General features: G+C 43.9%; 1 protein-coding gene across 1 annotated transcript; it reads left to right on the top strand.

Moving 5' to 3' along the window:
- The first annotated feature begins 14,556 nt into the window (after positions 1 to 14,556).
- TPPP (tubulin polymerization promoting protein) lies at positions 14,557 to 47,940 on the top strand. Its single transcript, XM_086614788.1, has 3 exons — positions 14,557 to 14,867; positions 42,802 to 42,955; positions 47,746 to 47,940. Exons 1-3 carry the CDS (start codon positions 14,557 to 14,559, stop codon positions 47,938 to 47,940), a joined length of 660 nt encoding a protein of 219 aa, XP_086470914.1.
- Positions 47,941 to 71,654: the final 23,714 nt, after the last annotated feature.

Here is a 71,654-nt window from a genome sequence, read left to right as displayed (position 1 = left end):
GGAAGATGATGACGATCCGCAGGGAGATGATGACGATCCGCAAGGAGGTGATGACGATCCGCAGGGAGGTGCCTTTGCCGGGGATCCAGCAGCCACCCAGTCCCGCAGCCTGGCGATAAATGCAGGAATGAGCACGCGCGGCAGCCCGGTGGGTGCCTGCCGACTGGTACTCCAGCATTCCGGTGGGATTGCTCCGGACCGGGACGGCGGCTGCACCCCGGCCCGCCGCGGGGCGGGGGGGGGGGGGGGGGTGGGTGTTCTGCGGCAGCCCCTGCGCTGCGCACCCAGCCTATTGCGTCATTTGTGTTTACACTACGTCACCAGCCGCAGGCTCAGGCGCGGCCATCCGCACCCGCACCCGCACCTGCCGGGGCACGGCGGGCTGCGGCACCGCTCGGTCTTCCGCTTCTCCCGCGGGAACCGGGAATAAGATGCTGGAGACGGCGGGAGCGGACGGACCTGCGTTCGCCCCGGCGCGGGTGGGGGGCCGGGGGGTCACCGGCCCGCCCCGTGGCGCTCCCGGCGGGGCAGCCACCGGCTGCGGCCTCCCCCGCACCTGCCCCTGCCCACCTGCCGCCGCGCACCGAGCGGGGCGGAGCGGGCGGAGGCGCCGCCGGCCGCAACCGGCCATTTAAGGCAGCGAAGGCAGCGCAGCCCCGGCGCGGAGCCATTCCCTCAGGACGCGCGGGGCGGGCGCGGCCGCCGGACAGCCCGCCCGGCCAATGGGCGGGCGGAGCGGGCGGGCGGTGCCGGGCGCCGGCCAATGGGCGGGCAGCGGGGGCGGGGCTTGGCGGAGCCGCCGCGCCGGCTGGACAGCGGCTGCCGAGAGCGGCGGAGCGCGGGCGGCTGTCGGGACGGGACGGGACGGGCTGGCGGGACCTGCCGCCCCTGCGGAGCCGGCGGTGAGTGGGCGCCTCCGTTTGCTGCAGGGGGCAGGGGCGGGGGGGGGTTGCGGTTATCGCCCTCTCGCTCCTTCGCAGCGCGCCGGCGAGTCGGCTGCCGCCCGGTTAACGGAGGCGCGAGGGCAGCGCGGCCCCGGGGGCGACCGGCGGCGCGCGGCGCCCGCCCCGCCGTTACGCAACGCGCGCGGGGGTCTGCGGGCGGCGGCGGCTTTGCTCCGCAGGATTAACCCCTTGCTGTCCGCCCCCGTTCTTCGGCGGCCCTCCCGTTCTGCCGCGGGGAAGCGGAGGGAGCGGGGGGGGCGCGGGGCAGCGCCGCGCTCCTTCGCCTGCCCGCCGTCGGGGTGGGCTCCCTACCGGAGCCGGTATCTACCGCATCTTCCGCCGCTAACGGGGAGGGGACGCGCGGCCGCAGCGCGGCGGGGGTAGAGGTGGGGAAGGGCGGGGTAGGGGAGGGGGGGTGCCGTTCGGTCCCGGCGGCACCGCGGCGGCGGGTCGGTGGGTGGGCGATGCCGGCGGGCGGCTCCCGGGGGAGCGGAGGAGGAGGAGGATGGGGGGGAGATCCACCTTGCGCAGCACCGAATGGCTGTCAGCTGTTCCGCGGGGACGACAACAAAGCCTCAGCCGCCGCTTCGTGTTCCTGCGCAGAGCGAGCGGCCCCCTTTTATGGAAAGGCAATTTGTCTTTTTTCCTTTTTTTTTTTTTTTTTTTTTAACTGCCCAAGCGTTGGCGGAAGGGGCTTCGTTGCGGGGAACCGCTCCGATGTGATGTCCTCCATGAAAACCGGCACCAGGTGCCGGGGACTGTTCTGGGGCTGCGGTGTAACATCCGCGTGTGCAAAGCCAGTACGGCACTCGGGGGTGAAAAACAGGACGAGACAAAATCCTATGAATTCATCTGCGAGCACGGCTGGCTCGCTCGAAAACAAATACACCCCACCTCCCTCCCGAATCGGCAGCTTTTGCCAGTGTTTCTTCCATCCCGGTTGGATGCTCTTGCACCCAGGTGTAGTTCTCCCGCAGGGAAGGTGCGTGTGAACCCCAGGGTGCCTGTGAACCCCAAGCTGGGTGTGAATCCTGGAGAGCGTGTGACAAGGCTGCGGCTTTGCCAGCGACGGCTTCGGATCTTGCAGTAGGTGCTGCTGACCAGCCGTTTCCCAGTTCGGGTTTCGCAGGGTCTACGTGAGCAGGTTGGGGTTTGTTGGGTTTTTTTTGGAGGGGGAAAATTCTTTCAGATTTTACAGAGGATTGCATAACTGCTGGTGTTTGTTTAAAGAGAAAAGGAGGGGCAAAACCAACCCCCAGCCTGAAATGAAACACGTGATACGAGACTGTTTTGGCTTTTGCTGAGCCTTCCCACTGTCCTCTCGGCTAGTACCATTCAACAGCATGCTTGAGGAAGCTGGAAGTGTTAGCATGGGAATGAAACACTAAGGTTTGTTTTTTTTTTTTCCCTTTAGTGCTGTGAAAACTTGGGAGGGAAAAGGGAGAGGTACCTATACACTTCCATAGTCTTAGGCTTAAAAAAATAGCATGGCTGTTTACGAAATGTATGCGATTTATTTATTTTTGTAGGGTCAGTGACCATTCTTTTAATCCTTTAGTGATGAGCCACTTCTTTTTCAAATTATGTTCTTTCCAGGCCCTCCCCCAACTCCATCTCTCCCCTCCCCAAACCAAAATCAAATGCTGTTTCGAATGCTTTCGCAGCTCTCCGGGTCACAGTTCTATGCCTTTAAATAGTCCGTCATTTGTAGTGGCTGAAGTGTACATCCAGCATTAAATCATAGTACAGTGTGAGTAATGCTTAGACAGCGTGCCGTGCAGGGATCAAATCACAGATAAAGTCCCCCCAGGAATCTCCTGCAGTGCTTGCACTTGACCCTTGTAAATGCAGGAAAAGATCTTTACATCCAGCAAGTAGTCGTTTCTGTGCCCAGTTGAAAGTACAGTGAAAAATAATGTCTTTTTATTTAATTTTTGTAGTAGATATATTCATTCCAGTTGCTTTTGGTAGGCAGCTGCATGATAGAAGTAGTTTTTAATTCTTGTAAGTTAAGCTTAATTAAAAAAAAAAAAATAAAGCTTTTTACAGAGGGAGGCAGACAATTCTCTCAATTTATGTTAAGATCAGAGTATTCTGATTGTAGGTAGGGGCAATTAATTGTACTTATGTCTCAGAATGCTTTAGGGAATAAACCATACAATGCTTAAACTGGGTGACTTGCTCTCAGATGATAAGCTAAGATGCAGATTAAAATAACACCTGGTATTTTTCTTGCTTTGCCTACTTTGATTATGTAAGTCTTCAGTGTGAGAGTGTGACTGTGTTCACCAGCCTGTATCACTGGATGAAGAAAAACTTACAACGAGGACAGGCTTTCCTGTGATGTAATCACTCGATGATGTCACGTCCTTTCTGTTTGTACATGCATGCTGCTTGCATAAATGAAATGGGCTCTCCAAGCAGCAAACAGCTTTGGTTTTTGGTTTTCTCTCTCCGAAAACCCATTTTTATGCCCATGTAACTGAAATTAAATGCAGGTGTAGAATTTTCGCCCCCAGCATTTCTCTGCCATACTGGCATGACTGCTATGGGCCTAAACGTTTTTAGATGCCTCTACCAGTTAGCTGAAAATAAATATTTTACGTACTGTTTGTATTGCCATAGTATCTGGGAGCTGTGGTCAGGGACCTTAACTCATGTGTTAGGTGCAGCATGACAGTGGAACAAAAACTGGGGCCTGGCCCCCAAATTATGAAGATCCAACACACAGAACAAGATGCTGTAAGGGGTACAAAAAAGGGAATGCTGCTGTTGTGAAGAAGGATACGTTGGTAGGTGCGTGGGCATTGTCCAGCTGTGTACTTTCTCCTTCTTGTAACTCAGAGCAAAGGCAACTCAATGTAACACTCGTGCAGTTCTCTGAGGGAGGTTCTGGTATCAAAGGGCACTCTTGGGATGTTTGGGAGGAATTTTTAAATGTATTTAACTTGACTAAATGCTGAAAGTTGAAATAAAATTTAAAAAAAAATCTACATCGACTCAATATGAAACATTTTATCAGGCTACTCAATTTTTAATGTTCTTTAAATTTAAGGTAATTTTTAAAAATCTTGAAATGGAGTTTTCATGCAAAAATCAAAGAGTTATAATGTTTTCTATAAGCTGTTTTAGCTCTTTTTTCCTCTTATGTCTCTCATGTGTCCAAACCCACAAAAAAACCCTGTAGTAACAAATACACCTTCAGCAGAAAGAAACTTTCTTTTAATGGCCCGTACATAGCAGCGGTGCAAGAATTTCCCATTGCAATGTCTCCTGGTTTTTGGAATACTTTGCAATAGCAGGGAGAGCAACTGTGTGTTGAGGGGATGTTTTTGGTGGAACACCCCAGACATAAGTACCATCTTTCAGTACGCAGGGTAGTAGTTCCCTACGTGTGGTGGTAGGGGACGAGTACGCGTCCCCTGCTCAGGTTTCAGGACGCTTTTTCTAACTGGGGGTTTGTCTCGAGTGCTGACGGAGCAGAACAGACTGATTTTGTGCCGGTCGTTTTTCTTGGCTCACAGTCCATCAAAACGGATGGGAAGTTTTTCCCAGTTGTTAGGTGTACAGGGTGGGCAATTCGGTTTGCTCCTGCTAGGATGGAATCTTGACCACGTCAGGACTCTGAGGCAGATGGGGAGCAGCCTGAGTTCTTACTCTTACCCACTGTCTTAAGGTTCCCTCTTCCTCTTCTTTTCCTCCCCATCCTTCCCCTGCCTCAGAGCGTCCTGAGTGTGATATACGTATGAATTTACCTTGTTCTGGGTGGAAAACTGAGTGTACGGACCAAAGCTTCGATGCATTATGTGACGGATGAAAAGACAGAAATGAATCTGCAGTGCAACTGTCGTAGATACTTGTGGAGTTAATTCTTGCCCAGTTTGGCTCATCTCAAGACTATACTTGTGTGTCAGTGTTCAAATATTGGAGTATTTGGCAAAATGAGCAGAGAGAAACTTAAAAAAAACCCCAGCAAATCAAGGACATAACAGTTTTAGCTTGAATCTCGGAGGGATGCAGTCCTAGTTCACACAAGTTCTTAAATGCACGGCTGAGGAATGGTGTTCTGTTGGATCAGTGCTAAGGGTATTCTTGCAATGGAAATTCAAATGCCAAGAGGTCTTGCTCCCAGAAGCGTTCTTTCATTGTTGATGACTGCTTATTTTTAAATTACAAGCAAATCTGTGTCTGCCTGTCTCATCTGGTTTCACTATCAGAAGGACTCATACCCAAACAGTTCATCTTACAGGACCTTATAGATGTGAAAGATTTAGCAAGGGGAGCATTCCCCTCCTATTCTGTGCTGAGCTGTGCGTAGTTGAAAAAAAAATCTGTACTTAAAGGTTAGATTATTTTTTTGGGTTCGGACAAAACTGAAGCAGCAGACTTTAAGAACATAAGGGACCTTTAGATAATCTAATCTGACTCATGTACTGGTTCTGTTCAGTTAGTTATCTGGGACCAGCAATACACATTTGACTGAGTGTATCTTCTGTATTAAATGAAGTCTAATGCACAGATGTCAGGGTGTGAAGTATTTGCAGTTATTCTTGGAAGTTACCTTTAGTATTTCTAGTGGTTGATTATCTCGCTCCAAGGAAGTCTTATTTCTGATTTGCATTGACATAGCCTGAATTTTCAGCTGTGGATTTTTTTTTTTTTTTTTTGATATCTTTGACAGTAAAGAGCCACGTAGTATGTGATGCAGTTCCTCTGCAAAGGTATTTGGATACCTCACTCAAGTGACTTCAGTCACCCGCCAAATTACATTGGTGGAACTCTTCAAGTCTCTGGTGGTAAAACATCTTGTCTCAGATTTTGTAGCTCTTACACCATCTCCAGTTCTTTGATCAGAGGCAATACTTTGTGACTATCAAATCTTACAATGCTTTCAAGGCCTGTAAGTCTGTTAGCTCAGTTTTCCTTGGATCGAATTCTATCCCTGTCAATACCCTCAACTTGGTTCCCTTGAGATTTTTGCACCAAGCCCCCGTCTTACGGGTGCTCGAAGTGATCTACTTGCTGTGCGGTCCCTGATCTCCTTTCATGGAGTGGATCTTTATTACTCACGGCTTTTGCAGCAATATTTTGAAAAGGCTCTATAGAAGTTCAGTTGAGTAGTCTGCCGAGGACGGGGGTGACAGGAGGGGACAGTGTGTAGTCTATGAAGAAATGAGGCCAGGCAGACTCTACTCTTGTGCTGTTAGAAGTCGAGGAACCTGTACTCAACTGATCCTGAAGCGCTGATAGACCTAGCATGTTATTTGGAGCTGTAAATTAATTGTAGGACTGTCTGCTGCAGAGAGCAGCTGTTGTCCTGCAGTCTTTTTGGATCTGTGATTCCCAAGTCCATGGAAAAATACCTCATCAAAACAGTTGAAGCTCCTCTTTTATTGTGCTTTATTCAGTGTCCTACTCACTTTCTTCTGCGAAGGCAGTTCTGGAGACTGGTTTGTATCTTTGCCTGTGTGTGGAATTGCAGAATATTTGTGTCCAGGTTATTTCTTCATCCACGACCGATAGCAGCCCAGCAGAGCTCAGGATGAATACTTAGGAAGTCAAATCCTCAAATGGGATAGTCACATAATGGGGAAAAAATGCATGATAAGAGTTCACATGGTGGATGCCTGTATTTATGCTTTTGCCTTCGTAGCTGAAACTTCGTGTAAGTGACACGGTGGTATTACAGCATATCGTAAAGCTAGTTAAGAGTTATTTAGTTACATTTAGAGTTTTCGTGGAGTTTTAAGTGTTGTCAGGTGAACATGTGTCTTTTAAAAGAAAAAGGTTCTAATAAAACTATTGCTGATAAAGGTGTGTGTCTGTGTATAGGTGCTTCATTTATGCATATGTAAAGAGATAATTTATCAAGTGGTTCTTTGGAATGGAGGAATAGAATTTACGAAGAACTAAACTTGGGTTTGTGTGTAAGTGGCATCGTAGCAGTAACTGCGTAGGTGGATAGCAATACTTTTTGGAAATAGAACACTAACAGCCATTTGTCAGCAGTCCAAATAATCTCTGCTTGATAGCATGCTGTCTAAGGTTGTTTCTTTAATGGCAAATGTAACTTCATCACAGTCTGAAATACTGTTTTGCGAAGGAGAAACGTTGGCCAACTTGAGTAGCCACCTGTTTTGTGACTCTGTGCGTCCTGCTGAAAGCCTTAATGCAGCTGTCTGACCTAGAATCACAGAATAGAATAGAATAGAATCATAGAATAGAATCATCATCTGGTTGGAAGAGACCCTCAAGATCATCGAGTCCAACCATTCACCCAGCACTGTCAGGGTCCCTAAACCATGTGCCAGCGTTGCCCTTGTCCGCAGTGCTGGGTACAGAGACGGGTAAGAGACCGCGAGGTTTAGCCATGCCGTTCCTCATAAAGCCTGTTTCTTTAAAAAAAAATAATTTGATTTTCCCTTTAAATGTAGATGGAGTTGTGTTAACTTTGCTTGGCAGGCAGTGTTCCCTGCTCATTTTCCTTTGGTGTTATATAGTAGGGAGAATTCACTTGAGCATCACACGTGGAGAAACGTGCCCAGAGCAGAACTCCGAAGTGCCTTAACTCTGGTTCCTGCTGATAGCTGTGAAGGAAGCCTAAGGGAAGCTTTAAAAGCACTGTCTAAGGCATTGCATTTTATTAGGAGGATGTTGCATTTCCCCAGCTGTTTATCCCTTTCTTCAGCTTGAATGTTTATACGAAAATGTGGGAAAAAGATTCCATCTGCTGTACTTTGTCTCTGCTGTTTTTATTTGGCATAAATAGTTACAGATGGAAAATAAATGAGAATTCCCTTTAACTGCAATTCTGTAACATTTTTAAAACGTAGGGAAGATAGATCAAGCACTAAAATAAAACAGATGCAGTCGGACAAATTCAAGTGCCTCGCACAGTTTGATAACGTTGTGAATCCCATTCACTGATAAAACCAGCACCTCTTACGCTCATCGGAAAGTTGCGTTCCTTTTCGTTTGGATGGGCTGGAAGGTCTCAAATTTTGATTCACAACTGTTGGTGGTGGAGCGGAGAAGTTTTACCAACAGTGCAGAAACAAATTCTGATAAAAATTACACCTTAAGCACTTGCATGTGCAGGAAGGATTAGCAGGAGAATGCTAGGTAAAAAACAGATAACAATCAACATAAAAATACTAGGTCGTGTGCCTGGGGGCAGAGTTCTTTGTAGTACACCCATTTGCTAAAAGCCAATGACCTTCCAGGTTTAAGGCCACCTAAAAAGTGTCTTTAGGGAGGCTGGTGGTTTGGCTGGGCTGAGGAACTGAGAGTGGAGGTGTGGAGAGGCTGAGGCTGATGCATGCGTAAGAGAACGGTGCAGAAATAGGAAGCTGATTGTGAGGTTAAACCAGAAGTAAAATTGTTAATGTTGGCAACGTGATTCTTCAAATCTTTATGTAATGATAGATTTATCTCGACTCGCTGTCCGTGTTAACTGCATTGCAAGGGGTCCACCATCTCTCTTCTTTCCCCCTACTCTATTTCTAGTTGTCAATAAAATGAGCAGATTTCCTGGCTGCTGTTGGCTGGAGCGTTCACTCAAATGTCTGATGTGATTGCAGGCGTGAGAGATGCTGTCTGACTGCATGTGGAATCCCCTTTTTCTTGGCCAACTAAGCAGATGTATAGATGCTTTTGCAGATTAATCTGTTCTATTTCCCCCCTTTGGAAGATGAGGATGCAAGGAAGAATACCCGTGATACAGAGTGAGAGCACTGGAAAGCCTGCATACTCATACTCGGCTTAAGGTCTAGCAAAAATGAAACAGAGTGCTTGAAATATGTTATTTATGGTTTTTTAACCTGCTGGTGACATTTTGCAGATAGTAGAACAGTATCTTTGCTTGTAAGTCTAGGGTTTGTGCTGTGGATTATCTGCTTGCCCTCCTCACTTAACAGATCACGGAGGCAAAATGTACAGCAGAATTGCTGGGTGGCAGGGAGGCTGCAGAAAGAGTGTCTGGGGAATCTCACTTTTGGATTATATCTTGGTGGATGCTTAGGGTACAGTTAGGGTACCACCTCCACTCTACCTTGTGGCCAAAGCTCTCCTTTGTAAGCAAAGCAGAACCTCGGACTTTGGGTAACAACAGCAGCAAAAGGAATGGCAGATCAGAAGGAAATCAAGGACAGAATTTGTAGATTCTTGGTTGGTAAATATTCTAAAGAACAAATGATTTTAAAATAAACTGCCTTTTCTATTAACTGGGTTGTATCTTAGGCTGTAGTAAGTGTCTAGTGTAGAGCTTTAGTTTTTTGTGCTGTCTTAGACAAATACACTCTTACTTGTTTCTGTGGCAGTTTATGCTGCATGAAGACTTCCATTAAAAACTGGTTTTGTAATACTTGCTGCAAATGAAAGCGATTCGACTTCTATTGGGGCAGAATATTCCTAGCATGCTAGAGGCAAGCTAGACAAAGCAGATGAGAAAGTGCATGGTATAGCCCCAAAAGCTCGGCAGTCACACTTTCCATAGTTGCCTGCTTATTTTATTTATTTATTTATTTTTGGGAAAAGCATTTTTTTGGTGTGGAAATCGTAAACCGGGTTATTACGTTTGCAGGTAGTGAGACTATTATGTATGTTTCCTTGGCAGAGTCAGAGAACGTCGATTCTTCCAAGCACTCCATGCAGTCACGTACCTGCTTTACGTGGCTTAATCATCCAAGCGGTGCCGAGGACGGGCTCGGGATCTTCCTTGTGTTCTGAATTCCAGCAGCAGAACAGACGTGTTCCTTCATCCCTCTGTAACAAACGCTGAGCTGTCCGTGCTTTCCGAGCAGGTTAGCCGCCCGTTAGTTCCCAGGGGCAGGGCAGGGAAGGTGCCGCGGTGAATTCCCACCAGCTGGGATACATGCGTATTCCGTAGAGTTGGAAAAACTGCTGAAATTGTTGGCAAAAATACTCTGGGTTTTAGTAAATCTTCAGGTCTTCCTTGTTGATGCTGAGAGATGGATTACTTTTAAGTGCAATTCCCCCACATCTAAATCAAAGCCAGAATTCCTGCGATATGTTGACACCTGGAGAGGATGTGGATAGCGAAGGAATGTAAATTAATGTCAGTAGAGCTGACAGTTGGTCAGTATTGAGGCTTCGGGCTTCTTTGTAGGTACCTGGTATTTATGCAACTGCAGAGAATCGGCAGCTGGAATTCACAGAAACAGTAGCTGCTTTTGGGAGAATCCGGATTAATACGTGACTTTGGCCAGGGGAGTTCTCCCAGCTGTCTGTCCACAGGGGAGGGTGTGTTGTAATCCCAATTTCTGTGCCTAATCTCTGTCGGTATGGATATCTGTGTCTGTATGATGTGCTGTGTTATTTCCCTACTGCAGAGTGAGAGAAGGGACAAGAACTGTTGTTTCATGATCCTAAAGGAGTCTTACATGACACACAGACTATAGCAGTTCGTAACACAACACCGAGTTATCCAAATATTCTGCAGATTTCTGAAACTCCGGTTTTCTGGGGCAGTTGTTCTTTCACAAACTCTATTTTTTTCTCAAGAACTCTGGTTTTACGTGGGTGTTTTTGGTGATGTGGACCTGCCAGACTGGAGCCAGCAGTGTTTGGAGAGGATGGGATGGGTGGCTAATCCCTCCTTCCTTCCCTGTGCTGCCTCTGGAAATGCAGTGTTATCTAACTGTGTGCATGTTGGACTTTTTGGCTGGTGATGAAAGGCGTTTCTTTGGTTAGCTGTAATTGTTACAGTTGGCATCTACACAGCTCATGCTTTTGAACAGCGGCTTGATTTTGTGGTACTGAATTTTAGAATTGGTATTTTGGAGTAGTTGCTTTCTTCTGTCGCTTCCACCTATGCCCTGCTGTGGCCCCTCTCCAAATTCCTGCCAGGCTCTACTTCTAGCAGAAGCCAGCAAGCACCTTCTGATCCATTTGTCCTGGAGAAAAAGGGTAAGGAAGACTCAAAACTGCATTCGATCTTGAATTTTTGGCAAACAGGTTGTTTTGTCCTTCTCTTCGAAACATCATTTCTTCAACATGGCATGATCTCCTTCCTCGTCCGTAATCGCTAAAAAAAGTGAAAGGAGCTGACCCCATTAAAAATCTGATTTCATATCCTTATATTGTGCAATTCTTTACCTTCTAACATAGTCTATTAATGAATATATTTCTATATAGGTAGAGGTAGCTTCTCTTTAGTAAATCCTATGCTATTACGTGGGATTTTAACGAGTAAACTGTAATTATGGTTCGTCAAGAAAAGGAGTTTCTTTGGCACCCGTAGCAGAGCCTTAGTTTTAACCTATCGTTAATCTCTACTTTAGACTGTGAGGATTTCTTTGAGCCGAGTCTGCTTTGCATAGGAGATTTCACCATTCAAAACTGGAGCCTTTTCTGTAGAGTGTGTCCTGTTCCCCCTCAGCCCAGAGCAACTCAAAACACCCCAAGACAAAGTTAATTTATTGATGTTTGAGAGAATTGAGTCTAGAAGTGAACTATCTTTCCCAAGGCCAAATATGTTCCCTTAAGCGTTTTTCCTGTACCGAGTTTATAAACCTTTAATTTCTGAGCAACTGAAAGTAAGTAAAAAAGGTTTTCAATAGATATAGCTATTGTATTGAAGACAGTAGTACAGGCAAAAAATAATGTTGTATTTTAAAAGTCACACGATTCAGAAGATCAGAACCCTTTCAAGTGTGGATTTCAGCTAATGATTTGAAATCACTAGCTGCTTTTTAAAACCCATTTCTGCTGTGATGTGCAAGGTTGAGTTATGGTGATGGGTGACATAGGGTTAGGCCAAGCTGGCCAGCAAGGCACTGACACTGGCTAATGAAAGGTGTTTTTTTTCCAGGAGATACTCAAAAATATAGACATGTGGTTATTTTTTCTAATTTCAGATGAGACAGACGTTTTCTTGCTTATAGCTTGTAAACTGTGCAATTGTTGTATCTTTCAAGGATATTAACACTGAGTATAGCTTCTTGACAGAACTGCTAAGAGCACAGAATCATAGAATGATTTGGGTTGGAAGGGACCTCAAAGATCATCTAGTTCCACCCCCCTGCCATGGGCAGGGACACCCTCCACTACACCCAGTTGCCCAAAGCCTCATCCAACCTGGCCTTGAACACTGCCAGGGATGGGGCAGCCACAGCTTCTCTGGGCAACCTGTTCCAGTGCCTCACCACCCTCAGAGGGAAGAATTTCTTCCTTATATACAATCTAAATCTTCCCTCTTTCAGTTTAAATCCATTGCCCCTTGTCCTACCACTACACGTCCTTGTAAAAAGTCCCTCCCCAGCTTTCTTGCGCGCCTCCTTTAAGTACTGGAAAGCTGCAATAAGATCACCCCGGAGCCTTCTCCTCTCCAGGCTGAACAGCCCCAACTCTCTCAACCTGTCTCCATAAGCAAGAGGGGGCCATCCCTGAAAATCCCTTGGAAGGTTTCTTTGACACGAGTTAAAACTGAAAAATGATACGAGCTGCATATACCTTACTATAGCAGATCTCCACCTTCTTTTGTCCCATTGCTTGCTTATGGAGGTACCTTTTGGTTTTTCATGTCCTATACAGATGTTAAAATATTTTGCTGATGTGGACTCTTCCCTTCTTTCTTCCTGTAGCCAGTTAGTGTTAGCTTGGAAAATTTCAGGTTCTAATTTCTAGCTCCAGGGAAATGGAAGTGGTGCAAGCTTGGAAGAGACTTCTGCTTTTAGAGGTCAACCTTCCTTGAAGACAGATATATCGCAGATTCTCGTGATCTGATTTTTAATCTAATTCTCTTCTGCATAGGTTGTGTCAGCAGTGCTTTTGTTTCCTTATGTTCTCTCTGCACTGTGTTGGTGCCTGCTCTGCAAAGAACAGCAATTTTACCTCAATAAACTTTTCTGAAAGTCTCCCAACGCTGAAACTCCAAAGCAATAAGCACCCGCAGTAAATTGTAAGCTACTACAAGTTTTACAGATACATACATTTTTACTAAAATAATGTCTAGATCAGGCTCAACTGTCTGATTCATCAGGCTGCAAACATTGATAGGACAAGGGGCAATGGCTTTAAACTGAAAGAGGGGAGATTTAGATTGTATATAAGGAAGAAATTTTTCACTCAGAGGGTGGTGAGGCACTGGAACAGGTTGCCCAGAGAAGCTGTGGCTGCCCCATCCCTGGAAGTGTTCAAGGCCAGGTTGGATGAGGCTTTGGGCAACCTGGTGTAGTGGAGGGTGTCCCTGCCCATGGCAGGGGGGTTGGAACTGGATCATCTTTGAGTTCCCTTCCAACCCAAACCATCCTGTGATTCTATGTTTTCAAAAAGACAGTAGTGCTCTGGCCGTGCTGTGTTTGCTCAAGTTTAAAAGACGAAGGTCTTGTAGCCTAGTTTTTATTGAAAGGTCATTTCCAAACATGAAGTTTAACAGTAACTGCTGCATAGCAGGTAGTCACGGTTAGTTCTGTCGCAGCGTGCAAGGAAGGGTTGTTCCAGGGACAGGGGTTGAGCAAGGTCGGAAGAGGTAGAATTTTACAGTTGTTTGCGTTGTTGGCGAGGTTGAAGTACAGTGTCTGTGCCAAAAGAACTGTCGATCAGCTGCAGAAATGAAACCTTAACTAGAAATACATACCTGTTGGTCAAACACCACGCACAGCCGTTACTGTAGAAGAACGGATGAGGTAAGTACGGTGGGCTTTGCACCCTTGCCCAGTGTTTGCCCAACTTCTGATACCTGACTCGTGTCTTTATGGGTTAAAATTCGTAGTGGCACCACAGATGTGAGTGGAGGGCAAAGACTTCTCTGGCATGTTTCTGGCACCTTAGGGTTTTTGTCTTTATGGAGACACCTGGAAATAACTTTAGTGTTCTGTTGCCCAATTTCAGGTTTCCTTTAAAAGGCAAACCTATCCTGCCTGGACATAAAGTAGTCTGGAAGTTGTTCTCTGCGGTAATGACATCCCTTCTCAGTGCTTCTGCATCACGGGTGTGTTCATCCCAAATGAATTCCGCAGCTACAGTTCTTTGGGCATAAACTTGGGAAATGAATGGTTTTATTAATGAGAGAGACTTGTATAAGCATTTCTGAGGCTTCCTTACTTGTTAGCCCTTACATCGTGTAATATAGGGTTATAACATTAATGGTTTTTCTCTGCTTTCAAAATATTTTATTTCTTAATAAAAAATAATTTAAAAGCCACAGTCCAGAAAATAAAAGGCTGGCTGTTTTTCCTTCAGAAATAAAAGTAGGTCGTAATGCCTGCAATGTAAAGGGCATACTTCTGTTCAAATCAGTAGAATGACTGTGGTGATTGCCATTTAAAAAAAAAGGCACAAAACCCCCAACCATACCTTAAATGTTCTCTGATGTAATGACAGTGAAATTAGGTTTGTGCCCTATTTTGGAATCTTCTTTCTCTGCTTTTTTTTTTTTTAAGTATGCTAGAATTTTTTTCTAGACGGGCAGAGAGTTATATCGTTCTATGTATAGACCGTTGTTTGATGGGGGAGGGCACTGAGTTCTTGCTAACTTTGTAGACAACTTGTTCTTCATATGTCGTGACGTGGACTGTAGCCTGTAGCTTAACAGAAAGTAAACTAGTGCAAATTAATGTAATGACTTTACCCTCCTCTTCTTTGTAGCACAATGGCTGACAATAAAGTGAAGTCGACCAAACCTGTGAATAAGACTCCTCCAAAGTCTCCTTCAGATCCATCAAAGGACCGAGCAGCAAAACGATTGTCCTGTGATTCAAACAGCTCCCATGAGGGAGCTGTGGCAGGAGAAATAAGCGCTCTGGAAGAGGCCTTTAGAAAATTTGCCATCCATGGTGATACAAGAGCCACAGGAAAAGAAATGCATGGGAAGAACTGGTCAAAGCTATGTAAGGACTGTCATGTGATAGACGGGAAGAACGTGACAATCACAGATGTCGACATTGTCTTCAGTAAAATCAAGTAAGTTCCTTTCTGCTGTCATTTCCTGGTCTCCCCAACATATCCTGTAGAGATTATCTACATTTATCTTCTGTTGCTTACAGATGTTGTGAGGCACTGTATGTCTTTGTCGCAATCGATCTCCCTCTTGTTCCTTTATGAAGCCGCGTTGCTTTGTCAGAAGATCCAGCTTTCATCTCCTGTCCTGTTATCCTAAACCGACTTGGGTGTCACAGGTGGTGTGCTGTGCAGAGAGGTACCCTGTGGTCAGGACAAATGCAGCCTATTCCAAGGAACTTCTCTTTTTTTGACTGCAATAAACGGCGTGAACGTTTCCTGAAGGATAGCTGAATGAAGCCGGGTGTAGTTTGACATCTTTCCAAAACTCAGCGAGGTGGGATATGTACTAAAAACCATTATTCTGACAACAATCCTGATGTCCAGCACAACACCCACTCAAGTTTAAAGTGTAGGGCCATGCCAAACTGATGGTGAGTTTGTGATTAATTGGTTAGGATGACCTCAGGGCTCCTAGCTTATTCCCATGAGCAGGCTGGAGTTTTAGGGAAACTTTCTCCCCAGATTGAAAACCTAGGCAGGTTTGATCCAGAAGCTCATCAAATCAAAGAGAAGACACTCAGCTGTTGTGGCATATTCTGTCTACTTGTATTTTTTGGAAGTTGCATTGCCAGAGTTAGGGATGCTATCAGTAAAGCAGCTTATTTGAAATGCATGTTTAGGCTGCAGAGTTGATTTGTTTCTTTCTTGCTCTGTGATAGACAACGCTGGCGTTTATTTTCAAATTTTCTTTGGCTTTCATCGACTAAAAAATTTCTCTGGCAATAGTGAAACTTAGCACTACTTTCTCGTGTTGGTATGTGGGCAAGTTGGTGTTAGAACAACCCCGTGATGTGGCATAAACTATTGTGCAACAGCAGCAGATACAAAGAGGTATCAGTTTCGGTGCCTGCTGGGGTAGAAGGAATCCGATGCATTCTGCAGGAACGCGTTGGGAGGTGGGGGGTGCCCGAGGGGAACGTCCATGTGTGCCGTTGCGGTTGTTCTGCAACCTCAGCCTGGCTCAGGGATTCTCGTCTCTGCCTGGGTGGGGAGGTGCCTCTTCAGCAGTTCCTCAGACCTGTGACCGCTGGGTTGTCGTTTCTCTTGGAAGAAGCATCCCATAACTGCCTTCCAATACCTGAAGGGAACCTACAGGAAGGCTGGGGAGGGACTTTTTACAAGAGTGTCCACTGATAGGACAAGGGGAAATGGGTTTAAGTTGAAGGAGAACAGATTTAGATTAGATCTTAGGAAGAAATTCTTCAGTATGAGGGTGGTGAGACTTTGGAATAAATTGCCCAGAGAAGCTGTGGATGCCCCCTCCCTGGGGGTGTTCAAGGCCAGGTTGGACAGAGCCTTGAGTAGCCTGGTCTAGTTGACAGGCGTCCCTGCCCATGACAGGGAGGCTGAATTAGATGATCTCTGAGGTCCCTTCCAGCCTGTGCCATTCTGTGATTCTATGATCTTTTCCTCTCTCTGTCCAGCATTTAGTAGTTTAGAGGATAACTGCGTCAAATGCAAAAGCATTTTTATCTTCATTGTTAATTAATTACTTGCTCATTTCTCACCTGTACATGTTCACATAACATCTATTTTATATAGCCTTCTCTTTTAAAATGATATTATTTTAAAATCAGTATTGCTTAAATGGCAGATGGGGAAACTTAGAATAGCTGCGATTTGCCATCTTTCCTGGGAAGGTCTGTTTTTCCATGTGCATGCCTTTGGTAGGTATACTTCCACGATTTCTTAAGTGTTGGGGTTTTTTTAACATTTTTATTCTTGAGAGCATATGTCAGCAATTCTTTTTAGTCTAGATCACATTGATATCAGTCACATATAGTATTTTAAGTTTTAACGAGTGAAGATTTAATGGCTGTAGTTACTCGAGTGTTAGTAACGTGCTGTGACGTGGGAGGCTCATGCACGGGCTGAGCATGCAGGGTTTCTCCAGCGTGTTCAGACAACTGCTTTTCCTTGCTCTCTCTTTTTAACCCTAAGCTGAAGGATAAGGATAGATTTGGTGATGCATCAAAACAGGCACGCTCACGAAATAAACTCGTACTCATTTCCATTTTACAAGCAGCGTCTTCCCAGCAGAGCGCTGAGGTTTTGTGGCACCCCAAGCTTTTCCCATCTGCCTTGAATGAAAAAACATGAAACACCGTAAAAGAATCTCGAGCCCCGAAGAAAGTGCAGAGTTCTGCTTCCATGTCTCAATTAGGGTTGTGCTTATGGGTATCAGAAGGCTCTGCACTTTGCTGTTGGTTTTTGGTCCTTCAGCTGGACTGCATCTCACGGGGTGGACTTCAGCCACGGTGGTGCAGCGAGATGGGGCTGGTAGATCCTGGCAGTTGCAGTCTGACCAGGGAACACACCCAAAGATAAGAAAATATGTTAGTCATACCCAACTACAATTGCCTTCTAGGATGGTGGCAGAGCTTCCAAACAGATTTTCTGTTAGGTCTGTTATTGGGAAGCCACCGTGTTTAGCAGGGTTTGTTTTCCAGCCAGCTATAGGTAGAGTTTATGACAAGGGCACAGGTTGTTCAAACACTAGAAAATAATTAATCTAGTAGAATTGTTCTTTGGATTTATGAATTACTATGTCTGGGTATAAAGCCCATGTTTGTCATCTTGCTAACTTTCCCAGGCTTCATCTGTTGTTCTGCTACAGATACTGGCAAAATAGGTAGGAAGCATGCGTTGCTGTGAGGGTAAAGTAACAGGGAAATCAGTAACAGATATGTTTGCCTAAGAGCTTCTGAAAGATAGCGTTTTATTCACTGATTGGTAACTTTCTCTGCTGCAGGAGAGATTTTTATCAGTTCAATCCTGAGAAGTAATGAACGTTTTTGTAGACTCAACACTTCCCACCCCACCTCCGCCAAACCAGATGAGTAACTTCTCAAAGTTTTGAATAATCCGTGATACTTCTTCGTAGCTGGGACTATGTGTCTGTCTTTTGGAGATTAGTTCATTTAAGGTTAAGCTTGTGTTGTTACAAAGGTTGAGGAAATTCTGATGAACCTAAGAAACGCTAAGAAAACAAGCGTAAAATGCTGTTCTCCTTCTGCACAAGGATGTCAGGTCAGACTGGAGTGTATTTTGTCTATTTTTCTTGCACGAAAGGTCCGCTGAAGGCCTCCATGCAAGCACAACGTTTGTATGTACTTTAGGATAAGAAGAAGCAATGGTCTAATGCAAAGAATGCACAGTAGTAGACATGAGAGAAGAATTGCTAGAATTGCATGGTTTGGTAAGAAAAGATGTGAATTGGATGATCTGCTTCCCCCTCCTCAAGTATTTTTATTTAACGGCAATTTGTAGGTTCTTAAGGGTCTCACAAACCTTTCCAATTTGGTAGATTGTAATATAAGTTGTTGTGTGTTTAAAAATTGATTAATAGATGTCTATTTTTGCTGCTTTTTTTTTTCTTTTCTGTTTTAAAAACTTCCTATTGTCAGCTCAGAAAATACAAGAAATTAAGCAGCAATTAATTTTGCAATGGAATTACTTGGAATGAAAAGCCAAAGCCCACTTGTGAGAGAAGCCACGTTGTACCCCTAGAGATCAGAGGAAAACCACCTACGTTTATGCCAAATGTTTAGATTGCATTAAGACAGTTGGGATAGACTGCTAATTCTATAGGAAGTAGAAAAGTAAATATTTTTTTTTGCTACAAAAACATACAATAAAGACATCTCATATGATATCGTTATTTTTCTATGCACGTTGCACCTGGAAAAACAAAAGAAATTGTGAAGAGTGAATGACAAAGTTCTACGATATCTTATGGGATGAAATCTATTAAAAATGCAGCAAACCCAACAGAAGTGTACGTAACTCTAAGTACAATTAAGTAGTAAGCTTGCTGGATTTTATAGTTTCACAGTCAAAACTGAAGATGTTGAACTCTTTTTTTTCTTCATATGTTCATTGGGCTGCATACAACAGTGAGACTGTAGTTGCAGGGTAAATTTTAATTTCAAAACCAGCTCCTTGCTTAAAGTTAAGTAAAAATCTCTTTTTCTAGTTGGTGCATCATCTCAAATCTGCTCATATTATTGTTAAAAAAAAAAAAAAAAAGCCTGAAAATAGGATGTCATTTTTTTTAGTGGTCCCTAAATTCACTGCTGTACTTGAAGACAAGGGTAAGTCACAGTCATGTGCTATGAGAAGGGAAATATTCATAAATCACTGTATGTGAAACTTTCATGGCAGGACCAAAAATAGAGTTTCACTCTTTTTGTGATGATAACAACTTCCATTTCCCTGTAACTCAAGCTGCTGCTAAAATGTAGAGTTTTAGTGTACATTTCTTAGTAATATTAGCTCACTCCAAGCATTCATTTCTCACATGCTGTCTGAACCTTACATAGACATCTTTCGGTTGTATTTCGCAAATTAAGGGGGATAATGCACTCTGAGTCTGCTGAATTTAGAGACATCCAACTTGCAGACATGCAATGGCATTTGAAAATGGATGGCTTTCTTGAAAATGGGAATTCCATGGGTATCTTTTCAGTAGCTGGAACAATTGCCTGCCTTCCTGGAAATTTGCTTCATTAACTGTTTCATTTGTGTTACTCTTCCAGAGTTGCAAAAGTTTGTAGGCTGTGTGTCTTGTCTTGTACTTGCAGAGTGCAGTTATGGGTTTGGAGACTCTTGTTGCCTGGGTGAAATCAAGCTTGTTGGTGACACAGGAGAAGGGCACAGAAGTGTTCTGGGTTTGGAATGAGAAGCAACATGTGGCTGCATTCTTCTTAATCCAGCAAGTCAGTGAGACACAACAGTCTAAGAATTCCAGAGTTTTTGTATCAAGGAAAGCAGAATAACCAAGAAGAGTAGATGTTACTGATCTCTGACCAGCATTCTGGCACATTGCCTTAGGAACTTAAATTTCTTTATTTATTGGGGCCAACAACTGCTCTGGGAAATTGGATATGTTAGCTATGCCATGCACATACTCCACTTGTTGTATGTAGTTAACATGGTAATAGTAATAGCCCTGACAGAAATACCTCTGCTCTTATTTTAGACGTGTTACCACTCAGCACTGCAAGGACATGATTTAGGCGCTGCCATAGAACTGCTAATTCTATGACATTACTAGATAGAAAAATAAAAATATTTCTGTTTACACTGGCATGTTACTATGGTTGCAGGCAGGCCTGGGTGACGTCATGCCTTGGATCCATTGTGAGCATTTATTTAGGTAGTTGTCTCCATGGAAACATTTGTTTGTTTTGATGTTACCATGTGTTAAATTTTAAACAAATTTTTGTGGTTCTATACTGGATTGTTGTTGAGGACTAGTTAATCTACAGAAGCCTTGTAAATATACCTTGCTCCCCGCCCTCTAAAATATTTTCGGTAAAAGATCAAGTGAAAGCATAATCGGCCTCTCGAATTCCGTTAATAGTTTCTGATGTTGCTTTGACATGTTTTCTTGTTGCTGAGGAAGCCATGCGTTCTAAAGGCCAGAAAACTCTCCTCCATCTTTGTGAGAAAGGAAGGTTTTGTTCCCATGGAGAATCTTCACAACACACTTCACCGCGCCTTGACTTTTGAGCAGTCCCACCCGCGCTCCATCCGTCGCACATCTCGCAGTCGGCTGCTCCTCCTGGTTCCCACCATCGGAATCCGTCGGGTCTCTGCAGGAGCGCTTCCACCTGAGACCAGCCAAGTCTTCATCCAGCAGTAGTTCAGCGTTGGTGCAAGACTGTGGAAGAATTAAAATGGACAATGTTTGCTCTAAGCAGCCAGCAAAATAACTCTTGGCAAGAACGAGGATGTGCTTTTTCCCATTTGTCAACTGCATTTGTTGTCTCTTCTCCACATTGAACAATTCTGACACTTATTACTTTCTTAATATATTTGAAAGGAATAATACTTGGACACGTGCACTCATTCGAAACAAATATCTTTCCCTGAGGATTCTCTGAAGTAATTTGTATTCAACAGAGATTTTACTTAAATTTTTTAAATATGTAAATAGGTATGAGGTGGTCTTTGCAGATAAATGGAGCACATAGTAGTTGTAAGTTGTGTTTAACTTTCCTACTGGAGAGATTCTTTTAATAGTGACATAGAACTTCATTTGTGTAATCCTACTTTATGCATGAAGCAGGCATAACAGTGAACTTGTGTGCTTTAATGTGGCTGCATAGAATCATAGAATCACAGAATGGTTTGGCTTGGAAGGGACCTCAAAGACCGTGTAGTTCCAACCCCCCTGCCACGGGCAGGGACACCCTCCACTACACCAGGTTGCCCAAAGCCTCATCCAACCTGGCCTTGAACACTTCCAGGGATGGGGCAGCCACAGATTCTCTGGGCAACCTGTTCCAGTGCCTTACCACCCTCTGAGGGAAAAATTTCTTCCTTATATCCAATCTAAATCTCCCCTCTTTCAGTTTAAAGCCATTGCCTCTTGTCCTGTCACTACACACCCTTGTAAAAAGTCCCTCTCCAGCTTTCCTGAGGGCCTCCTTTAAGTACTGGAAGGCTGCATCTGGAAATCAGTTTTAATTGAATATTGAACGTTAGGCAGAGCGTAGTCTCTTGCTAATAAATCTCTCCCTTCCAGGCAAATTGCAAGGTAGTGCCTTTAGAAATGTAGGTAAGATACAATAGAAAGCGTTCCTTACCACATCATCTATACTCTATTTTAATTGAAATTAAGATCCAATTTCCTTTCTTGTCCAGGAAGCCAAATGGTTTGGTTGGATGAGACGTTGGGAAACCTGGTGTAGTGAAGGGTGTCCCTGTCCATGGCAGGGGGGTTGGAACGAGATGATCTTTGAGGTCCCTTCCAACCCAAACCCACGCTGCGTTTTGGACTTTATCCGTGAATATCTTGAACGCTTCTCCCACTTCTGCCAAGAGGCATAAATTCTAGAGGTAAACCAGTGACCACTTATAGAAGAAGGATGGAGGTAGATTCACTTGCTGTTTTGTGCGTGTAAAATGTGTGAGTTCTGGGCCCCTAATGGTGGGTGCTGATCATGGTTTTAAAACCACCTTTTGGTGTGAGTAGGCATCACGTGGAAGGCTACGGATGCAGTGGTGGGTGGTTCATTGCCAGCTGGCACGGAGCGCTGCGTGGTGCCATACACGGTACTGTACAGCAGCTCGCCCAGTATTTCTGACACGCTGTGCCATGAGCTGCATCTGGACTACAGGGACTTCGGCTGGTTTAGAGGAGAAGTTGGTCTCTGGTATGAGAGCTTGTCTGGTGGGTTTTTAGAGAGGTTTTTGCCTTTTTGTTTTTAATATCAGCCTAATTTCATCAGATCGCACCATCGTTTAAAGTTGCCTGTTTTTCATTTATAAAAACAGCTATGTGAAATCTGCCCTAGTTACAAAATTACCTCATTTTACTGATTAACGAGCATTTTCTAGACTGTTAAACATCAGTGTAGACTTTGTCTCTCCTTTTCCATGAATTGAAGTAGAAGATTATTAAGACGTAAAGGATGAGGCAGCCTTGGCTGCTGCAACCGACTGACTGTGAAGGTTAAGATGCGGAGAGGAGCGAGCACGATGAACAATGGGATCACAGGCCTGGACTTCGGAATGGCAGATCTTGGTCAGAAAACTGCCCTGGAGGGAGTCTGTGGGCATGAAGCAGTACCCGCAGGAAAGGAAGACAGAGTTAAGAATCCATGGGACCATGTAGGATGCATCCAAGGGTGCTGAAGGAGCTGGGCAAAGTCATTGCAAACTTTCTCCCTATCATCTTCAAAAGGCCATGGCAGATGGGGGAGGTTCCCAGGGACCGGAAACAGGCAAACATCACACACATCCTCATGAAGGGCGAGAAGGAGGATCCAGACAATGAGAGGCCATGACCTCAGTCTCTGTTGAGGTCGTGAGGCAGATGCTCTCAGAAGCCCTTTCTCAACGATAAAGGACAAGAAGGTGATTTGGAGCAGCCAGCGTGGATTTGCCAAGGGGAGGTGATGCCTGATTGACCTAATTGCTTTCTAGGATGAAATGACGGGCGCTGTGGGCAAAGGGGTATAGTATACCTCAGCTGTGGCAGGGCCTTGGCCCCAGTAACATCATGGCCGAATTGGTGAGGTGTGGGCTGGATAGTGGGCAGACACTGAGCAGCAGCTCTGGAGGTTGTGGTGGACAACCATTTGACAACCGTTTCCTTTTAAGAAACTTTTTTCCCATTTCATAGTGAGTTTTAGGTTCTCATTCTTTATGAAGGTTCTGGATGTTACCAGCAAATAAATAATTTCTAAAACCTTGCTAAGATTCCTAACATTGGTGCTGATTCCTAAGGCTCCCAGACCATTTTAATTACATAAGCACATCTCTATGGCAACCTTTTCTAGGAAGAAATGCTAGTAGATACTCAAGTTTTATGGTTGAGGGAGCAAATGCAGAAAACCCATTCAGTTTCAGTGAGGAGCTGAGGAAGGACGATTAAAGTGTGGTATTCCTGAAGCCCAGTGGCTTTTCTTGATGCGTTTGCTTCCCAGTAATTGGTTCTGGAGATCCCTTTTGGGAATGGTGCCCTGTTCTGTGCACAGGCACGTGGCACACAGCTAACGATAGCTCGCCCCGGGCTGTGCTGGCTGCAGGAGGGGCAGCAGTGCTGCTCTGTCTGTGTGGGGTGGCACTGCCCTGGTTGTCCAGCTGGGACCTTGTGCCAGGTGAGTGCTCTGCTTCCTTGGCATGAGTTTGGTGTGTTAAACTGTGTGCTCCGGAAAAAGGGTGGTAGTGAGTGCTGATGGAATATGAAGAACGTGACCTTAGCAGCATGGAATCGTCTTCCTTCTTCTTTGCCTCAACTTTGTTCTGGAAGGAAGAGCCCCTGAATATTCCTGTGGGGAATATTTTAGTCTTACCGGTACCCGGTTTTCATGATTGTGGCACAAGCTTCATAGGACACTTAGAAAAGCAGAAAGCTTTCTGGAATGCTTCTGCAGCAGACATGCAAGTACAAGGCTCCAACGATAAGGATAAGCCACCATCATCTGGTGAGAAGGAGTTATTGCTGTGGTCCTGTTCATCTCTCCGTCTCTGCTGATACAGCAGAGCTTTGTACCACTTAGTGCCATTGGTGATGGTGGGCACCAGCAGCTGCAGAACAGTGGTGATCTTTGGCACCAGGCTGTGACTCTCATGACACATGACAGCACTTGCTTCATTGCCCAGATGGCTTCGGTCTTTATTCTGTGCTCTTCAGTTGCAAATATTGTTTATATATAAAAAAAAAAAAAAAGTAAGCTAATGAGAGGAGCAGTTGTTGGGCTGTCAGTGGCTGTATTTTTTTGTGCTAAAAGATGCAACTGATAGCTTTTATATCATCATAAAAGTGTGTGCAAGGAGAAGTTGTTTTTCTTTCAGCTAACAACAGATAGCAGTGATGCTGTAACGTGATAGCAGTTCATTACACCACTACTGAAAAACCAGTATGAGAAAACAAGATAGGTCTGTGCTTATTGTTTGGGATCTAACTCAGTTATACAGTATCTCTAGACACAGTCGTTATAATTGCCAGTGCAGTACCGAGTAACTCTGGATTTATCTGCTCCTTGGTATTCGAGGTGTTTGTTACTGGGTGCGGGGTGGTGGTTGTTAAACTTCTGAATGGAGCGGGCAGCGCTGAGAACGGGCAGTGTGCCTGACCCAGAGCAGCGTGGGAGTAGGACAAGAGGCTACTGACCAGAGGATCGTAGAGGAGAGGGTGGGCAGCTCTTACTCACCACCACGTGCAGTCTGTATCTCCCCAAAAGGTGTTGTGTGTTGACTTCTGCAAGAAGGATGCTCTGGAATGGGACAGATGGAGAACGGTGACTGCACTGTTTGCCTTCTTGTCTCGTCGCTTCCCTGTATCTAGCAGCTACTACTGCTGCGTGCCAAGCTGCTTTTAGGGGGCCATAACAAACCCTGTTTTCATATTCCTTGTGCTCAGTCTTCCTCTGTCTCACTTTTTAACAGGTAGTAACCTTTCTTCCAAATTTAAGCTATTTACGTTTTCACGGATGCTGTATGGAAACAGATGCTTGGGGCACTTGTAATCCAAGCGGAGATCAGGGTGCTCGTGTGGGTAGAATCATGGAATGGTTAGGGTTGGAAGGGACCTCAAAGATCATCTAGTTCCAACCCCCCTGCCATGGGCAGGGACACCCTCCACTACACCAGGTTGCCCAAAGCCTCATCCAGCCTGGCCTTGAACACTTAGCACATGTCGTACTATTCTCATCTGGCATGGTGTCAATGGAAGGTTTTGCAGGTTGCCAAGTAGTATGCATTGATTAGTGTCTACAGCTCTACAAAAGGGTGTCTAGGGAGAAGATTTTAAGTGAAGTGTTTGTTGGTTTTTCTTTTTTGTTGTTGGTTTTGGTAACAAAAGAAACAAGCTGGTGAGTTGGTATTCTTAAAAGAGCCTATAGATAGACAAAGGAAGAAAAAGAGAGTAATTTGGCATTTATAGGGTCTTACTTTTTTATCTAAAGTGCATTGTAAGTTGAGAGATAGGTTTCAAATACAAGAAAACAGCAGGAGAAGGTGCTGAAAGGTAGCTATGATGAAGGAAAATATATACCCCATGTGGTATCCAATAGCCACTCTGTTAGGTGATATTCTTGTATATATCCAAAAATAAAGAGTTTTGATACTTTTCAAGCATCGTATTGGAAATAGATGTCAGGTGAAAATGGTGGTGAGCTGTTTGTGATTTGAGTTCAGGACATTTTTTTATGCTAATAATTAAAGGTAATGAGTGGTGTGAATGCAAATCACAGTAATAGTAATGACTATAGTAATGACTATAATCTGACTAAACGTGTTTTGCTGCCAGGAAGTCCTGGAAGAGTATTCTATTTAGTAATTCCTTGAGAGGACTGATACATCTCCTATGTGTTCCCGCAGCTCATCCTTTATTGAGAGAGCACAAATAGTATGATTGATTTTTCTAAGCTTTTATGGTAAAAATAAATGGAAATTATTTCCTTACTTTTACAGAAAATCGGGAACTGTGGTTTCCTCTTCCAGACAGGTTCCTTTTCTGGAAAGGCCTGTTGGGTCTGCTCTAGCCAGGCGAAGAGAGCTACAGAAAGGATACTGAGCAGTCTGTTAGAGAAGCTAATTGTTTTCCTCCTCCTCTACTGATAAGATGAACTCTGCTTCCCGATTTAACAGTCTGGGTCTGAGTGTGACCTGCACATCCAGCCGACCGCAACTTCAGTCAACGTTGGCCATTTGTAACAGTTCGTCTGATCTTAGTAATTCCTTTTTTGATTTAGTCCAGTGTTCTGTGACCAACAACACAGTGTATCATGCATGCTTGGGAGATTGTTCCTTTTATTCCCCTTTCAGGTGCTACACCGTGCCACCCAATCAGCTTCTGTAAGTTCTACTTCTGTGTCTTTAAGTACCAATCTGTGAAAGGCATCGCCCAGAAGGACAACGAAGTGGCAGTCACCAAGGGAAACAGTAAATGTTCAGAAGAGCTATCAGACTTCTGTGCTACCCATAGAGAACTGGATTTCTTTAATGTTAGGGACGCTGACTTGATGTTATCTGTCATGACATTTTCACTTCTTGGAAGTGTTTCAGCTCCATTTATCAAAGCCTTGAGATAAAGAAGATGACAAGGTGTACTTTTTGGAGACAGTTATCCGAATAACTTATGCCAAGTATTGATTAGATTCCTATATGTGCTTGCTGCAAGTGTGATCTCTTAAATCTTGGAAGAAGTCATAACAGCACAGCTTCTCCACTGTTGTCATATGCTCTTGCTTAAGAAAACGAAGCACATAAACTATGCCTGATTCGCACATACTCAGAAGAATTCCAGCCAACATTTCTGCTTGTTATCTTCATTGAGCTCCACTTGGAAATCTGTGAGGCTTTTTGGAGCCTTGAAGGGTGAGACAATTTGACTTCTGGTGCCTCTAAAAGGGTGGACACCCTACCTCTGCTGCAGGGTAGAAAGGCACAGAGACATCTTAGTTTTCATAGCCGCGGTCTCACGGGGCTTTGTTGAACTGTTTAGGTGTACGAGGAGTTGTTTAACCATGCATAAAGTTTGCCTGGGTTATATTCTACCCTATCAGACTTTGTTTAGTGTTTGAAGCAGAGCATTGGCCTGAACCAGTTGTTGTCGAGCTCCTCCTGGTTTTGCTATCCTTACTGTGAGAAATTAATTCAACTATAAATAGGTGCATCAAGTACTTCAGCTAGTTTTAAATTAACTACTTATATAAACATACATAATATAGAGGTTTAATGATAAAAATGACCAGCAGGTAACCCTGCAAAGATGTTTGTCCATTGCTTGTGGTGGAGGGTTTCTACAGTAGACCTGTGCAGGCTGGTGTACACTGTGCAGCACATAGAGCTTAACCGTGTGTGTGTACGTGACGTTGTCTTCATCTCTTGTCTTTTTGTCATACCGTTTTCATACAAGAGTCGGTTTGTAGTTTTGCTTTATAGGCTGTGAGGATATACATGACTCGCTTACGAAGAGCCATCTACCCTGCAGGCAGTGCTAGTGGAGTGTGAGAGACCAGATGTTGAATTAGGTCCCGTGGGAATGCATCAGCAATCCCCATTCAGAAGATTTTGTATCGCAAATAAATGCGTACATAAGAATCTGGTAGGTAAGACAGTCTTCTGGAGAGCTGTGACCTGACAGAGAATGAAAGATGCATCGAAAGGGAGTTTGTATTCCTCTTCAAGAAGGTTTCTGGTGTTTGGTATGGCTTTTATGTTGCGAGAGGTCTTTTTTTGGAAGGAAGAGCTTCTGAGATATTTTGAGCCTATTAAATGCTATTGACTATTCAGTCGTATCTGATCACAGCAACGTTGTTCAACTGGGCTCATCTAAGGACAGCTTCGATTTCATCCTGGCATGCAGCGGGGTCCTGTGCCCTGATAGATTTTTGTGGCAGATGTAAGAGGCAGGCTAAATTTGGCAGAAATTTCTTCTAATAGTTCAGAAGATCTTCAATCACTGAAGATACGTTAGACGTCTCCAAAATTGTCAGAATCTTCCCCGGTGCTGGCTCAATACCTTCCGTCAGTAGCTGTTGATCTAAGTAAGTCACAGATTTCCAAAATAGTGTACACTTGTTCTTTCGTAGTCTCCTCTCTGCTTTCATGATTCATTCCAACATCTTGGAGGCTTCCCAGTTATTCCTTGTCATTTTGGTTCACCACGATGATGTCTGCAAGATAGAAAACTGTGTGGGTAAACCTCTATTTTTTATAAACCTTTGGATCTTTTAAATACAGCTCATGCTTTGAGTTGAGAGGATTGAGATGTAAATGAGAGAACATCTGTATTAGCGTCAACTGTCATCGTTTTCTGCATTTCTTTTGGATTGGTTTCAGATGCACATGAGTCAGCACTGTACAGACTGATAAACAAACCTTTAATCCAGGGGAGGAGATAGATTCCCACAGGGACTTTGCTCACTCTCTGTTTATAGCTTTCACAAAGTGCCAAGCTGTCGGTGGCATGGACCCTTCTGCGGATTCTGTGGTACAACGGAGACTTTCTTTAGTAAAATATGTTTCCCTCTTTGGACGCCGAGAGGGGATCAGTCTCTCACACCCCGAGGAGGACTGTCTTTGAATCCAAAAGGCTTATTTCTGAAGCTCAACATAGCTTTGTTGTTAACTACTGGTTTGGCAGACTTCCTCTGGTAGAGTTATCTTGAAATTTTTAACTTTAGCTTAGGTTTTCTCCCAGGAGATGAGTAGAACTCTGTGGTTTCCAAACCACCTCTTTTTTTTCTCTCCACTCTCTGCTTTGCCCACATTGAACTGTGTAGATCTCAAAGCTCCAGGGGCTGCACTTACCACCTGGGAGGAACTTCTGCAGACATTCCCCGGTAGCATTAGTGGGGGATCTTCATTCAGCTTTGTGCCGGGGTGGGAAACGCGTTGAGATGGCTCTTGAGGTGTACAAAAGAAGCAGGCAGGCAGAGGCATTTGCTGTTTGTAACCTCAGCTGTGCAAAGATACGTATCTCTGCAAAATGGAGATATTGGTTGTGGAGTCTCCTTCTCTGGAGATGTTCCAAATGCGCCTGGACGTGTCAAAATTTACGTATATCCCTATGGCACACATGAGCAATAATGTTCTGCGACCCGCTAACAAGTCTCAGCAGGACGTCAGCCTTTTGCAGCTTCTGTGCGAAAAGTCTGGCGTTTCCCAGTAGTTAGAAACTGCTCCTCACTTGGTACGTCCTCCTGGAGGGTATTTCAGCACCTGTTCTGTGAAAGAACAGTCAGATTTCTCTGGAAGTGACAGTGATGCTTGAGTGAGCGGAGAGAAGTAATTTCTGCGGTAGGTATGTACAGCATCGCTGTATGGAAACGTCGCAAGAGAGCTTTTTCACAGAAGGTGCCACTGAAAGCCAAATTAGCTTCTTTGGATCCATACAAAAAGTTCTAGCACTGTGCTTAACTAAGGATCCCGTTGGCATGGCAATTGTCTTACATTTATTCTGTGGTCTGGATGGAAGCAGCCTTGGGTCTTGACTATTTTGGGGTTTGGTTTGCTGGGCTTTTTTGGTTTCTTGTCACCATCTTGTTGAAAACTGTTCTTGTTTCTTGCAGCATCAGCTCTCTGAGAAGTGTTGGCCTGTTTGTTTTTGTTGAGCTGTACGAAAGCGTTTTATTATGTTCCATGAGAAGAATTCCATGTGTTTGGTGTTCCCCTATTCATTCGCAGTGGTAAGGACAAATCAAAGCTGCTGTGAAAGGTGAGCTGAGCAAAACTGTGCTCTTGACATAGAATTTGTCTTCTGACGTTCTCTCGAGCACCCCACCTGAGTGAATTAGTGTTCAGCAGGATTTCTGAGTGGGTCACAGTTTCGTGGACGTGGTTTTCGGAAATACCATGTTCACCAATTGAGACTCTTTGTTGCTTAAAAACCTTCATTTAGGTGCCCAGTGTTCTGGATGACTTGGGTGTGATCTGAACTAGAAAGCACGGTGTCTGCCAAATAAGGGCAAGAGCAAATTTAGAGATATTTCTAAAAATTTGGATTTGGTATCTTGAGCACCTTTGGCTTTTTCAGTTTGTTTTGTCATGTGAAGAGGATTTTAAAAATGCAAGACCAGACATTTTAAAAACAATTCTTACAATACTTGTTTAAGTTCAGCTTAATTCCTAATTTTTCATATCAGTAAGAACTAGCTTGGACTCATAGATTGTGCTGGGTTTTTTCCCATCTCCTGTTTTTATTTTCTCCCCCTTGTTTTTTTCAGATGATAGGAAAATGCTTTTGCCACAAATTTTTGTGTGCATTCAGTTTTTGAGTGAACTAATAGCTTTGCTCCTGGTTGAAGTAACTTGGTGTTTCTGCAAGTTTGTAGCTGATTGAACAATGCTGTACCCAAAGCAAGAACATGATTTAAAGTATTGAAATGTTGAAATGTAGACTGTACACATCTCAAATACGTGCCTTTTTTTTTTTTTTTCTGTGTATGCTTTATTTACTCGTGGGTAAAGCTTAGGAGGAATATTTTGCACATCAAACAACTATAGGTTTCCTGTTTTCATTTTTTTAAATAGTACAGTTCTCTCCAGGTGGATATCTCTTAAAATATTCTCCTACTCTCATTGTAAACTGTTTGAGAGACTGTTTTGGCCACAGTCTGCTTGTTTTTCTGTCTTGCTTTCTGTTTTGTAAAGTGGGAATGACTGCTGGCAACGCAGACAATTGCATCAGTAATTTTAAGTCTCTAACTGCTGTTTCAGAAGACTTGAAGAGAAGAGGGATGTGGGGAGCTGGACATTGTTGTGAATGTTGGGTTTTTAACACAGATTTAAACCTCCCATACAAGGAACACACAGAATGGGAAGGTCGGAGACCGTCTGCATATTTAGAGCTTTCCTGTGACCACCCAGTTTTCCCTTTCGTGTGGGAAGGCATCTTCGGAAGGGGAGACGTGTGCGTTTTCTTGGTTATTTGAGTTATATGTCTTGTGTTGCCTGAAAGTATGATATTTCTGCTGTGTGTGTGTCTGCGGTCTGGAGTCTCCTTTCTCGAAGGAGGTTTGGTCCCTGGCCGTTGGTTGTGACAAACAGATGTCCTGTGGGTGTCTCTGCATGCGACCCCTGGCTATGGGCTGCCATCATCATTAGTTTGTTCTTCTTTCACTTGGCGTGTCGTTCTTGATTTCACACCTTTCTATCTCCATCCATGGTCAATGATTCCCATAAACTGGGCTTGTGCTCTCAGTTAACGCCAGCTGTCTGTTTTTCGTGCTGCCACCTTCTAGTATTGCCAGCAGAAGACTTAGCAGATATACTTATGTCCCTGTTTTCTCCCTGTCTTCACTAAACCAACATGCACACACTTTTTTACTTACCTGAATATATCTGACTTCTCAGGAGAGTTTGCCATTGTTGAGCTGTCATTGATTTCAGAAAGTGCTTTCATGCTTATATGTGATTTGACATGGAAAGAATTCCAAACCTGTGAAATCCTTTGAAAAAACTGGAATGTTGCTATTGTAAACCCATCTTTTCTTACTGGGACAGTCTGATAAAAATCTGTTGTTTTTCAATGCTGTGTTGTTAAACTCTAAAGGAAAGTCCTGCTTTGGATTAGATGGGACTGCTCTGGCTTCCATAGTAGCATTTTTGGAAGCGATGAGCTGCTCTTGCAGTCTCCAAATACATCGAGCCGTGTCACTTCGTGTTCAAATTATGTTTCAGGAATAGCTATACGAAGACGCTTCTTATGCATAATATTAAATGGTATTATGCTTTTCTCTCAAAAAAACCCCCCAAACCAGTCTGTAACTGGAAGTATTTACTTGGAGAGTAGGGGGGGATATCCTGGAGCTGGAGAGGAGCTATCAGCTACCGCTTTCTAAATTTCTTGGCTACGAAATATGAGTAAACTTGCTGTGTCTTGGCACCATGGTAATTAACAGACAGCTGCAGTGCCTGAGTAATAGAGTGAATATGCTCTATGTGAATTCAAAGTTGCTTTTCCCATCTCTTCCTTCATTTTCTTTGTCTTCGGTCAGTGATTTTTTTTTCTTTATACTGTAACTTCTGAATTAAGGCGGGAGTTTTGTCAGAGGCCTCACTGGAACAGTGTTGCAGACATCTTTCCCTATAGGAACAAGCAATAAAATGTTCAAATTGCACTTTCACTTGAGCTTCGTGGTGATTTGAAAACACGTCCCCACAATATACACCCTTTGCCTTGCCACCATCTCATGTTGTTCTTTTCATGCCACTTGGATGTGGGCTGATACAAAGATCCTGCCTGGGAATTAAACCCTTGTAGAAGTAGAGATTGTAAAGATATGGAGCTAGGCTTTTTGCTGAAACACCACAAAATCCCAGGAGGAAAACAAGAAAGAAATTCTAGGAAAGTTAGCAGCACATAAAAGATTAATTTTTAAATGTAATTTTAAGGAAAAACTGAGAGGAGAAAAGCTTTTGGATGATATGTTGCTAGAAAGAAGCTTGGATCCTCACTGTTGTTGCATAATAATGAGCTGGATTCAGTTGTTACTCTGTTCCCTGGGCAATGGTTTACTTTCAAGGTCCAGTTCAGTTCTTAATGGAAGTGGAATTTAAGCCCTAATAGCTTGAGACTTAACGAGTTGAGATCTTACTGTGTCAAGTCCTATTTAATTATGCCGTTTTTCTTTGACCTCTCGTAGTTGTGTTTGAATTTTGTCTGAATTGAGTAAGATGTATCATATCATCGTACGATGTCTAGTCCTTAGGGAGATCCTGAGCTTTTCTGTTCTGAGTCTCACTAATCAAAATAGTGCTGTCTTATGTAACTGTTTGATTTCTCCTGTGGACATTTCATTTTTCTTACCTCTACCAAATGCCACATCCTCTTCTTGGGTAACTGGTCTCATCAAAAGACGTAACTTTTCTTCCTTGAATGTCGACATTGTTGAACATAGTGCAGGTGGAGAGACAGCAGTAAGGAGGGTCACTGGCTGTCGAGAGCGCTCACACGAACGTTTGTTGGGTTGCATCTCTTTTCCTGTCTCCGTCGTGTATCTATACAAAGTCAGGTTAATAATATAACAGAAGTCCTGAAAAATAGCTAATAATGTGAAAGCTGTCCTTGAGAATCTTTTTCTTTTCATACTTACAAACAATTTTGTGTAGTTTCTATGGATTAACTGCTCGGGATTGAATAAATTCACTTTTGCTTCGCGGGTATTTGGTCGTGCAGCGTTGGCCTTGCCCATGGTCACAGCTTGTGACGGTATTTTAGCTTCCTTTCAACGTAGAATCATAGAATGGTTTGGGTCGGAAGGGACCTCAAAGATCATCCAGTTCCAACCCCTCTGCCATGGGCAGGGACACCCTCCACTACACCAGGTTGCCCAAAGCCTCATCCAACCTGGCCTTGAACATTTCCAGGGATGGGGCAGCCACAGCTTCTCTGGGCAACCTGTTCCAGTGCCTCACCACCCTCAGAGTGAAAAATTTCTTCCTTATATCCAATCTAAATCTCCCCTCTTTCAGTTTAAATCCATTGCCCCTCGTCCTATCACTACACACCCTTGTAAAAAGTCCCTCTCCAGCTTTCCTGTAGGCCCCTTTTCTGTTGGACATGGTCTCCTTTTTAACCAAATATCACACTACTGGGGAGGGTGAATCAAAACAAACCTAGATGCTGGTTTTGGGTTTTGTTTCGGTTTTGTTTGGGGTTTTTTTGTTTTTGTTTTGGTTTTGGTGGGTTTTTTTTCTTCTGGGACATGAGTGAGATGTATCAGCTCGTGGGGGATTGCTGATGAGCCCTAGAAGGATGCCTTATCTGCGTTTCCTACTTTTCTTTCCCTAATTTATCAAATGGCGAGTTCAAACACTGCTTTAACTGGCAAAGTACAGGTGATGCTGGTTCTTTGCCCCGTCCTCTCGGCTGTAATGCCTTCACCATAAGCCTCTGCACATCAAGAGCGGAAAGAGCTTTTGAAACCGCGGCGGCTGTATCAGCTTCTTCAGCCTTCCGAAAGACGGGATGCTATGGAGTATTGTAAGAAAAGAGCTTCTTACCACTAGCTCATGTAGTAAGCTCATCACAGCCGGGAAGACTGGCAGATGGGATGATTAGCTATTGAGAACTGTTAGTAAATCTTCAGCTGTCCTTAACTGCTTTCATTTGTTGGTATGAGCCTGACTTAATGAGTGCTACAGCATCGTCCTCTTGGGTTTTCATGTTTTGGGTGTGCTCAGCAGAGTCCCTGGCAGCTCTGAACTGTGTGAGGTTGTTGCCCTGTGGTTCACAGTGTTCCCATCCCCTCTGATCCGGGTGGTGCCCAGCCTAGTGCACATCCTTCCGATGACAAGAACCAAAGAGAACGGCAAAGACATTGAGCCCTTAGAGAAAAAAGCAGCGTGTTTGAAGAAGGCTGATTCTGAGACACTGTCTCCCTGCTTCAGCACTAGTTTGTCCCCTGCTATTTGAGTCTAAGACCTGTCTGCAGCCTCTTTTTTTGCTGTCTGTTTTTTACATCTTCCTGTACTTTGGCTAACTTCCCTGCTGCTCTCGCTCACCCCTGCCGTGTCCTGTAGTGTCCAACTTCCACCTCGGCTGAGCCGACCAACAGTGCCAGTCCCTCATGCACCCGAAAGGCAGATTTCTCTGTTCCTGACCAACATGTCCCATTAAGTCGGGGCATCCAAATTTGTTGGATTCTTCTTCAGAAGTAGGAGGATACACACCATATGCTTGTGATAAAAGGTAGTAATTGTATCCGTTGGGTGTGTACTCGTTGAGTAGAGCCCAGGGGATTGACAGCCAGAACATCTCTCCTCTTTGTTAACGGGCATCATGCAAAGAAAAGACCACTCGGTAGCGCGTATTTCCATCTCTTTTCAAACTCAAGTACATGTTGGTCATGAGAAATGCATTTGCAAACTCCTTTGACCTAAGCTGGGGCATGTGCTTTCTTCAGGCTTCACACAGTTTTCCAAATACTTCCTTTGCAGCTTTTTACTGCTGGCTAACCATTACTGGGTCTTTATTCTTAAATATCCAGATATAACATTATTTTTGTTCTCTTAAAATGAAAAAAAGCCCCAAATAAACCCCAAACAAGTGGATTCTGCTACTCTTTTAAGCGAATTTCATCTCTTCCTCTAAGCCCCATATAACCTTCAGAGCTTCTTTCTGCTTGGACTTTTTCTTTTCCTCATCCCTCTTAAGTCACATTAATCTCCTTAACCCCCTTAAGTCATTCTAGGGTTTCCATTCCTTTGGAAGCTTTTACCTACTACATGGTTTTGCCAAGTCATTTTCTTTCTCCAGTCCTCCTCTTCATTCCCTTCCCAATACTGTTTTATCTGATAGGCTCATAGCTTTTGGGTTTGCCCCTTTTTTCCTTTTTTTTTTTTTAAAAAAAAACTCCAGATTTTTATTTTAACGCAAATGAATTTTCCCTGTGAGTGAAGCACATAGGAAGAAAATGCTACAAAACAAAGCCAAGAGGAGAAGATGATTAACTTCAAATATAGGAGAAGAGAGTTTTCATGAGAGAAGCCTGAAATATTTAGAATAAAATAAAGCCTGATAAAGATATTGACTGCTGGTGTAGTGAGCTGCTGAAGTCCTCTTGCTTCAGAGTTTCAAAGCGTGGCAGCTCACAAGCTGGCACAGTCTCAGATACTGCGCATGACCCAGGAGCACTCTGCTCAGTAATGGGACAAAAAGCACCTGGAAGAAAACTGGCTCTTCCAAGTTCAGTTCTGGAGCGAATGATGGGTGTTCTTCTGCCCATTGCTGCCCATTCCCTGATGCCAGAGCAGTTTCTGCAAGTCACAACTCTTGCCGCGATACGGAGAGATGGGTTTGCACTGTGTTTTGCGTTGTGCCTTTCTTGTCGCTTTGCTCTCCTGGAATGATGGGGAAACTGATGATGACGTTGGCTTATGATGGTGGGGTATATGAAGCCATTCAGTCCGACTTGGCCAAGACGCTAGAAGTCGTGACAGAGTAATTGTGAAGGTCATCTGGATGTTGTCTTTGTCAGTCCTAGTCTTTCCCTCAAGGGAATCCATGTTCTGGTAAGTAGCCATGCCCTCAAAGATGCCTGCCTTCCAGAAGGGACTGCTACCCTAGCTGGAGATCTCTGCTGTATCTTGTTCCTAGGATCATTTTTCTAAGGATATCTTCTTTCCTAACAATTGGCCCATTTACTCCTGCTTGCATCAACATCCAGATGCCTAATTTCAGTATCTCAATTCTACTCATTAATTGAGTGGAAGTCTCTGATGCAAGGTGATACCTCGAGTTTGGGTTTGTTAATTGGTTCTTTTACAACCACCTTTCTTTAGAGCTATGAGTGCTGCCCAAAGAACCTGATGGAATTTTATTACAGTATCTTTCCTTCCCCACCCCCCCCCGCCCTTCTGCCTTCAGCTGCATTTGTCAAATTTGTACACAAGTCTGCTTGGGCTTAGTACAAACCTTTTTTGCTGCAAAGAATTTATCTGTGGGATCTTTTACTGTCAACAGGTACAGTACAAATACCACTAACCGTTGCTATTAATGTACATTATGTTTGTAGACTACAACAAGAAGTCGTCATGTGTTACCATGAGTAGCAAGAAAAGAATAGATGTCAGTTCTACTAAGTGAACAGGAATGAATGGTTTGGGAAATACCACAGTAATAATTGTGACATTGCTGCTGTAAAGTGGTAAATCAGAAAAATCTATTTGTAGGAAAGTCAAGGAGTTTCAGCTGTAGTGAGTTTTTAGTATTGCAGATTGCTTTTGGGGAAAAAAAGTTAAAAATTCTGGACAAATTGAGCAAGATCCATCTATGATTTCTCTTAATTTAAAAAAAAAAAAAGAAAAAGAAAAAATGAAACATGTTTTAGAAGAAACACTTTGCACTTTCCTTTGTTTATTTGTTTATTAAGATAAAGTAGAAACAGCTAAAGTTCAAAGTCTGGTCTGAGCGTCATTAGGAAATATTTTATTAGGGTTTGGGGTAAAAAGTCTGACTTGTGGTCTATTCTCAATGTTATCGTGACACCTTTGTGTGATGAATTTGGCTAATTTAAATTATTAATTCTGGTAATTCAGAAGTGTTTCTTATTATTTGGTCAGCAGTTACCTACATGGATGTGGGAGCAGTAGTTACAAATCAGAAGCTGCCTGATTAAACTTATTGTGCCAGGAAGGCAGAAACTGTGACCAATAAGCACTCAGGCATTCTGTTGCCAGTGCCATCCTTCAGCCTGTCTTCCGAATGAATGAGACTGCCTTGAGAAGGGAATAAATATAGGGAGTACCCAAAATCCTGTGTGTGCTGATTCACAAGATACAACGCCGTTGAGTTTTACTTGACTGAGACACCCAAGTCCGTTGTGACTCAATAAACCCTGCACACAAAACTCCTTGGACAAGAGTTTATGCAACAACATTTGTTGGGCTCCCATCTCTACTTACGGTGTCTTCAGACCCTTCTTAGACCTTCTGTACTCCTTAGATCTTTGTGGGGAGAGGACAACTTCCACAGCAGACCAGTCCTGGTTATTGGATCCTGCTGTAATCCTCTCTGGCATGCTTGCAAGAAGAGAAGCTTCTCTGAGTGTTTTTACGTCTTCTTTCCCCTCTTCAATCTAAGCAAATTGAAAGGAAAAGTGACCTTTTGGGATGGGAGTATGGGATGACCTTTGGTAGCTCAGAAATTAAGACAGGAAACTGTTAAACTGGAGACTTTGCTCTAGTGACACTGAACTGTACTGGTGCTATGGAGATTAAAGATTTCTAATGTTCGTCAAGGATTTTGGATATTGGCTATGTGGAGTGTATTTGTTTAGCTTTGCTCTTCTTTTCAGCTAAAATCGTAGACAACTGTTAATCCAAGTAGCCTTCAAGTCCAAAAAACAGAAATAGTAATTTGCTGCGGTACGTTTTCACGCTGCGTTGTTCTAATCTTGTGAACACAGGACACTGTCGGTAGTAATGTTTGCAAAGGAAGACTCCACCACTTGCTCTTTGATGTTTGATCTTTCACACTTTACGTTTGCTGTGCCGACATCCGGGCTCGGAACCGGTGCTTTTACATCCGTGAGTGTGGGCTCCCAAGAGCAAACCAAGGAATTCAAGCTTTAGTTCAGAATCTCCCCGTTTTGAGTGGTTTCAGAATCTCCCTGTTTGTAATGGTTACATGTGGAGAGACCCATCAAGGAAGGGGAAGTGATGGGAAGCTTCCTAAAATTCTTCTGTGTTCAGTCTGTTCCCAAAGGCAGATGTAGACACAAGCAACTTTCATGAGCGTACCGTGAATACGCTGTTTCCTCCACCAAAGAATGATGCCTCAGAGTAATTCTGTTGTAAGAATCGGAGCTTAAAATAGAATGGCATGTAAGGATGTGTCCTTCCTAAACATAAAGGTTTCTTAGTGTCAGAATGAAGTACAAAGCTCTAAAAATGTATATTATTCATGTCCCTCTTGTACGTGTTTTGTTCTTCTCAGTGAGGTGGCCAACCTTATGACATCTCTTTCTGTAAAAGAGACATCTTTTTCTTTCCCACCTTCTTCCTATTGTTACTGTTTAACATTTTGTCTCATTTTCTGGTCAGATAGTTTTAATTTGCATTTCCAGTGTCTGATCGTGTTGTGTTTCTGTAGCTGTTCACGCATTCTTCCTATTCCATTCGTCTTCTTTTTTTTTCCTTTTGTTTTTTAATAAGAAAGTATTTTCTCTTCTTTCGAGGTCTTTATTAACTCTCTGGAGCTCCAAACCTGAGTGGAGAGTGTTAATAGCTGGGAGATCGCCCTTGGCATACTTAATCGTAGACAAGTTGTTTGAACTTGTTACACTTGGAAAATGAAAGTTAATGTATTTGTTTTGTTATTCCTATGGAAACGAGATATTTATAATGAGCTTCTAAAAACAAGTTACAAATATACACAAAGAAGCTGATTCTTTGTAGCAATTGCTTAACAGAAAGAGACTGGTTTGTTTGGGGATTTTTAGGGGTTTTTTTAGTTTCACTTCATGACCTCTGAAAAGCTGCTGTCAGGAAGGGTCTTCCTACATGTGAACAGGGCGTTAAAAATGGTGGAAATAAACTGAGGGTACGACTGCCTCGTGTGTCATGCAGTGTTCTTAGTATTATCATTTTTCATAGAATCATAGAACGGTTTGGGTTGGAAGGGACCTTTAAAGGCCATCTAGTCCAACCCCCCTGCAATGACCAGGGACACCTTCCCCCAGATCAGGTTGCTCAGGGTCCCGTTCAACCTGACCTTGAACGTTTCCTGGGATGGGCATCTACCACCTCTCTGGGCAACCAGTTTCCAGTGTTTCGCCACCCTCATTGTAAAAAATTTCTTCCTTGTATCTAGTCTAAATCTCCCGTCTTTTACTTTAAAACCATTACCTCTTGTCCTGTTGCAACAACCCTACTAAAAATCTTGTCCTCATCTTTCTTATAAGGCCTCTTGAGGTACTGGAAGGCTGCTGGAAGATCACCCCAGAGCCTTCTCTTCTCCAGGCTGAGCAACCCCATCTATGTGTTATTAAAAATAAAAGGAGCCAACATGAACTTGGACCAGTTTTTGCTGAAAGCGGTCGTTCCCTTTCCCATTGTGCTGATCCTGACTGCTGATCCAAGTTAAACTGTAGCAATCCCGATCAGAGCCTTCCGGGTAACCTGTGTGCTACAGCAAATTGCACGTGGAAGGTCCATGTGTTGGACGGGGCCATGAGCCCATCGGCACCGAGGGCCGTTCTCAGTCTGGTGTTGTGCAGAAGCTTTGCAGGGATCACCAGTGCCGTCTTTTTCTACAGGAGAGACAAACCAAGGTAAAGTCCTGACCTCTTGAGTTAGTTAGAAGTGCTTGGACATGTTTCATCAGAAGAAGGATGTTAAACTTATTAATGAGAATCCTGGACAAATTCCAAGTAGTTAATTGCAGTTCGTTCCGTGTGTCTTCCTGATTAATGAAATACTGGCTCATATTCTTCATTCCCACTGTCATGGTGTTCTTTTACTGGCTGATTCCATGAGATACTCCAGCATGTGCTTCACCTGAAGTGGACAAGTAGTTGCAAACAGCAAAATTTGCTCAAAAAAAAACAGATAAAGTTTATTTCTGGCTAAAATAGGAAGTGTGTGGGATGTAGGGATTTGATACATGTTGGGCTGTGCTCGAAATGGTGCTGGTCATGACTGGTACGTAAAGGGTTGCATTAGTGTGGAATTTTGTTGTGAATAACCAATTTCTCCTTGTTTTAAAAGCCTGGGATACAGTTTCATTTCATTTCGTGTTTAATTAACTGGGGTAGGAGTCACTTCCAAACTGCTGGTGTCCAAAACTGGGAACTCTCCTTTCCGCTTTCAGGAGTGGAGACCCCCCTCCAGCTGTGAGGGGCATTTAACCGCTGGAGGTGGCTGAGAGGAGATCGAAGATAAACTGGTGACAGATGGATTTGCTCTTCCCAGTGGCTATTAGTGATGCTGGAATTAAAATTACATTTCTCTGTGTAGTTTTTCTGGCCTGAGGTTGCTGCTGCCAGTGCACACTTTCTCCGTCCTGCATCTGGCCTTTACCCCCGTGTAAACAGCTGTCGCTGTTGAAGGGACTGCTCCGGCTTGGGTGGGTTTTGCTGCTTTTTTTTTCCTCCCCCCTGATTTCCTTGAAATGCTCTCTAAATTAGCGAAAAACAAGTGCTTGAGTAGCAAACAAAACTCACTTAGTAGCATGTTTCCCAGCAACATGGACTCTCAACTCTTTCTTCGAGGGTTTCATAATGTGGTAGGCAGTTGAAGACATCTGCTGTTAAAGGTGGTGCTGTTTAAGGTTACATCAGCATAAGGATCATAAAAATTTTTGAAAATTTTTTACTTTAATCTGTTAAATTTTGGCTTAAAACGCTGTGTGGTGCCGTCGACACGCTGGAAGGGAGGGATGCCATCCAGAGGGACCTCGACAGGCTGGAGAGGTGGGCCCGTACCAACCTCATGAAGTTTAACCAGGCCAAGTGCAAGGTCCTACATCTGGGTCGTGGCAATCCCAGGCACAAATACAGACTGGGTGGAGAATGGATCGAGAGCAGCCCTGAGGAGAAGGACTTGGGAGTACTGGTGGACAAGAAGCTCAATATGAGCCGGCAATGTGCTCTTGCGGCCCAGAAGGCCAACCGCGTCCTGGGCTGCATCAAGAGGAGCATGGCCAGCAGGTCGAGGGAGGTGATTCTCCCCCTCTGCTCTGCCCTTGTGAGACCTCACTTGGAGTACTGCGTCCAGTTCTGGAGTCCCCAACATAAGAAGGACATGGACCAGTTGGAGAGGGTCCAGAGGAGGGCCACGAAGATGATAAGAGGGCTGGAGCACCTTTCCTATGAGGACAGGCTGAAAGAGTTGGGGCTGTTCAGCCTGGAGAAGAGGAGGCTCCGGGGTGACCTTATAGCGGTCTTCCAGTACCTCAAGGGGGCCTACAAGAAAGATGGGGAGAGGCTGTTCAGGAGGGCCAGTTGTGATAGGACAAGGGGTAATGGTTTTAAAATAGAGGGAGGTAGATTCAGGTTGGATATTAGGAAAAAATTTTTTACCATGAGAGTTGTAGAACACTGGAACAGGTTGCCCAGAGAGGTGGTGGATGCTCCATCCCTGGAGACGTTCAAGGCCCGGTTGGATGAGACCCTGAGCAACCTGATCTAGTTGGAGATATCCCTGTTCCTTGCAGGGGGGTTGGACTAGATGACCTTTGAAGGTCCCTTCCAGCCCTAACGATTCTATGATTCTATGCTTCTATGATTCTTCTGAAAAGCAGGGAAGCTGTAATTGAATAGTACAGGAAAAGGTGTGCTTCACGTGGGATATAATTAATATAAAAGAAAACATTTATTATTTTTTAACGGTGAGTCATCTCACTAATGCTTTGGCGTCATACCTGAATTTTAAAGTGAGGAACACTAAAAATAGTTTCATATTAGGGAAAAGAAAGGAACAGCATGTGCTCCACTACGTTGTCTCCTGCCTAAATGGAATATTTTAAAACACCAGAAAACAGCCTTGCTTGAATCCCCTGTTGGTTACGCACCTCTCTGTAGTGAATGCTGATTTTCTTTGGAAGAGTTTTACCCATTGGACCCTTTGGCCTGATGGGTGTAAGAGATCTGCAGGAGTGACTGTATCAATAGATGTCTGTGAAGTTTGAATTTCCCACCTGAGCAAGTAATATACTTGTGTAGGAATATGGGCTTCCCGTTAGGGAAAACAGCAGCAAGTCTTCAGCTCTGAATTTCCGGGGGGTTTGTGACTTTATTGGATTGCTATATTGTGTTTTCCGTGAACCTGCGAATGTTTTATGAAGGCAATGGTCTAAGAAAAAAAAAAAAAACAGGTATGAAATTTAAATAAAATTCGTCGGTCTTTAATAGAGGAGGAGTTTCAAGTTTTTAAATGCCTTTCAATAGTTTGCTTTACACAACAGCACTGTTCTTAATTGTGAAAACACGAATAGTGCCCTATGAATAATGTTATAACCAGTTGTTCAAAGAGGAATAAAAAATATTAAATAACAAAACTCACCTGAGATGCTTCGGCTTCTGTCTTTTATGCATTCAGGCTTTACAAGTGACCAGCCACATGAGACTGTGTTTGATTTAAGGAGCTGCAGGCGTTCCGACAGCGGGCCGATTCCCTTGATTTCCTCTTTATTTGCCAACGTTCTTCAAGGGAAGTTCCTAAAGCACTATCCTACTGGTGCACGTAAAAAAAAAAAGCCATGTTCCTGGAATATGTTTTATTTGACACCATAAATGGGCTGCGTGGATCTTCCTGTCCTGTTGCAGTTTTCAGTTATTCACTGTGGTAAACTGAAAGTGTTCTGCTATTCTGGGAACGCGTGTTGTGCTCGCTGGTAACATCTTCCCGTTTCTTTGTGTTTCAACAGGGGAAAGTCTTCCAGAACTATCACTTTCGAGCAGTTTAAGGAAGCTCTGCAAGAACTCTCCAAGAAGCGGTTTAAAGATAAGAGCGATGAGGAAGCAGTTCAAGAAATATATAAACTAATTGAAGGAAAAGCCCCAATTATATCTGGAGTAACGGTATGTTACCGACGGAATGGATGGGTTGTTCTAGCTGTCCTTTGCTCTGCTGCAGTGAACATAGAAATCAGAGAATCACAGAATGGTTTGGGTTGGAAGGGACCTCAAAGACCATCTCGTTCCAGCCCCCCTGCCATGGGCAGGGACACCCTCCACTACACCAGGTTGCCCAAAGCCTCATCCAACCTGGCCTTGAACACTTCCAGGGATGGGGCAGCCACAGCTTCTCTGGGCAACCTGTTCAGTGTTTCACTGGAACATGAGATTTTGGGTTTTTTGTTTTGGTTTGGTTTTTACCTTGATGTGGTCAACCACTGGAACAAGTCGCCCAGAGAAGCTGTGGAACCTCCATCTTTGGAGATGTTCAAGACTTGACTGGAGAAGTTTCTGTGCAAGTTCATTTGAGCCTTGGTGTGAGCAGGGGTTTATGCTGGATAAGGAGTTGTGTGCAAAGGTTCCTTCCAACAAAAATTGTTCTGTGAGTTTATGATTTTAACTTTGGATAATCTCCAAGGATAGAGAGTCCCCAGTCTCTCTAGGTAAGCCGTTTCTGTGCTTGACCGGCCACAGTGGTGAAGAATATTTTCTCATGTATCTAGTTGGAATTTCCTGTCTTCCAAATAATGTCAATTTTTTTTTGGAGGGAGCACTATGTACTTCTGAACTGGCTCTATTTCTAATATAACCTCTCTTTTGAAGACTGGAATAAGATTTGCCTCCCCTCTTCTGTCATCTTCTTGTATGCCACACGCTCCAAGCTCCTCGCTGCCTTAGCAGCACTTCTCTGTAAACATTGACATGAGGTGAGAAAAATACTGAATTGCTAACAAAAAAACACATGATGACTTCAAATTAGAGACCGTGGCCTGTTCTGATTTTCTCAGTGAGGTTTTGATGCAAGAGGAGTTTCAGTTGAAAAGCTGGAGGCATATATACCTTTCTTGACTCATCTGAGGTGTTTCCATGAAGTTGGAGGTCTTGTGACCTCATTTCTGGTTGGAAACTGACAGTGAAGGAGCAACAGCCATTTAAAAAATACTATCATATTTAAAAATTTTATAATATTTATTTTATTTATAATATTTAAAAATATTATAATATTTTAAAATATTATATGGGAGTTGGAACTAGATGATCTTTAAGGTCCCTTCCAACCCTAACCATTCTATGATTCTATGATTTTTTTTAAGATTAAAGGGAGCACAACGGTCCAGCAAAATATCAGCAAAAATACAAGCTTGGAGAATGAACATGTCTTTTGTCAGTGATTACTTCTCTTTGATAGAGGCAAAGACACTGAAATTGTAGCTGCTGGCTTGTGTTGATGGAAATAACTGAGTGAAGGGAAAAACGGTCAGTCTTGGAGAACAGAACTCTTGATGTTTTTGGAAAGTACCTTTGGTTGATTCATTTGGTATTCCAAAATGAGTTTATACAGTGATTAGATTTAATTCTGTTGTGCTAAGTAAAATTTTTCTCTTAAAGAGAAAGGTTTTTTTTAAAAAATAAAAATAAAAATTTGAAGTTCATGTGCATCTTCTGTGATATGCAAACTTTCTGGTTAACTGTACGTGCAAATAAGAGAAGGAAAATGGATGCTCCTGTGGGCTCACAGAAAGGGAAGGAGCTTGGCTCCAAGTAATTTCTTGCCTTTAGAAAAATGTAACTAGAGAGATTATATAACTTACTCCAGATAGTAAACAGTTCAAGCAGAATTGCTATATGACAAGACAGAATCATTTGTCCCTGATTCCTGGGGAAAAAGAAGGAAGAGTGTTGACTTGCTAAGGTGGAACTTGTCCTCATCCAGCCTCTTGTGCTATTCACTATCGCACTTTTATATTCACTATTCACATTTCCTCCTACATTTTTCCTCACTGATGAGGGATTTGCTAACGGAAAAGACAGTCAAGGAGAGTGTCTGAGACACCTCCCTGCATGTGAGAGTGCGGCGTGTATGCACGCTGAGACAACTGATTTTCCATAAACAGTGGTGATGAAATACAAGGGAAGTAAATATGTGTTAAGTTTAATTAACTTTATACTGAATATTGCCCCTGTCTCTTGCATTTGGAATATTTCCATCTTTACAGCACAAATAGCTTTTGTCACTGGGAGCATCCTATGGCTTTTAGCAATAGTGCTGTATAAGTGAACACGGAGTAAATTTAGTCCTTTGATTATATTGATAAGCTTTCTTGCATCTTCTATGGCAGCTTCTGCTGGTGTTAGGGACAATGACAGATCCTTTGGCAAGTGTCGTGCCCCAGCTTTTTCCTTGCTGGCTTCCATGGGGAGAGTCACAGGTGGCATCTTCCTTTTCTGAGTAAGTTTGTTAAGAACACACAAGAAGTGTGCCCGTAGTTAAGAAAGTGCCTTTAGTAAGAAGCATCTTATGTTCTTTTGGAGGGAGAATGGTCTAGTAATGACTTTAAAAAGTAACTTTAAAAAGTGAAGGAAACTTCCTCACGTGTATTCCGTCCTGCAGTCGGCCTTTAGTAGTGTGTTCCTGCCGCCGTTACGGCCCGCAGGGCTTTTCAAGTGAGAATGAAGTGGGGAGCCCATGTGTTGCCACAAGTTAGGTGGGGGGCACATACTGCCCACTACTTTGGGTGCTTCATGGTTCGGAATGGTGGTTGGTGGGTGGAAGACTTTGTGCAGTCGAGCGGTCTGACGGTTCGTCCTCAGGTAGGGACTGGGTTCTTACTCATGACCACTGCATAACAGGAAACATTATACTTACAGAAAAGCTTATTCCTGCTTGTTTGTGCCAGGATTTGTGTTCAAGGTACAAGCCCTTTCCAAAGAAAACAGCAATTCACAAGTAGGACTTACAATGGCACAGCATTCCTGGTGCCTGTGCCCAGGGTGAAGCTCACAGGTTATGTGCTCTTGCAGAAGCGTGTGGCTTTGTTTTCCCAGAGTTTTCAGGGGAATTTCCAGTGACCAGACAATCCTTTGGTTCTGTGGCGTGACTGTGTGTACAACCTGTTTGATTTACTAATACCCTGAGGAACAGAAAGAATAAATTCTCAGCTGAGCACCAGACTGGGCGTTTTTACTTTCGATGTCTCAGCTGATACGTTTTTCTTGCATTTTCATTTTATCTAGCTGGGCTGCTAACACAATTACTGATCACAGGGGGTGGGTTTTTTTCAAAAAAAGCTGTGAACGCAGGTTTCCTGGTTATAAGGTGCTAGGAGGCCAATACGGACAAGAAAACTGTATGTGTTAAGAAGCACTACTTTTTCCTAAGCATCGTCTTCATTGCTGGTTTTCAATCTAGAAGAATAACCACTTCTGCAAAAGGTACTCTGAGACTGCAAAGTCGAAGTCCCTAAAGGTCATTCAGCAATGCTGTTTTTAGAAACAGATGTTCCAGTGGTCATTGTCTTTCAGAGAGTGCCAGAACTCACACCTCCACACCACCTTTCAGGGCCTCATGTGAAGGTAAAGCTGCGGGGCAGTATTGTGTGTGTCACGTGGTGGGCACATTTGGAGGGAGAAAAGCAGAAGTTTGCAACATGAGATTCTCATTAAGTAGTTATGTATGTGGACAAATTCTCTCAACGCAGCTTTTATTGAACCGGCGTGGAGGACGCGTGGTTTCCATGGCGTACGAGTTACAGCACTCATTTCCAGTCTCACTGAATCCAAGGATCCTCTTCCTCTTGGTACAGGTTCAAGCATCTTTCCCAAGCCTCTCATCTTTTACTGTTTAGCATTAAAAGATATTCAGCATGTGTCGTCCCACAGAAGAGCTGTGTGTGACTTCGAAAGCCTGTTCGTTAGGTCTCGTTAATGAGCATTTATTTAGGCTGAGGACGGGGAGAGAGGGAATGAGGTTTTTGGTGAAAGAGAAGTTTCCAGAGTATTTACTTCACTGCAGTGAAGCCTCTGTCGCTTCTGTCTCTAAAATGCACCCTAACAGGGTGGCCTACATAAAAAGGACACCTGGATTTTTTCAGTCTTTGTTCGTCTTAGCTCCGTTTCCACTCCTACACAAAGATCGTCCGTGCTTTCCCTTCTCCTTTAGTGCCCCTTCTCTCCTGATTTTAAAATGTAAACTTAAGGATCAAAGAGTCTGCTCCCAGTCCAAGCACACAGGTTAGCATGCTCCTACATCGTTCTGTGAAATACCGTCTTTCTTGTTGTGTAGTCAAATTTTCTTTGTCTAAATGACAGCAAAACTTTGTTTATGGTTTTTTTTTTAACTAGCCTGATGTGACTCAGTGGAAGCAATGCAGAGGAAAGTTTGCTCACCGCCAGTTCATAGACTGCTAATTTGCTAACATGGAAAATAACTTCCAGTCCTTCTAGTTCGTTACTTTTCTTATGAATCGTAGAGTTTAGAATGAATTTGTCTCTTGAAGCGATGAAGTCTAGCTGTGTTGGTTTGCTTTTTCTGTATTGGTGGTGCCAGGCTTTTATGCTTGGTTGTTGGCAGAATGGGTTTTGAACATGACTGTTGCCTATGACAGTGGGAGACACTGTTCTTTGGTGCTTAGAACTTGACTATTAATCAGAAGTATCTCATATTGAAAGGCTCTTCCAGGAATTTTTGGCATAACTTGCACTGTTTTGTTCTGGGCTGTATGATTGTTGTCATTGTATGTGATGGTAGGAAACGAGCATTTTTTTGGTACCCTTTTGCTGGAAGTGAGTAGATATTTACGTGGTCTCCATCATTAGCAAAGATTTCAACGTCGGTAGCGTGTACAAGTATCTGCATTAAGAATAATTGATTTCTGATGTGGTTCTTTTCTTGTTTCTTTTCTCTCTTCCAATAGAAAGCCATTTCATCTCCAACCGTATCACGCCTTACGGATACATCAAAATTCACGGGTTCTCACAAGGAGAGATTTGACCCCAGTGGGAAAGGAAAAGGCAAGGCTGGCCGAGAAGATCTGGTGGATGCTTCAGGATACGTATCTGGCTATAAGCACGCGGGCACATATGATCATAAAGTGCAAGGAAGCAAGTAAGGCTGAGGGTTTACAACACAGAGGGAGAAAGAGAGGGGGGAAAAGAGAATATATTTGTAAGAATGATGTAGATGAATCCCACATGTTTTGGTTATTGTGAATGCTAAGACTATGTTGTCAAGAAGTTGTTTTCAGGAACTGGAACTGATTTCAACATCTGCTTGAGCTACTTGCAGCACAACGCCACTTCATTACATTCCTCATGCGTATATTGGCAAAAATAAATGTATCGGTACAAAAAAATTCATTATTTTGTTGAGCTTTAGACAAAAAAAAAAAAGACAAAAAACCCCACAAAGTCAAGAGCAGTTATACCACACTTTGTCAATTCAAGTAAAAGATCTCAAACATTCCTAATGTCCAGTTGTCCTGAGGATGTCGAAGAGAACCTCTTGAACCTCTTGAAAAGATATTTCTGAAGAATATCCCATTATTTATGCGGTTTCATTTGACTACTGTTTGGGGGCATTTTTTAGAACGTCTTATACGGGATTGGCACTTTCCTTTAAACATTCAACAATATACTATTGGGGAGTAAGTGGTTGTAATACACAAGGTGCTAGCCTGTAAATGTCGTACACCACTTGTAGAAAAACTGAAAAAAAAAAAGCGCTATTTCTAGGACAGTATAGGTTCTAAAGTATTTTACGTCAACAGAAAGAGGTGGAAAATACCAGCCCTTACTTTCCTCCTGTCTGTGCTTTGTGCTTGTGGCTGTGTGTGCTCTGGCTGGGTTTGGCTGGGGCTGTTGTACTAACCTGAGAGTGAGGAACCAGGCATTACTGAGAAAGTCTGTTAAAGGTTTTTGCAGTCTGTTTTCGAGTTTGCACTGCCTCATGTTGGAAATGAAGGGGGCATTAAGCTAATAATGCTTTAAAATGTTGATTAAGACTAAACACTGCCGATCAGATTGCTATTAAGTGAATATTATTATGCATATACATTGGCACATATGCCCTTTAAGCTCTAACATACATAAAGAAAGTTTACAGCCCCTTGGAACAAAGACATTTACAATTAATAGCCATGTAATTAGGTGCAATGTGCCCACAAAAACACACTATTATGACTGGGTTACATTTTATGTTAGATTTGTTTGAAGCCAAGGGACTCGATTCTGTTCGTTTTTGCTGCCTAACTTGGGAGTAATAGTATTGATGGGAATGTTTTTCCGCTGCTAGAGCAGGAGGATCAACTCCACAGGCTTAAGGTACAGGCAGCTGAGCGTGACCTGCCTGGGGCCCAGAATGCCAAAACAGCTCCCTCGGAATAAAAATAAATCATTGGTTAAAAAGGAAAGAAAAGGCTGGTCCAATTTTCCGCAAGAGCTAAGCAAGTACCCTGATGTATTACTCTGCTTCTCTAAAATTATGGAAGATAAGATTTTCAGTATTCAAAACCAGCTGCTAGCAGTTCTGCTTTGCTTTCTTTCAAAAAGAGCTCGTGCACTGATTTTCACGTTCAACTCTTAACTAAGGGTTAATAAATTGATTGCTCTTCCCCCACCCGCATCAGCATCCCACTCAGAGTACCAACAGTCTGTATTTGGCCAACATCTGGAAACAGCACTCTGGTTTTCAGCCCTTCGGCTGTCGTGATTTGTTTTTCTGACGTCGCGTGGTGGCCCTTCTTGTGACTTTGCCTCTAGTGACCCTTCGAGCCTATACATCAGCCTGAAACCAAAATGACAAGAGCAAACAGAGGCAAGGGCTTCCTTGGTGGGCTTGGAGGTTTTGGTGGTTTGCTTGTAATTTATTTGGGGTTTTGTTTCGAAGAGGGAGGGACATTTGCCAAAAGTCAGCACGTGTTCTTGTAAAGGTTTAAATGGCTTTTCCCATGGTTGGCACTGGTTACCTGGGAAGATTTTTGATGTATATCAGGATGCTCAGGATGAGAAGCACCCAGCTTTATGAAGCCTTTCCAAGAGTTACTTGTTGTTGCTGAAGAAAAATTTCCATGGGATGGATGAAGGATTATCCACTCCTGTGTTTCACTGGTGACCTGACACACTCTGAGGCAGAAAACAGCAGACTGTGGTACCAACAACGGCTAAAAGATTCCAGCACAGTAGTGAACTGCCTAAATGTAGAGAACCTTCCTCTACATCACTCGTGCGCCTGAAGAAGGCTCCAGGATAGTCCTGTCTTTCGTGAACAGGTCTCTAACCCTTGATAAATCCTTCAGCTTAGTTCCAGGCAAAACCACTGTCCCTGTTCTTACCATTGGCTTGCAGACTTGACTCATGACTCACTGGTAACTGAAAAGATCTGGACACAGCCCGAACTAAAAGGTGAAGTCCGGTCTGCTGCAGAGCCTTTCAGCACACCGTTGGCTTTGCCGTGCGTTGGTACCCACCTGCCGTGTCTGGCACATCGCCGTGCCTGGCACATCATGTCACTGTGTCTGGCACATCACATCACCGTGCCTGGCACATCAGTGATATGCCACTGGAGGTGCATGAGTGAGGGGCTCTCTCAGGTGCCCAAGTGCTGAGTGTCGGTAACGCTGGGGTGGTGCCACACAGGAGGAGTGGTGGGTTGGGAATGTTTTAAGGTAGAATTAGGTTTTTGAGTTGCTAGTTCACAGTCTGAGAGAGACCAGTGCACTGGTAAGACAGAAGGCACACAAAGGGATTGGGAATGCGGACAGTCCGAGCTGATGCCGACAAGAAGTCGAGCTGCTCTGTTTGATGAGGAGGGACCGAGGAAGGCAGCTGGGGTTCTGCCAGAGCTCGCTTTGCGTTGCCCGTACACTGTACAGTCCCTGCCCTGAACCAAAGCACTGCCCGTAGACCTGATAGGAGGTTCTTTGAAAGCCTTCTGATGGCACAGTAAGCTTTGGACCAGGATTTGAGGAGATGCTTCAGATAGCAGCGTTTTATTTTGACGAACACAGTTCCTGGTTTCTTCTTCGTTTCTACGGTCGGATAGTTTTAAAAATCAATGAAACAGATGCATGAAATGAAGTCATTCTGATATGATAGTGACAAAGGGAAGTTGTGGCTGGAAAGATAGTACTTTGGAAAGATTTTTCCCTTTTGCTACACTTGGTGTGGAAGATAAAAGCTGTGAATGAAAGCACCTGTGTACGCAGCTGTGTATTAGGGCTTCAGCCACCTACTTAAGCTCTTACTTTTCCACTAATACCTGTAGGAAATGAAAAGCCTAAATACCAGCTTGACTGTTAGCCGTAAGTTCCAGGCCTGCTTGGGAATGAGGCAAAGTACATTTTCTTGTTCATTTGCCATTCCCTCCACTCTCAGGATGGCAAGTGCAGCTGGTACGTCGGAGATGAGGGGAAGGGATAGCTCAGGAGGTGCAGGAGGTGACCCATTTTCAACCCCTGAAGTGTTGCAGAGCATATGCTCTTCCTGTGCACCATACCTCGGACTGTAACGGAATGTCATGTCTGAAGTAAGGACACGGGTACCTAATCAGGTTTACACTCATCTCCTTTTTTTCGGGGGGGCATCTCAACTCATTCCATCTGACTTTCCAGTCTGATTTTCAGCATCTTATACTATGCAGCGTTCTTCTAGGCGCCATCTTCTACAAAACCTTCTTGTTGCTGAGTATCTTTGGTTTCATTACAGCCAAACGTGCTGCCAAAAGAAATGTGATCGGAAAGTTCAGGTAGCTTCTAGCAATAACCACCTTAAAGAACAAACTCAAATTACACTGCTCGTTTAAAATGAAACCCTTCAATCCTATGGCAGTACAGAATCTTACCTGGATCTCCACTGAGGCTTACCCTGACCATCAAAGCCTTGGCAAGATCGAGGACAAGAAATAAAAATCCTCACTGAGGCAAAGGAACAGTCCTTACAAATAATTTTCTAAAAATAACCTAGTTTTTAAATAAAATAGGCAGAAGTCAAATGGGTTTTCTTATTAGTGCTTGCTGACTAATCCCCTCTGGTCAGGCTGTGTGCTTTAGTTACTTGTTGAGAGTTTTGCAACAATAGGGAAATATCAGAAACAAAAATGTTTGTCCTGCTTTTTGTGGCTATCAAAGCTCTTAGAATAGTGTTACTGAGAAGCAGACACTAAAAAACATACATTGTTTCCCCAGTCCCATGTGAACAATTGCCATTAATTGTAATCAAATATTTGGAATCCCAAAGGAGGTGTTGAACATTGGACAGTGGCCAAGATCTAGCCACTTTATTTTTTTTTTTTTTTAACCCACAATATTTCTTATCTCTTGTTCACTTTAGGGAAGGGAAAGGGAGATTTCAAAACTACTCACATGAAAAACACAACTCGTGTATTTTATCAGCATAGAGATTGTCCTTTGAAGATATTTTGGATTGAAGTATGATATTTTCCAGGTATTTTACTGACCTTGCCTAAATTTAAAAATCCTTCTGACAACTTTTTTGGCATTATAAAAAGCTTTGCTCATGAATTAGCGTTTCAGTCACCCGTCTTTTCCCTCTATTGGCTCAACTAATATTTTTTTTTGGTAGCTTGAATTAGCCAAAACTAAAAGGCAAATAACTGCTATGGGTTTGGCTCGCAAGTGAAAGGAATCCCAGCCATCTGTAGAGAAAATCGTCGTGTATCTTTCTCCATAACCAAAACTTTAAAGTTGTAACTGATAGTTTTTTCCTTAAGGCTTGTTGGAGTCATAAAATAAATTTTAATTCTTTGTTGCCTGCATGTATGATATTCCAAACATAACCCTGCCTTTCAGTGATGCATGTGTTCTGGGGGCATGCGCCTGTCATCCGTGAATTCCCTGTTTGCACTGGCCGAGAAACAAACCTTTTACCTTCACGCTAGAGCAAACGGGACGTGTTGCACTAGTACGTGTCCTCTGAACCGACTGTTAGCTGTGTGCGGCCAAAACTGCGCCTCTGCGTGCATCGTTTGTAGTGTGGGTGGGTTCTTGTCTATCAGTTGGTCGTAAGTGATGTGAGACACAAGACTTGTACAGGTGTGTGTGTGCGTGTGCGTACCCTTTGGATCCAGCTAAGTCACTACACCGTGTAGATGTTGCTCCAAACCTTCAGTGTTACTAGGGCCAAACTCCAGTCCTGCACCAGTGCTGCTCAGCTTGGCCAGTTGGTGACACTCATCCGTAGCGCGAAGGTAAAGACCTAAAGAGGCTTTTATGTTTTCACACGTCTGCCCTGTTCCCGTTTCGGGGGAAAAAGGCTTTTCAGTGATTCTAATGTAGCCTTGGTGTGACAAGAAGAGTTCCTCCATCGTGAGGAACTAGGAGAGGGAGTCAGAGCGAAAGCAAGCTTTCCTCTGAGTGCTCTCCGGAGACCATTTCCATTACGCTCTGCATGGGCTCTAGGTTTTCCTTTGCCCCGACTTTGTGAAGGGAGTTGGCACTCACTGTGTATGCAGGTGGCTGTTCAGCGTCAGCCAGGAAGTACAAACGTTCCCAACGTGGGAATGGGACTTTCCTGCGCAGCCCGTGGACTTGAGTCCTGCAGAAACCTTTATAAAACTAAATACCTGGAGCATACTGACAGATCTCAAGCTTGGGTGCAGTTCTCAGAGCCTGGAGTGCCTCAGCTCGATGCATGAGCACCTCCTGGATTTGGAGTGTTTGCCCAGAAAACAGCATTTAGACATTCAGTTCCTCATTCCGTGCACCCAAATGCCCGTCTGGCTTACCCAATACAAGCTGGAAATGATGGACTGGGATGTTCTTTTCAAGTCTTTGGAATCCTAAAACGAGTGAGAGACCTCTAGTTGCATTCATGCTTGCTCGTTAAACTCCAAACCAACGCTCTGAGAGATGTCCCAGCTGAGAATGGTGCTTCAGGAAGCTAAGGAATTCTGCAGATAGAATCTTTGCGTCTTAATTGTCCAAGTGATTTATTTTTGCAGGCAGAAATAACTGTAACGTATTTGGTATTTTTTCATGGGTTTCAGTATATTACCTTGGTGATATTGCTTCAAAATCCATATGGAGAAGGTGGATTTCCAAACAAGTTTAAGATACAACCCTTTGTTGTCAGAAAACTTTGGAATTGGCTTGTTTCATTCAAATGAATCGATCACCCGCTCTAGGTAGGCTTTGGCAAGAGCATGCCTGATAATAAATAAAAGAGGAAAAAACCCAGCCTGTTTGGTGGGTATTCTTGACAGACATTTGCAATACTGGTAGTCTGAAATTTTGGATTGTTTTTAATTCTCTCTTGTAACGATGCACACCCACGTGTGCATGCCCACATGCACTACTTGAGGGCGTGTGTATATATATATATATATATGGGAGTGGCAAGACTACAGAAGAGGCTTTTTTTTAAAAAAAAAAAAAAACACCACCTTACATTTGGAAATTAACACTGAAATGCTCAAGTGACCAACCTGATTTGGAACACTGTTAAGCATATTCCGCTGCAGGTAAACAGCCAATGAATTAATTTCCAGATACAGTTCTACAGCATCTCTTTTTAAAGCTGGCGGCACTGGACGAAGGGAGTTTTGTCGTATGCATTTGTAAAGAGAACGCTCACGATAATTTGCCCTTCAGTTATCTTTATTCAAGATTTTTCTATTACTGGGTACATTCTTCAGAACAGATCACAAAGGTGAATGCAGTTACACAGAAGTTAATTAAAAATTTAGCCCCAAAAATACACTCATACTTCATCCATCTTTACATGTGGATTCAGGAGCGATATTACGGATGAACGACGGAATAAGGAAAAAGACGGCAATCCGTCTCCCCGCAACGGTGAATTGTTTGAAGCTCTAGTTTACGTCGGATGAGTTCCTGTATGCTTGCATTTGCTCAGAAGCTATTTTTAAACCAAGTAATTAAATAATGTGAAATAACGCAGCCTGGGCTCTGTTAAATAGAGTTATATTAATGCAACTGAAATGCTGTATGTCTGCACTATTCCTACTAAATGCATACTAGCTCTTTACAAAGGCTTTGTGTAAGGTCAGTTAACCTGCAAACTCACGTCGTAGAAAATCCCGTCGGCAAACTACTTTCGTTAGCACTGTGGTGTGTGAAATGGCAACGCCATAGTCAAAACCGGGTCACAGGACGCGACAGAAGTGTGGTTGTGTTGATGGTTGCGCCGGGTGCAGGTTACGGCAGCTTTGGCAAACTCTTGCAGCAGGGAAAGTGTTTTGTTGTGATGCTTATAATACAGAGTAATTTGTCTTTATGTTCTCCAAAGCAGAGAAATGTTGGATAAATATATTGAAGTTTATTCTTAGTGAGGCTTTATGTTTCGCAGAGTTAAATATTACGGGAGAAATATATATTTATACAGAAGTATAATTTTTGAATGTTTGAGGTTGGTTTTCTTCAGTCATGAACCTTTTATTTATCCACATTACGCGTTACTCGTTCGCTAGCTCCATTTATCTGTCCGTGCTCTTCCAACATCCATTTCTGATCTGGTTTAGCTGTGTTGGTTCCTTATTTGCACAAATCCAGATGTGCACGCTGTCAGGACCTGATCGTAAAGCGGAGAGGCGAAACTGTTTTGTCTTTGATTCCTTAGAGCGCTAATTAATCGTGAAACAGTTGTGAGATGGAGATAGGTCTTGACATAGTCTTCCTTGGAGCAGTGGACAGCATGATGAAAACCTCCAGTGAATCTTGGGATTTCTTGTTCTTCCTTTCATTTGTCTTTCGTCTTGGTCTGGAGAACCGGGAAGCTGCTGTGTGCTAACAACTCCCTGCCACACTTGGGATTGCAGGCACTGCGGACATCAGCGTTCAGCTGTACTGGCCTGCTGTGTTCACTGTGAAAGTAAAATTTTACATGATCATTTAACCTTACAAGTTTACTTGTTTTCTCTCACTAATTTAACACTGAACCTTTTTTTATTTTTTTTCGTTATTGCAAATGAACAACTTGAGCATAAGCATTTCTTAATGTTGACTCCATTAGCTAAACGTCTCCTCAGCAAAAGCATTGTAACCACTTGACGAAGGGGGCCAGGCACCACCCAGTGCCAAGCACACCGGGCAAAATCCTATCCCCACTGCAGCCAGTGCCAAAATTCCAACTGGTGTTAGCCAGAACGGAACCACCGTTAGTTCCCAGGGGGTTAATGTGCTTTGTAACCGTGGCAAGAGGTTATGGGGGAGCACAACAGTGATCCTCTATTTCCGTATCTTTGTTTCTGTTAATTTAAAACTACTACTATTCAATCTTTAAAATAAGTAAAAGAAACTTGAAGGGGGGATCATATACTACTAGTTTGTACTAGGTTTTTTCAGGAAAAGGAAACAAATTTATATATATATATATGCAATATATTTTTACACTGTTTATTAATGCTAGAAAGTATTAAATGTATCACTTTATCGGTGTGAATGTTCAAGTAATGACAATGTTATGGATGTTCTAAACCTCTTAAAGTTGTCTTGTTAAATTCTAAACCCACAATAACAATGGAAAAGCTACTTTGTCTACGGCATTATTGTTGATGTTTTAGGGAAAAAGTTCAAGTACAGCAGTTGTTCAATTAGCACTGTACCAGCTTGGCTTGAAAAGCTGTAGTGAAATCTCTGTCGTGAACACCGTTTTTTAAAGCATAGCTTCTCATCAAGTACGTTACTGCTGTTGACTGACTGTATAGAATTGTATCTTTAGTTGGTAAAGTGATCAATAAATGTGTTACTACAGCAGTTGCTGCGTTTCTTGAAGTATTTGCTGATAAACTTTTGTTACCAACAGTTATCTTACAGTTTAGACGTTAAGTAAATTGCTAATAAATGTATAAACTGCATCAAAATACTCTCTGAACAACTAGCACTCTGGTTCTGAGCAGAATGTATTTCTTCTTTACCATTTATTTTCCTAGGTTTAATAATGAGTAAAGCTGCCCATTAACACTGGAGAACTCTAGCATGATCCTTGAATGGCCACGAGGATGGCCATCCACCAGATGAGGTCTGTCAGGGATGAAACAATTCCTTCTTAATTAGTACTTCACGTAGATTGGTCCCGAGCCACTTCTCTCGCCTTCTCTGAGCAGTGTTGGAGATGTTTTACTTGCAAGGAAAGGCATTTGCTACACGGAACGTTGTTTCACGTTCAGGAGCACAAATGGACCTTTTAATCATAAATAATGATATCCTCCAGCTTCGCAGTAGCAGCAGTAGCTCGATTTTTCAAGAAAGGGAAGCCTGAAGTTATTTCACCAAGCTCAGAACATCGTACTGACCAGTGTGGCAATAACCCAGACAGCGCGGCTCTGGAAGCACAGGGGCACTGGATTAGCGACCACAAGGAAACAACTAGAGCTCAGAGCTACACTGTCACTCCTCCAGTTGTTCTCAAACTGGAAGTGGTGGTCTCTGTGCTCACACACGGGACAACCTTCTTTAGAAAGGCCTTTTAAGTGAAATCTGATACAGCTTTGTCCCCAGGTAGCTTTTCTTCCTGTTCATAGTACAACTGCCAGATAAAGCTCCTTTCATCTCTGAGCACGTATGGTTCCTAGGATTTTCAAAAACCTAATGAAGCAGAACATTTGGGGATTATTAAAGGAAAAATTGAGATTTTTTTCCATTCAAAATGCCCTTAAGAAGGAGGAGACAGTACCCTTCTGCCCTATGAGAATACAAAACACTAAGATCTGTATTTTCAAAAGAGTTGAAGATCTTTTATTGTTTTCCTGTAGAGCCTTTAGAAATGCCCACTTGACTCTACACGCCACTTATGCATCATGACTTTAAAATAAAAAATACAAGAAAACTCTGCCTGGATGTGTTCTCTTTACTCCAGGAATACAATTATTTGGGCTAGCTTTTCTCTGTGTGGAGCTACTACTGTGGTAACTACACACAGGTTGTACATGTAGAGGTAGTCCTGTTGAGATGGGACCGACAGAGTGCCCCCTCACCCCTGCTAGAAGACAAACTGGATCAGGTTTCTTACTGCTGATGGTAGGGTTGGGATGGTAGGGGAACTGAAGCAGCTTTAGGCGTTCGTTATTCATAGAATGGCATAGGCTGGAAGGGACCTCAGAGATCATATAATCCAACCTCCCTGAATGTGGATTTTATGTACCATAAAATCTTCTTTGAGACTTGCTTCAGATAATACTACTGAAGAAGGTATGTTTAAAACTCACCTTTAAGCTGTAAATATCTGTGTTTTCTTCCATATTTAAAAGACTTCAAACTGGTGTCCTCTTCCAGAAATTGATCCAGCTGCTATTTCAAAGCAGCCTGAGAATATTTGAAAGCTAATCAAGGGAAAAAATACAGTGAGTGTTTTTGACAGAGTTCAGCAGCACCACTGAATCACTGAAGGACACCATGTAAGTAAAGATAATAATTTTCTTCTTCACCTGGAGTTGTTTGAGTGATTTGACATGAAACACACACACACATATCACTGCTTCCTCGTTTCATGTTTTGCAGCAGTGATGTAAACCCAGTAAGCTTCAGCAGCCAGTACAGGGAATGGCACATATTCCCAGTAATTAAATATGAAGTGGTATTTCCAACTACTTCCACTTTATAAAAACATTTGTTCAAAATTGTATTTCATGGAATCACAGAACGGTTTGGGTTGGAAGGGACCTCAAAGATCATCTAGTTCCAACCCCTTTGCCATGGGCAGGATTTAATTCATCATATTTAAATATTACATCTTAATTACTACTATAGAAATAATAAATACAAATAATTAAATATGGTGCAAATAATTTCCAATGTGCAAGTTATTATATGAAATATAAACAAATAATCATAACATCATAAAAATATTTTTATATTCACCTAGCCGAGAAGAGCTTCTTGTCAGCATATCCATAGTTTCACTTTTGGAATTTTTTTTTGTCAAAAAAGAAGAAAAACCCTCTCCTCTCAATCACATAGGAATGAAAAGCTTAAAGAAACCTCAGAAGCCAGTCCAGGTCTACTTACCAGTTCTTCCGGACCTGTCTAGATGATTCATTCCCATTTCGGTGATCGCATTAGATGCCCAAAAGCTAATAAACTGCATTTTAGCTTGAGTTTACCATTACCTGGTTGTGCTATAGCCAGGTTATCACAGTACTGGTTAACAACTGCTTTATCTAAAAGCACTAGGCAAGAGGAACAGAAATTCCTTTGTCTTTTTTTCTTTTCATCGCTCAGCACCCACAATTTACTGAGAGGAAAAGGGTTACGAATGTCAGCTCAGTCAAAACAGAAAGGAGAACAGCTGCTGGTGCTTCATTATTACCTGGGAACAGCTGACAAGGGATGGGAAACAAGGGAAATTCCTGTGTAGGAATTCCAGCACTTCTGGCTTACTTAAGGGAGGAAGATGAGACAACCCGAGTTGTTTATTCCACAGCCTAAGGTTAAGAAACGTTAAGTCCTGCCCGTCCCACATCCACCTTTCTTTCAGCTATGTCCTCCTGCTGCTTTATTCTGCATTGACTCTGGCAGTGAGTTAATCAACTTGCATGGAATAACGGACAACAAAGCCAAAATCATGCAACAGCTTTTTGCTGGGTTAGCGAGTTGGACTGTTACACTGCATAAGCTGGTGAATGCCAGGGATGGCGCAAAGGTGGGAGGACATAGCACTGGAGGTGAGGAAAAGAGAAGGAAAAGTGGAGAAGAAAGATGGAAATGAAGACAAGACACTCTCGTCTTGTAGATAAGACAACACATCAACGATCTATTAATTGATCTTGAGCGTGTTAACGGAATCACGCATTTAAGAGGCTCTCTCTTGCAGTACCTCTACGTAACACACTGTCCTGGTTTAGGCCGATCTGGCACCTCAACTCCACTCAGCCGCTCGCTCACCCTCACCCACCCCTCAGGGATGAGGAAGGGAATTAAAGGAAAAAAAGAAAAGAGACCTGTGGGTTGAGATAAGAACAATTTAATACTACTGCTACTAATATATATGTACAGATATGTACAATGATAAACACATACAAACGAGTGATGTATGGTGTAATTGCTCACCACCCCTTGACCGAGGCCCGTCTTGTCCCATATTAACAATCCTGAAACCAGGCAAAGTCCTGATACTGCAATCCCGGACGAGCGGGAGACCCAAAAATAGAAAGTGAGACAGAGCACTCAAGAGTCTGAAAGCGAGAGTCCCAGAAGAGCAAAGCCCTTCTTTCCGACTGACCCTCATTTTATACTGGGCATGACGCTGCATGGTATGGAATAGTAATTGGTCAATTTAACCCTCAATCCTAACTCTAAGTGAAAAATCACAAGGAAAGTTGTGGACCCCCTGTCCTGGCCATGCTCCCTCCTGTCCTGTTGTGCTCCTGCACACTGGCAAGAACACGGCAGCTGAAAAGTCCTCGAGACCTCAGTGCCAACTCCAAACATCAGTGCGCTGTCAGTGTTCTCCTCAGAGCAAGTCTCAGACTAAAACCAAACCACGGAGCTCTTCTGGCTGTTAGAAAGAAGAGCTGACTCTCTCCCAGCTGAAACCAGGACAATCCCACACGGACATCCGAACAAGGAGCCAAGGATCCTGGTTTTGTAGGGATTCCCGGCCCCTGAGCACACAAAGGAACTGGAACCTGAAGCGCGGGGTGACGGCAGGCTGCGGCCCCTCACTGGCCCAGTGCGCGGCCTGCGGCTGCTCCGGTGTGTTACGGAACACTCCGGTTAACACTGGCCAGGCGCCTTCGTTCCAGGGACGCGGGACCGACAGAGCGGCGGCTGCGGGTTCTGCCCGAGGGCGGCGCGTACGAGCTTCATGCGGGAAGAAAAATACGTGCAGCGCGGAAAAAACACCCCCGAGCTGAGCGCTCTTCTCACGCAAACCGCTGCGACGTCATTTTGCTAACGCATCGGGGGGAAAGACACCTGCCGTGCCTTTACCGTGCCACGGCACCGCCCGGCCCTCACACCGCAGACGCCTTCTCTTCCCGCCCCCGCCTGACAGACAGGGCGGCCGCCCAACCGCCGCCCAGCCCTCCCCACGCCCGCCTTCCTTCAGCCAATCGGAACCCGCCGGAGGCGTGACCACGGCGGCCGGGGCGAGGGCAGTGGGCGGGGCTTGCGGCCGCCTCAGCGCTGTATGCGCAGGGCGGGGGCTGCCGCGCCGCAGCCGTGCTCCGCTCCGCTCCTGGTGGTGGCCGCCCGCTGCCGCCACGGCTGCAGGGCCGCGGCTGCAGGGCCGCGGCTCCCTCCGCCGCCGCGGGCGAGCCCCTCGTTCGCTGTGCTGAGGGCGCGCTGGGCGGGAGGAGGTGCCGCCGCCCGGTCTGCGGCTGCGCACCGGCTCTGCGACGCCGTGACGCCATACGTCGTGACGCCATACGCCGTGACGCATCAGGTAGCCCTCGAGCGGCGGCGCCCCGGTAACCGGCGGCGCGTGGCGCGGCGCGGCCCCTCCGCCCTCACGGGTACCCCGGGGGCTGCGCTCGGGCTGTAGCGAAGGGGAGAAACTGGCGGTGTGACCGGCACTGAGTGGAGGTGTCCCCGCTCGTGGTGGGGGGTGGGCTGTGGAGGTGCCTTCCATCCCAGAATAGTCCGTGATCCGAGGGCTGGAGCACCTCTTCTGTGGAGACAGGCTGAGAGAGTTGGGGCTGTTCAGCCTGGAGAAGAGAAGGCTCCGGGGTGACCTTCCAGTACCTGAAGGGGCTACAGGAAAGCTGGAGAGGGGCTTTTTACAAGGGCGTGTAGTGACAGGATGTGATAAATGAGTGAGTCCCAAACAGAACTCCAATTAAAGTTTACCATTTATTAGGTGAATAAAAGCAGCAAACAGCACTGGGTGTGCCAGGAGTCTCCACTCCACCAAGACGCACACCTGCCGTGGCAGTTTTTCTTGTATTTATACAAACACACTCATAACCCCCCCAAAAGGGCAGTCTCTCGCAGGAAATCATTTCCATAGCCCCCGCCTCAGGATCCGCCTCAGGCTCCTCCTTGACACGCCTCCTGGTGGTCGTGGGCAGGGGTCTTCAGGATGAAGGCCGGAGGTCTTCCTCACTGTGCACTTTTTACCTCTTCCCTAAAATTCCTGATTTGGCTGTGTTCGCAGAGCCAAACCGCTTCCAGCCTAGCTTGTCCTTGAGTGGACATCTGGTGGTCTCCTTCCTGTCACTGTCTGAAGACAAATGTTAGTTCTTGTTATTCCTTATCTTGCCCACATGGGCTAGTTTTTGTCTCCCTTCCTTCTTACAGATGTGTGGGTCATGAGTTACAACTTTGCTGGCATTTGTCTTATCTCTCTCACCAGCTTCCTCCTTGGGCAGTCAGCAGAGACTGGGACTTCACAACTTAATAAAGGCAAGCAATAATTCATACGGCAGTTAATGTAGCAGTTAGTATTTAATATTTAAACAATAACTTGTTAGTATGTAACATTTAAACAATAACTACTGTATACCTTCTTATGTGATTTCCTATATTCCTTCTATCAGTTTCCCTTTCTATTAAATCAAGTAAATTCTTTTACTTGCATAAGTTTCCTGATTGATATAACATTTTGTGCATTGAAGATACCCTCTTAACCATGAGCCAAACCCATATATACAGCAGTGTTAGTAACAATATTAAAGCAGCTGTAGTTATTAACAGTATTATAACAGGATGTTCTAAATGACTGAAAAATCCTGAAGCGGAAGGTGGCCATCTAAAGAGTGCTTCCCAGCATTTATGCTCTCCATCCTTTTCTACTTTTCACCATTTCCTTTCATTTCATTTTGCATCATGATGAACTGTCACCAGAGTTCTCTGCTCTGTAGTGACAGAGCATTCTGTGTATCACTCTGGTGGTTAGCAGCATCATGAGGCATTTCGCAGGTTTACATTTTTGCATTTCCCAGAGATCTTAAACTAAAGACCTGATGAGATCCATCCGTGGGTCCTGAAGGAACTGGCGGATGAAGTTGCCAAGCCACTGGCTATTGTATTCGAGAAGTCGTGGCTGTCTGGCGAGGTCCCCGATGACTGGAAGAGAGGGAACATAACCCCCATTTTTAAAAAGGGGAACAAGGAGGACCCGGGCAACTACAGACCGGTCAGCCTCACCTCTGTGCCTGGCAAGGTCATGGAGCAGATTCTCCTGGGAACCATGCTAAGGCACCTGGAGAGCAAGGAGGTGGTGGGTGACAGCCAACATGGCTTCACCAAAGGCAGATCGTGCCTGACCAACTTGGTGGCCTTTTACGATGGGGTGACAGCATCGGTGGACAAGGGTCGACCAATGGATGTCATCTACCTGGACTTGTGCAAAGCTTTTGACACTGTCCCGCACGACATTCTTCTCTCTAAATTAGAGAGTCATGGGTTTGATGGATGGACCACTCGGTGGATAAGGAATTGGCTCAATGGCCGCACTCAGAGAGTAGTGGTCAACGGCTCAATGTCCAAGTGGAGACCGGTCACGAGTGGCGTCCCTCAGGGGTCCGTGTTGGGCCCGGCCCTCTTCAACATCTTTGTCGGTGACGTGGACAGTGGCATGGAGTGCACCCTCAGCAAGTTCGCCGATGACACCAAGCTGTGTGGTGCTGTCGACACGCTGGAAGGGAGGGATGCCATCCAGAGGGACCTCGACAGGCTGGAGAGGTGGGCCCGTACCAACCTCATGAAGTTTAACCAGGCCAAATGCAAGGTCCTACATCTGGGTCGTGGCAATCCCAGGCATAAATACAGACTGGGTGGTGATTGGATCGAGAGCAGCCCTGAGGAGAAGGACTTGGGAGTACTGGTGGACGAGAAGCTCAATATGAGCCGGCAATGTGTTCTTGCGGCCCAGAAGGCCAACTGCGTCCTGGGCTGCATCAAGAGGAGCGTGGCCAGCAGGTCGAGGGAGGTGATTCTCCCCCTCTACTCTGCCCTCGTGAGACCTCACTTGGAGTACTGCGTCCAGTTCTGGAGTCCCCAACATAAGAAGGACATGGACCAGTTGGAGAGGGTCCAGAGGAGGGCCACGAAGATGATAAGAGGGCTGGAGCACCTTTCCTATGAGGACAGGCTGAAAGAGTTGGGGCTGTTCAGCCTGGAGAAGAGGAGGCTCCGGGGTGACCTTATAGCGGTCTTCCAGTACCTCAAGGGGGCCTACAGGAAAGATGGGGAGAGGCTGTTCAGGATGGCCAGTTATGATAGGACAAGGGGTAATGGTTTTAAAATAGAGAGAGGTAGGTTCAGGTTGGATATTAGGAAAAAATTTTTTACTATGAGAGTGGTAGAACACTGGAACAGGTTGCCCAGAGAGGTGGTGGATGCTCCATCCCTGGAGACGTTCAAGGCCAGGTTGGACAAGGCCCTGAGCAACCTGATCTAGTAGGAGATATCCCTGTTCCTTGCAGGGGGGTTGGACTAGATGACCTTTGAAGGTCCCTTCCAGCCCTAACCATTCTATGATTCTATGATTCTAAAAGACAATCACTTATCTTGCGTAGGCACACTCTACTCCTCACCACCTATTTGCACATCCATTGTCCCATATTGACACAAAACAAATGAACATTTTTCACGCAGGACAAGGGACAATGGCTTTAAACTGAAAGAGGGGAGATTTAGATTGGATATAAGGAAGAAATTTTTCACTCGGAGGGTGGTGAGGCACTGGACCAGGTTGCCCAGAGAAGCTGTGGCTGCCCCATCCCTGGAAGTGTTCAAGGCCAGGTTGGATGACGCTTTGGGCAACCTGATGTGGTGGAGGGTGTCCCTGCCCATGGCAGGGGGGTTGGAACTGGATGATCTTTGAGGTCCCAACTCTAACCATTCGATGATTCTATGATTCTATCCCATGAAAACGCCTCTAAGCCGCCCCCCTCTTGGTGCCCGCACTGCGGTCAGGCAGAGCCGTTTGCCACCCTCTGGAAACTCACCTGGAAATAGTTTGGTCATTGGTGTTGGAAAAGTGATTGCATTCTGCCGAAGGGCAGAGGAAATAAAAGATGGTTTAGCTTGCTGGGCTTCCTTCGTTTCTTTAACTGGTGTAGGAAGATTTTAAGCTGCAGTGTCTTTACAGGCTGGAAGTGCAGCTGATCGCTTTTTATCCAGTCTCAGTTTAAAACAAGCTTCACAAAGTGGTCCTGAAAATCCTCTGAATTGTAACCGTGTTGCTGTGCTGGAGAACATCTGTAGCCATGAGAGTGTCTTGCCTCTGCACCTGCCTGCCTTTCAAAGCACTGACAGACCCTCCTGAGCATTGGTTGTCTAGCTGGGTTTATTTCCGTTTGTCTTTCCAAGATATTTGCATTATATCGACTATGAATCTGATAATGTTTCCTTTCAGTATCAACAGGGAGTCTTAGTGAGAGTTGGATTAATGACTAAACCGTGATTCGGATTTGTAGCCTCTGGATAAAGAACAGATAAGGTTGGATGAGGCTTTGGGCAACCTGGTGTAGTGGAGGGTGTCCCTGCCCGTGGCAGGGGGGTTGGAACTGGATGGTCTTTGCGGTTGCTTCCAACCCAAACCATTCTATGATTCTATAAAAAGCCTGATTCGGAATAGTGGTGAGTTTCTTAGAATAAACAGGAAAAAGGAGCCTTAAAGAGGGTCTGATGTCCCCACATTAAGGCCTGCAAAAGTGAGCTCAGTGTGAATCTGTGCAGTCAGAGTGAGGTGAGAAGAACACACCTCCGTATTGGCACTAGCTGAAGAACTGATAAGAATCCATGCAGGTGCTATGAAGGGGGACAGATGATTGGGACGTGTATAATTATGTTCATGTGCATATACGCTACTACCATGGTATGCCTGAAACAGAGGTTATATAGCATATCCTTGGCTGCCTATGGAATAAGGAACATTAGCAAGAAGGGAGAAAAGAGAATCAAAAGGCAAAGTAGTTGCAACGTTTGTATCCATGATTGTGTCTAACATCTTTCGTGCTTTTTTCTCTTAATTCCTATCCATTGAATAGCATTTTGTTTAGATTATACCCTAGTCACTTGAAATACCTGTACTCTGAATCCAAAGGCGGAATCATGGAATATCCTGAGTTGGAAAAACTAGAGTCTTTTTTTTTTCCTGTTATGACCTTCAAAGTAACCAATCTGACACTTTTTGCTAGTAGATTCAGGAATGATTTCTTCTTTTTTTTTTTTTTTAAATGAGATAACTGGCTTTAAGAGGACAACTCATAGAATAAACTTCACTGTGTTGCAGTAATGGTAAAATTTGGACCTTAGAAAGTTGCAAATAAGCCATGTGCATGCAATGCTTAGGAAACAGACCAGCACCAGGAAGAATCTGAGATGGCAATGACACTCCACAGACAACAGAATTAATGAAAAAAATTGCATGGAGCAGTTTACATAGATTCCTGCTTCCTCAGTCCGTTTTGTCCCTGTCAAGGCAGGCGTATCAGCTCGTGATGAGTGCGATGGGTAGGTTGGCAAGGACTAGCCGTTGGGTTTAGCTTGTCTGTAGCATGGAATGTGCCCATTGCCTAGGATTATTCTGGGCTGTAATGTATAACTTAAGTAAACTAGAAATACCTTGTCTCAGTCTGGCCTGCTCCATTCCCATGGAACGTTATAGTTCTTGCTTTGATATTTATTCATAGGTCTTCCATTTGTTAGAGAGTATGTGGTAGTATTCTGTGTTTTGTTGTACATGGAGTAGAAGTTCTGTGGGCTCTTCTGGGCTGGGCACAGCTTTCAGGGATACCTATGGCTGTGGAGAGCCAGACTGCAGCAGCCAGGATGTTTCTTTGGTTGTCTCTGTATTGCTAAGTCAGTGCGACCAGAGGCTCTTTCCTACTCCTGATGGCATAAAATGCTCATATCCACAGCACCTCTGACCATACGTGGTGCCCTGGGAGCAGAGGGTGTTGGACTGAGTGATCCTTGAAGGTTCGATCATTCCATGGTTCTGTGATTCTATTATTCTACGCTACGTCAAGCTTTCAGTTCTTACCAGTGACAGTTAAGTGACATGTTTAGCAGAGGACAGAACATTTTGGGCTGCAGGAAGTTATGCCTCATATGTAGTTACACGTATGCCAAGAAATACATGCTAACAAGTCCACTATTCATTTACTACATACTGGTAAATATAACCCCTGATGAAGTGATCTTGAGTTGGCCAAGGAAGGCTTTCAGAGGTTGGCCTACAGTTTTAGACCACTATCTATCCTAAATAAGCCAGGTTGGGGGCTTTTGGTGCAGGTTTGTCCAAGTTTTTTCCAGCTTTCAGCCTAATGCTAATCTCAAATCAAATTCTGTAAGTATTAATTTAAAGTGGGTGAAATGGAGAGAGTGTATTTACTATTTATATTGTATTTAATATTTAATATTTAATATTTTATTTACACATAAATACTGTATGTACTATTTATACTCATCTTAAATGTTTTGTTCCCGTTTTATTCTAACCGCATGAATTTTGTTGGGAATGGGAGGAAAACCTTCTGTAAAGTTAGGGCTATAAATGAATATGCCAAGTGTATGGGGCGTGGGAGTCAGCACCAAATATTTTCCTCTGCAGATCTTCTCCTGATTGTCAGCAATACTTGATAATGTCATGTAGTCCAGCTGAACTATTTTTAAGGAGTGGGAAGGTTAATAGGATAATTTTTTTTCATACTTAATGGTTCATCATAGTAATGGATATGAAAAATAAGAACTCTTCATTAATCTTTTAAAAATGAATGTTGTTTAGACATAGCTGGAAAAGTAAACTATGTCTAGCATTATAGAATTTTGAAATACAAGTTTGATAAAATGGAAGTTATTCTGACAAGATTAAAATAATCTAATTAGTTCCCGGAGTGTATTCGACTGGGCATTAACTAGGGGAAAATGAAACGTTACTGCCTCCAAATCTTTTTGACATCCAAATCCTTTACATTCCTATTAAAACCAACCAAAACTCCACTCCACAGAAAACTGCCTGCAGCAAAGCCCAGTCAAAGGAGGATTTTAAGTAGATATTGAAAATTGCTGATGGAAAACCCCAAATTCACGAAAAGAAAAGCTGGTTTTCTGCAGAGTTCGTTCTCTCCTGGTTGGAGTGACTCAGGAAAGTCAATCTGCCACATTCGTGTGCAAATTGCACTCTGCTCATACACTGAAGGGTTAATGTGTTTCATCTGTGTTCTCTTCAGTGTTTTTTGGCAGTAACCGTACTTGTACAAATAATGCAGATTTTTTAAGAAAAGGAGTAAATTAGTGCTTTGTTATTATGTGAAGGAGGTACAGGGAAAAGTATTTCGATGTTCTGCCAATATTCAAAAGTTTCTCTTCAAATATAATTTCAAGATAATACTGTCAGGGACTGTTTATATTCCCTTTAGGAGGATTTCTCCAACAAATACCTATGAGCCAAGGAGAAACTGTAGTGCATTGCAGTGCAGCGTTGTTTTTTTTTTTCACAATAGAAATGTGATTTTGCAGCAGTACACTGTTCCAAATGATGCGTGAAGCGGCACATCTTCAAGCGGTGCAGACTCTTTCTCTCACAAATTTTAATTGCAGGCAACATACTATCTATTTTGAACGAATTAAGGCGGAAAGGAACAGATTCACTTTATTGCCAATGTGGTGTAGACTTAAGCGCTGTACTTGGTACCAGAATTTTTACCATCTGAGCATCTGATTCTGATGTCAGTTGTCTGAGCTACTCACAGCTGACTGTCGGTTGACTGTGCTCAGCTCAGCCCCTGCTCAGAAACGTCCACATTTCCTTTTATATGTGTCTATGGAATGTACTTACCCATCTTTGACAGTGAATTTTGCCTTAGGAAAACAGTAGTGGTCAGAAATGACTGCCTGTGAGAGAGCAAGAACCAGGTGGTCATGTGATAACACTTCTCTGAAGGATTCACAGAAACACAAAGTTGTTATTTTTCGTGCAAAGAGTGGCTTCTTCTCTTGGCTTTGAACCTGGATATTACTGGTTTAGTTTGATAGAACCCAAGGTTTATATGTTGGAAGAGAAAGATAAGTTAGTTCTTATTCTTCTGAAGAATAATCTTCTTAAGTAGCATATTCATTCTGAATTATTTCTTTACAGACTGAAGAGTACTAGCCATTCCTTGAACGGGAGATGTTTTATAACTTTTATCATCCTAGTTGCTTTTCTTCAAAGTCTTCCTCTGGTTGCCACAATGGCCCTGCTTTCTCCTCTTCTTCTTCCTCCTTTTCTAAACCTGCCAACTTTTGTTTTACATTTCCTCTTCCATATGGGGCAGCCGATGATGGCACAGACCATGCGGTGCCTTCCTTTGCGGTCTGAGTAGCCGTGGTACTCGTGCGCGAGGCTGGAGTAGGCAGAGCGGGTGCCGGTGTTTGACGCAGGGGTCTGAGTACAGTGCCTGCATTTGCACCAAGCCCCGGCAGCAGAAGCCGAGGTTTGAGTTGCCACAGTGCTTGTCGCGGGGGTTCAGGTGGCAAGTGAAGGAACACCGGTAACGAGTTGGTGGAAATGTCTAAATGACCAATTGACCCTGATTATATACATAATTAGACGTGCAATCAGGAGACCTCGCAAGCAGGCTTGTATTGGTTTAACCATTCCAATGATATTCAGCATTCTCAGAATCGTAGAATCATGGAATGGTTTGGGTTGGAAGGGACCTCAAAGATCATCCAGTTCCAATTCATCCATGGGCAGGGATGGTGCTGCTCTAAGTGTTGAGGCAATTCTCTGCTCCACTCAAAATCCTCAAAAGCCTTTGTCAATGGTCTGAAGGAGAAGGGGAGAGTGAAGGGAGACGTCCCCCTCCTGTATGGGCTCTCCAAGAGAAAAAAGGAACTGTGTAATTCGCAGCGGCACCACCCAGGTGGCGCTTGAAATTTTTACACGAGGTCCACATGGCCTTCCTGATCTGCACCCCTGACACAGGTACAGAACTGGTCCCAACACCCACAGCTGTACCAGTGCCACGCAGTGGCACTCCTAATTAGCGAAATAATGCCTTTCATCCCGGTCCAACACCCAGAGATGGTAAACTGTGTGTAAGCACTGGCAAACAGCGTAAAGGGCAGATAAGGGGCTAAATAATACAACTCCGAAAAAGTCTGAGAGCACATCAAGCAACATTCCGGCCAGTGACATCCGAGGAAACATAGTGAGTGTTTGTAACAAATTGGTTTTAACACACTGGGGTCAAATCTGGCGTTATCTCAACCTTTCGAGCCCCGTGTTGGGCACCACAAAGGACTGTGGTGGTTTAGCCCGGCCGGCAACTAAATGCCACACAGCCACTGGCTCACCGTCCCTCCCCCATGGAACGGGGAAGGGAATTAATGAGGAAAAGAGAAGGAGACTCGTGGGCTGAGATAAGTACAGTTTAATAATAACAGTGTTATAAAAATGAAAGTAATAATGATAACACTAAGGCCAGGCTGGATGGGGCTTTGGGCAACCTGGTGTAGTGGAGGGTGTCCCTGCCCATGGCAGGGGGGCTGGAACTAGATGATCTTTGAGGTCCCTTCCAACCTAAACCATTCTATGATTGTATTCTATGATTCTATGATAATATATGAATATGTATAATGACAATAACACGTCCAAACAAGTGATGCGCAGTGTAACTGCTCACCTCCTGGTGACCAATGTCTGTCCCATCCAGGAACATCTCGACTCTGCAATTCCGGACAAGCGAGAGGCCAGAAAAGAGAACAAGAGAGAGAGCACTCCAAACGTCTGAGAGAGGGCCCTTGTAAGAGAGTTCCCAGAAGAGCAAAAAGCTCTTCTTCCCACTCAGCTCTCCTTTATATACCGGGCATGACGCTGCAGGATATGGAATACCCCATTGGGCAGTTTGGCCCTCAGTCCTAAGTCCAAGTTCAAATCCTAAAGGGAATTGTGGCCCCTCTGTCCCGGCCGTGCTCCCCCCCAGCCTGTTGTGCTCCTGCACACAGGCAAGATCACGGGAAGCTGGAAAGTCCTTGAGGTCTCAGCACCAACTGTAACATCAGTGCACTGTCAGCGTTCTTCTCAGAATGAATCCCAGACTAAATAAAAATCACAGAGCTCTTCTGGCTGCTAAAAAGAAAAACTAACTCTGCCCCAGCCAAAACTAAGACAGAGGGGAAAATGAGGATGATACTAAACTGAAATTTATTGGTCAGATGAAAAAGGAAGAATTGGAAGGTATTAGATAAGGTTAAAAAAAACTATAAAATGTTTTTAAAAAAAACTGTGGCTTGAAGATATTGGCATTAAAATAGCTACAAATCTGTTACCTCAGTTTCAAGGTCATTCAAACATATTTTTGATCAGCGAGGTCATGTTCCAGGAAACAATTATCAGTATGGGCTGGAAAAATAAAGACAGGATCATTAAGGACCTAAAAATATCTGACACTACATAATCATAAAATTATCATGCAAAGTGTAGGAGCTTTAAGGATTGTGTAAGCGAATGGAATTCTTTCTTGCCTCTGTTCCTGGGATCGGACATTGTCCATACAAGACTGGGAGCCCAGTTCTTACTCTGCCTGAGGGTGTTCCTTTGAAGTCAGGGAAGGGATCTCTTGAGATCATCCTTCCGACACCCTGCCAGTTCCAGGCAGGGTCAGCTGAAGCTGGTTGCTTAATACGTTGTCTAGTCTTTTCCCCTTTCCTGAACATCTCCAAGGATGGAGATTCCACAGCTTCTCTGTGCAACCCGTTCTGGTGTTTGACCACCTTCACCACAAAAATGTAGTATTTTTCTTACGTTTAAATGGTATTTCTTGTATTTTGGTTTGTGCTCGTTGTTCTTTTCCATCCACTGTTCCAAAAAAAAGGAGTTGCTCAGCCTGGAGGGGGAGGCTCTGGGGAGACCTTGTTGCAGCCTTTCAATGTATAAAGGGGACTGAGAAGAAAGACAGAGAGGGACTTTTTAC

The sequence above is a fragment of the Tauraco erythrolophus genome, chromosome 7 (genome assembly GCF_009769465.1).
Source record: "Tauraco erythrolophus isolate bTauEry1 chromosome 7, bTauEry1.pri, whole genome shotgun sequence".
Classification (NCBI taxonomy): Eukaryota; Metazoa; Chordata; class Aves; order Musophagiformes; family Musophagidae; genus Tauraco; species Tauraco erythrolophus.
The sequence above is the reverse complement of the archived record's forward strand: the minus strand, read 5'-3'. Positions and strand labels throughout refer to the sequence as shown.

Excerpts from the sequence above, each read along its gene's own strand:
- TPPP (XM_086614788.1), top strand. The coding sequence starts at position 14,557 with ATGGCTGACAATAAAGTGAAGTCGACCAAACCTGTGAATAAGACTCCT. Across the intron at positions 14,868-42,801 it reads ATTGTCTTCAGTAAAATCAA|GGGAAAGTCTTCCAGAACTA; the intron begins GTAAGTTCCTTT and ends GTGTTTCAACAG. Across the intron at positions 42,956-47,745 it reads CAATTATATCTGGAGTAACG|AAAGCCATTTCATCTCCAAC; the intron begins GTATGTTACCGA and ends CTCTTCCAATAG.